Source organism: Triplophysa dalaica, chromosome 1 (genome assembly GCF_015846415.1).
Source record: "Triplophysa dalaica isolate WHDGS20190420 chromosome 1, ASM1584641v1, whole genome shotgun sequence".
NCBI classification, from domain to species: domain Eukaryota; kingdom Metazoa; phylum Chordata; class Actinopteri; order Cypriniformes; family Nemacheilidae; genus Triplophysa; species Triplophysa dalaica.
Window position 1 is genome coordinate 2,844,943 of NC_079542.1, and position 54,797 is coordinate 2,899,739.

General features: G+C 38.6%; 7 protein-coding genes and 1 non-coding gene across 11 annotated transcripts; 6 read left to right on the forward strand and 2 right to left on the reverse strand.

The window, feature by feature from the left end:
- Positions 1 to 2,367: 2,367 nt before the first annotated feature.
- Positions 2,368 to 5,331, forward strand: penkb (proenkephalin b). Its single transcript, XM_056753822.1, has 3 exons — positions 2,368 to 2,464; positions 2,670 to 2,813; positions 4,334 to 5,331. The coding sequence occupies exons 1-3, from the start codon at positions 2,459 to 2,461 to the stop codon at positions 4,925 to 4,927; spliced, it is 744 nt and encodes a 247-aa protein (XP_056609800.1). The 5' UTR covers positions 2,368 to 2,458; the 3' UTR covers positions 4,928 to 5,331.
- Positions 5,332 to 7,578: 2,247 nt separating this feature from the next.
- Positions 7,579 to 12,120, forward strand: sdr16c5b (short chain dehydrogenase/reductase family 16C, member 5b). The gene is made up of 6 exons (XM_056744489.1): positions 7,579 to 8,131; positions 9,743 to 9,874; positions 9,960 to 10,059; positions 10,151 to 10,295; positions 10,563 to 10,688; positions 11,502 to 12,120. The coding sequence occupies exons 1-6, from the start codon at positions 7,811 to 7,813 to the stop codon at positions 11,596 to 11,598; spliced, it is 921 nt and encodes a 306-aa protein (XP_056600467.1). The 5' UTR covers positions 7,579 to 7,810; the 3' UTR covers positions 11,599 to 12,120.
- Positions 12,121 to 12,993: 873 nt separating this feature from the next.
- chchd7 (coiled-coil-helix-coiled-coil-helix domain containing 7) lies at positions 12,994 to 14,952 on the reverse strand. 2 transcript variants are annotated; one of them, XM_056744510.1, is made up of 4 exons: positions 14,814 to 14,952; positions 14,226 to 14,298; positions 13,556 to 13,654; positions 12,994 to 13,411 (listed from the first exon to the last, which is right to left on the reverse strand). In XM_056744510.1, exons 2-4 carry the CDS (start codon positions 14,283 to 14,285, stop codon positions 13,307 to 13,309), a joined length of 264 nt encoding a protein of 87 aa, XP_056600488.1. In that variant the 5' UTR covers positions 14,286 to 14,298; positions 14,814 to 14,952; the 3' UTR covers positions 12,994 to 13,306. The 2 variants fall into 2 exon arrangements, with proteins under 2 accessions (XP_056600488.1, XP_056600478.1); XM_056744500.1 differs by having other exon boundaries at positions 14,226 to 14,301; positions 14,814 to 14,903.
- Positions 14,953 to 15,229: 277 nt separating this feature from the next.
- plag1 (pleiomorphic adenoma gene 1) lies at positions 15,230 to 24,297 on the forward strand. Its single transcript, XM_056744478.1, has 3 exons — positions 15,230 to 15,364; positions 20,206 to 20,541; positions 20,864 to 24,297. Exons 2-3 carry the CDS (start codon positions 20,309 to 20,311, stop codon positions 21,807 to 21,809), a joined length of 1,179 nt encoding a protein of 392 aa, XP_056600456.1. The 5' UTR covers positions 15,230 to 15,364; positions 20,206 to 20,308; the 3' UTR covers positions 21,810 to 24,297.
- A 1,283-nt stretch (positions 24,298 to 25,580) lies between these two features.
- Positions 25,581 to 27,146, forward strand: rps20 (ribosomal protein S20). Its single transcript, XM_056749598.1, has 4 exons — positions 25,581 to 25,735; positions 26,368 to 26,467; positions 26,639 to 26,712; positions 26,898 to 27,146. Exons 1-4 carry the CDS (start codon positions 25,733 to 25,735, stop codon positions 27,078 to 27,080), a joined length of 360 nt encoding a protein of 119 aa, XP_056605576.1. The 5' UTR covers positions 25,581 to 25,732; the 3' UTR covers positions 27,081 to 27,146.
- LOC130432051 (small nucleolar RNA U54) lies at positions 26,504 to 26,570 on the forward strand. Its single transcript, XR_008908396.1, has one exon. It is a non-coding gene; the product is annotated as a small nucleolar RNA U54 (small nucleolar RNA).
- A 1,408-nt stretch (positions 27,147 to 28,554) lies between the features above and the next one.
- On the forward strand, positions 28,555 to 36,737 carry zgc:56231 (uncharacterized protein LOC406257 homolog). Its single transcript, XM_056743948.1, has 18 exons — positions 28,555 to 28,686; positions 29,164 to 29,262; positions 29,334 to 29,453; positions 29,532 to 29,670; positions 29,791 to 29,975; positions 30,082 to 30,175; positions 30,728 to 30,907; positions 30,987 to 31,098; positions 32,417 to 32,479; positions 32,553 to 32,699; positions 32,806 to 32,971; positions 34,458 to 34,637; positions 34,719 to 34,858; positions 34,943 to 35,108; positions 35,964 to 36,081; positions 36,177 to 36,247; positions 36,320 to 36,439; positions 36,507 to 36,737. Exons 1-18 carry the CDS (start codon positions 28,564 to 28,566, stop codon positions 36,735 to 36,737), a joined length of 2,454 nt encoding a protein of 817 aa, XP_056599926.1. The 5' UTR covers positions 28,555 to 28,563.
- Positions 36,732 to 44,972, reverse strand: LOC130417987 (tyrosine-protein kinase Lyn-like). 3 transcript variants are annotated; one of them, XM_056743891.1, is made up of 13 exons: positions 44,692 to 44,972; positions 43,979 to 44,088; positions 43,783 to 43,828; positions 43,548 to 43,653; positions 42,998 to 43,096; positions 42,566 to 42,669; positions 42,336 to 42,485; positions 40,541 to 40,693; positions 39,347 to 39,529; positions 39,153 to 39,229; positions 38,725 to 38,878; positions 38,464 to 38,595; positions 36,732 to 37,083 (listed from the first exon to the last, which is right to left on the reverse strand). In XM_056743891.1, exons 2-13 carry the CDS (start codon positions 44,081 to 44,083, stop codon positions 36,884 to 36,886), a joined length of 1,509 nt encoding a protein of 502 aa, XP_056599869.1. In that variant the 5' UTR covers positions 44,084 to 44,088; positions 44,692 to 44,972; the 3' UTR covers positions 36,732 to 36,883. The 3 variants fall into 3 exon arrangements, with proteins under 3 accessions (XP_056599869.1, XP_056599878.1, XP_056599886.1); XM_056743900.1 differs by having other exon boundaries at positions 36,884 to 37,083; positions 43,979 to 44,101; XM_056743908.1 differs by having other exon boundaries at positions 36,884 to 37,083; positions 43,979 to 44,159.
- Between the last annotated feature and the right edge of the window lie 9,825 nt (positions 44,973 to 54,797).

A 54,797-nucleotide genomic window follows, 5' to 3' on the forward strand; every position in this document is an offset into this window, starting at 1 on the left:
GATCCCGTCAATGTACCATCATCTAAATGGGCTAGAGTTCACTTTTTTTCACTGGAAAATGACCATGACATCAGTATTGTGATTGGAACTGTTCAATTCCTTCGTGTGATTTTCTTACTTCTCTGTAGCACAAAATGAACATACTTGAAAAAAATGTTGCTAGGGTCTTCGGGGTGGCTTCACGGTTATTCTTGGGGGTTGCTAGGGTCTTCTGTGGGGTTGCTATGGTCTTCTAGATGGTTGTTAAGGGTGTGTAGGTGGGTCTTCGCAACTTGGGTCTTCTAGATCAGTGGTTCTCAACAGGGGGCCGGGGCCCACAAGGGGGCCCACACTGGCTTCAAAGGGGACCTCAAGGTGACCAGTATTTTTTAAAATGAGACAAAATTAGCATTGAAACAAAGATATTGAACGAAGATATTTCTCATTATTTTGCCATTTTATAGTAAATAAACGTTTTCTAGTTAACTTTAAGCTCTAAAATATTTTATTAGGAAGAAATTCTGAGGTTTTGTGAGTTGAATGGGACCCTTTGAATATTGTTAAATGCATTGGGGGTCAAAAAGGTTGAGAACCCCTGTTCTAGATTGTTACTAAGGGCTTTTAAGAGGTTTCTATGGTCTTCTGGGTTTTTGCTAAGGTCTTTTAGGTGTTTGCTTTTTGGGGTGATCAAATCCTACAGTTGAATGATGTTTGAAATTGAAATACTTCAGAGTTACAGGTTTGCTCAAATCTATAATCCGGTAAAGTTGGATAGAATAATAATGATGCTTTATCATTAATAAATGTTTCGCAGACACCTGTTCGACACAATGTAATCATTTCATTTAACCCACAGGCTTTGAACAGCTGCTACAACTACAAACTAAAAGCCAATTAAATGAATTTGTGACGTAGTGTAAATAAATGTGCAGGGACTCTTTTCTTATTTCCAGCTATAGTTGGGCGGACTTGTTGACATCTGAAGTGTGTGTAGGTACATAATGTATGTGCTTTATTCCAGCTCACCTGGCCTTTAAGCGAGTAGGTGAGCAGAACGTAGTCGACTGAGAGGCTTTTGCCATGTTTTATAGTCTGAATCGATAGCTTTTGTTGTGGTGCAGAGTGGTCAATAGCTAGCACAGAAAATACAGAATATAAGCTGTGTTGCCCTTATACTCTAAACGTCTGTGAACGATTGAATGACCTACATTGAGTGTTTTTGTCTGATACTGGGTTTGTGTGTGTGTGTCAGGGAGAGAAATAGCGACTCTAGATTTTATGATTTAGGTTGGCCATTATGGGTAATGAGAATGTGATTCATTCTCACATGATGTGTGATTTAAGACACAGCAAAACTGTATATCTCACCCGCAAAGGGTCACCGCTTCTTACGTCATCAGCTGTGTGCGGCGAAGTGCATCATGGTAAAGTAACATTTGATCCTCTCTGCAGGTCATGTGACACCGCGGTGATCGTCCGACCGACAGAGGGAATCACCACACTGCTGATTTAGATGACGTGCTGTAATTCACTGAAAGCACATCAAAATACTGCCTTCATTAAAACTGATCACATAGTGACCAACATACATGTTCTATAGCACCTTATCGCAACTCAGTGTCAATTTACAGGAACTATATCCTCCATTACTTACCACACAACACACATTCACTGCAATCAAGAAAAGATCAAACTATATGTAAATCCAAAAGAATTTCATTTGCACGCTAGCACACCGACTAGAAATAAAAATGCTTATAAACAAAGAAGTTCAAATGAAATTGTGCACAAACGAGATTTGTGACTAATTAGAAATGTAATCTTCCGTAGATAATCCCTGTAAAGATCATAACTGTCTAACCGATGTTCATTTCTTTGTCTCTACACGTTGCTGTTGTGTGCAAATGCTTCATGATTTTATTCTTCTAAATCAGCCCATTATATTATTTATACTATTTCAGTGCGCTGCATTTGATTTCGAAAATCCTGCACAGTGCATCAGCTTGGGTAGGATGCTGAAATTGATCGGTCGGTGAAATCTGAATAAAATTACTTATCTTGTCAAAGATTGATTGTATTATATTGCAAATCAATTCTGAGAGTTGATAAATAGACTGACTTTAAAATCTGTGCTCACTGCCAATGAACTGGAACTGAATAGCAAATGATAGACATTTTAACAAGTGTGTTAAATAATCAAAAGCAATTGTGAACCAATGCCCTTCTGTCTCTCTCTCTCTCTCTCTCTCTCTCTCTCTCCCTCTCGCTCTCTCTCTCTCTCTCTCCCTCTCTCTCTCTCTCTCTACCCCTCTCTCTCTCTCTCTCTCCCTCTCTCTATCTATCTCTCTCTCTCACACACAGACACTACAAACCCACTGTAGGTAGTTACTCAGACTTGTGGCATCAGATTTGAGGAGGTTTCGTGCACAGAGGACAAACTGGAGTGATATCTGAAGCAGAATCTGATCTGAAATCAGTGATGAAGGTCAGTACAACCTACTTTCACCAAAGAACTTCTTCATTTTCATAGCACTTTTGTATTTGTCAATATTCTTCATATTTTAACATAATGTTAATTACTTAACATTACACATAGCACATGATTAAGTTTAAAAACGTTAAATAATTCAAAGGAGTAAACACAGAAAATATTACAGACGTGTTTGAATATGCTGTAATTGTTTCTTTAGCCCCCGACGATTCCCGTGAGCTCGCGCTGGACGCTGCTGCTGGTGATCGCGTGCCTGACGCTGACGGCGCGCGCGGACTGTGGCACCGACTGCGCGTTCTGCGCGGCGCGACTGCCGCTTCCACACACAGACATAAACTCAATTGTAAGTCTGCTGTTAAATGATATACATTTTAAATGACACAACTTTTTACTATATTCCATCGTCGAAAAATCGGAAGAATGTCGTAAAGAGAATTACAATCATTTAAACCTCATCATAAATTCCGAGCGTAAAATAGTTTAGTGGAAGCAAATGGCGGATAAAAACTAATTTCTTTGCGATAACTATTCATAGTGATAGTTTTAAAGTGCGTGTTTATAGCCTACAAAGTCATTTTAAAGTTTCCAAACTGACGTATATTGTTATTGTACAAGTTGATCCTGTCTTATACTATTAGAATAAGGTTAGAAACAAAATTAATTCACAGCCACATATCGATTAGCCTATCTGTATCCATTTGGAATCCAATTATTGGTGTATTGATCAGACCCGGATGTAAAATGGAGCATTGTAGTGCCATCTGACTGACAGTCTGATCTCGTATCGATCCGCTGAATCTTAAAATCGTGACAAGCTCTGCCATTAATTTGAATGAGAGTGCTGATAATTCTCGTTTTTGCCGCTAGGCTGCACTCATTTATCTCTAATCCTCGCCAATAGACACTAAAAGAGGTTCTTTATTGAATACAGTTGGGTCTAAAGATGCTCAATAAATCGAGAATGTATTTCATCAACAGATCAAAAAAGACCTCTTTAATTAACTCAAAAGCATGTGAGAATGTGATGAGATGAAAAAAGTCATACAATAAGTCAAAATAATTTATATACAAATAATAATGTTTTAATATTTTACATTATGTTAAATTTACACTATATGAGTGTTTGATTAATTGTTTAATTTAAAAGATTTAAAATAATTAGTCATTGTGTCTTTGGGTCACATGAAACAAAATAGAGATATGACGTCTTGTTAAGTATGATCTCAAAGATCCTTAATTCCAATTAATACTCAATATGATATAATAGAATAGAATACTTAACCTCGTGTCATTCCAAACCCTGTATGCTGTTATTATTCAACGAGACATAAAAGGACAATTGGTTGAATTTCTTTAACAAGTTCTTTACTTTATTACAACAGTTCATAGGGAGACAGAGAAAAATATATTTTTGTGTTTAATGGAACAAATACAAGCAGATGGATTTGGAAAAATGTGAGGGTAAGCAAAAAAATATTTTGGGGTGAATTATCTCCTTATGGAATATGTGAAAATGTAATTTCATGTACATTCTTTAATTTAGAGAACCGAGTTGTGTTTGTGAGCGTGCGTGCGTGATTCACAGGTGCATTGTGTTCATATTCATATTGTCACTCTGTATTAACGTTTCAATGGTTCCATGGTTTCCACAAGCTTAGCAGAACCTCTGAACGCCTCCTCAGTCCTCTATCACCCAAAACACACCCGCACATTTACATTCAGCCTGGCCATGGATTGACAGATGAAGCATGAGAGTTTTTAGACCCTCTTTGATGTCAGGGAGCAGGCTAAAGAGCCGGAGCGGCCTCTGATGCAGACATTAATTATTTGGACTTATGCACGCCTGTCACATTTTGTTCACAGGAGTGCGTGTTGGCGTGTGAGGAGCGTCTGAACGCGGCCAGCTCCTGGAGTTTGTGCAAACGCTTCATGCAGAATACTGACAGCACACCCGATGGAGAAACACAGGAGCTGGACGACCAACAGCATCAGGTCGACAAGAAGTACGGGGGCTTCATGAAGCGCTACGGCGGATTTATGAAGCGTTACGGAGGCTTCATGAAGAAGACTGCTGAGCTCTATGAACTGGAGCCAAAAGATGACCAGAACAGAGGGGTCCTGATCAATCACGATGTTGAAATGCTGACCAATCAGGGCGAGGCTGATGGTGAGAGGGAGGCGGCTTTGGGAGACGATTCAAAGGAAGGAGCCGAGGGCGTCAGGGGTATGGCCAAACGTTACGGGGGTTTTATGAAAAAAGGAGGGTTTTATGACACGGGGAGTGAGGAGAAGCCTCTTGAGAAACGTTACGGTGGGTTCATGAGGCGGGTGGGCCGACCCGAGTGGTGGCAGGAGACCAAACGCTATGGAGGCTTCTTAAAACGCTCCCCAGTGGAGGATGGCGATGAAGATTCATTAGAAATTGAGAAGAGGTATGGAGGATTCATGGGATATTAAGCTGCTTTTTATTTCCCATCGAGCCCCTCTGAGCCGGCACAGACAGAGAAATATAATGTGTAAAACAGTTTTTATTTTGTCTTTATAGTGGTAATGTGATGTAGTGTAAATAAGACTTCCATAAAGACCAAGGATATGCCGTCTTTATGTTGACATCTGAATTCACATACATGTACGAGCTGTGTAGCAGATTTTAATAAACACGTTAGAATTAAATAGATAACTCAGTTTTGTCTTTCTTTATTCCACCAAGATTATTTTCAAATATGCTTGGCATTACATTTCATAACGTACAATTATTCCTGGAACCTTTTGCAGTATATTGTGTTTTTTCATGGTATTGAATTTTAATACCAAAAAAGAAAGAAAAACAGTAGTGTTGTCCTTATAAAGACTAGTTTGAATGAAAGCGCCTGTTGTCTAAACTAGAAAAGATAGAAAACAAACGCATTAAACAAATTCAACTGTAAATGTTCCACCGATGTCTAGTAATACAGTGATATATTTTCTGCGCATGTTTTAATCAAGATTCAAATGTTCAATATTTGACCTGTTTTGCAATAAACATCTGATGGTAATTTCTTTTTTTCTGAATTTGTGCCAGAAGTCCATTCTTTTCAAAGAGGTTGTTCTCAACAGGGAGACCGCGGCACACATAGGGGACCCCGCTGACTTCTAAGGGGGACTCTAGATGACTAATAACTTTAAAATGAGTCAAAATGAGAATTTAAATCTAAAAACCAAGATATTTTTTATTGTTTGGCCAATTTTTTAAATGAACAAATGTCTTTCTTAAATATTTTATTGGGTAGAAATGGTGAGTCTGTGTAAGTGGGATGGGGGCCTTCGAAAATTGTTGAATAGAATGGGGATCTTGGAGTCAAAAAGTTTGAGAAAAAGTTTTGGAGATTGTTTCTTGTTCACTTTCTCAAAAGAAAACTGAAAGAGAGACAATGGGACAATGTCCCATTACACACTCTTAACAGAAATCTCTATTATTCATAAAGTATAGCAGTCTGATTTTCACCCCATACACCCTAAACGAACCGCTGAAAACTGCAGCAAAACACTTGTCCTGAATAAAACCACTCATCCTCTATTCATAAAGCATTATTCTTCTCTGCTATAAGTGCTTCATACCTCAGCGGCCTTTTGTTTGAAAGTAAAAGCAAGTAGCTTTAATTCTTCTGCGCTTTGCTGAAATGCTGATGATTTCTTTGAGCTGTAGTCATTTTACTTTATTCGTGTCTTCAATCGATCGTGAAAAGCAATTCCACTAATGGAACGACTATCAAACTTTTCATGAAAAGGTGATGCGTAAAAAATCCATCTGATTTTTATCTCTGATAGTATGTCTGTCTTTATTATATACACATCAAGTACCTTTATAAAGAAAGGCAATAAACTTCATGTTATCAATGTCCTGATGTGATGTCAGAGGCTACGCATTACATAAAATGATTGTCACCCTTGATCATTAGCAATTGCATCATCCTATTCATAAGGTGCTTCAAAACTTAGCAAGCATCACAAAAATGTTAACTTACTGGGAACAGTTTGTCCCCATTCCAAGCCTCTTATTGCGCATATACCATTAATGTCACACAAGGAAAAGAGGCAGCTCTTTTGACGTTTAACTGATATACCTGTATGCACCATGATTTCCATATGGGCAAGCTCTACTTGCTTGACAACACCTGAACAAACAGTTTATGAGGTTGTTAGTATATGTAAAAAAACGTGTGGGTTGAATGACAATGTAAACATGGGTGGGTGTAGTATGTCCAGAATGTGTCCTGCACCCCACACATGCTAGTATAGAATGAACTGAACAGTTGATAAGTATGTCATCTAATTCAGTGCATATTGAAGTAGACTTCATGATGACGGAACCAGTAGATTTAACTTTTAAACCTATAAAATTTGATGTATTTGAACCCGACTCAAGTTGACCAAAGTGTTGGCCTGCTCACCGGGAGACTGCATTAATTAATTTATTTATTTAATAAGAAATTAGATATTATTTATTAGAATGATCTTACTCGTTGTATAAATACCATGCACTGTGCTGTGTTTTATCTTTTCAGTTTTTCCTGTTTGCCCCTGTAAAGCTGCTATGATACAATACACATTGTGAAAAGCGCTATATAAATAAACTTGAATTGAATTTTCCATACAACAGCATTTCCCATAACCAACCAAACAAACATCAAATGTGTCAAAATAAAAATAATGCATCCAGCCACTAAGCTGAGCGAGTAAATATATTAACATAACTAATCATGTTTTCAGTTTACTTTATTGTAAACAAAACAACACATTATTAAAGATAGTCCTATAGAATACACATGTCACTGATTAAATAACAACTCATAGACGTTCATAATGCAAACAGTTCGGAAGTAGGTGAAAGTTTACACAGGTGGTTCAACCGATGTAAAGATGTTAGATAAAACCCATTACGCACTAAAAAAACTCACTTTGCAATCAAACATTAGTTGGCTCTCTTTGTTCTTCATTCAGAGTGAAGTCACTCCAGTAAAACTCTGAATACTGAGAGACGCATTCGCCTCGGGCGTCAAATAGTTAAACATATACCACGCCCATCACACCCTGTCCCGTTACTGCCCCCGAATCACTGAACTTTGTCTTTAGGATAAACACGAAGAGTTAAAACCGGGCACACGGATCGAAGGTCGACAGCGCAACCGCTCGGCTAAAAGCGCACGATTGAGTAGAACAAGTGCGCGCAATTGAGTTGACCGCTCGATTTAATACGAGTACACTGTACAAGTGCATTGTCGAAAGAGTCGTGCGTGTAGGAGGATCGTTGCTGTGGAAACGAAATAATCTTCGCGTCTCCGGGATTTGATCGCCATCATCATGAACTTCTTGTTGGAGACGCTGTGGGTTCTCGCCAGGTCGCTGTTCTACTGTTTAGAGTCGCTCGTGCGATTTATTATACCGGTCCGGAGGAAGAATGTTTCAGGGGAACTGGTGCTGTTAACCGGGGCGGGCAGCGGGATCGGGCGCATGATGGCCTTGGAGTTCTCGCGCCTGGGTGCGCGCCTAGTGCTGTGGGATATCAACGAGGAGGGCAACAATGAGACGGCGCGCATGGTTCGAGACATGCACGGGGGGCGCGCGTACGCGTACACCTGTGACTGCAGCGACCGGGAGGAGGTGTACAGGGTCGCGAGTCAGGTAACGACGTAACGTACAAATACAAGGCGCACAACAGGACGCACTTTCGATGTCAGCCCACAAGAACAAATCACATAGAACTGTATTTACTGATGTGGTAAAATGTGGTCGTAGCTGCTAATTGGTAGTTTTGTGTTGTTAGAATTAACGGTAACACTTTACATTACAGTACATACAGTACTTTACATTAATTAGTAATTAATAAGTCATTTTCAAATGCATTATAAAGCAGTTATAACTGAATAAATATAAAGGGATTCTAATGAAATACCTGACAAAAAGTGAGACATTTTTAATTGACCATTTATTAATGAGTAATGAAAATTAACCTGTGAAAAGGCAACATTAATAAATGGTTCACATGAATCCACTATATTGAGGCACACCCTCATAGTTTTCTAACTTTTAGCTTTTTATTCAAGTTTGGTGTTTTGAAGTTGTGAATAAATACTTCACAGGCATCCACTTTTCCTGAAATTGCACTTATGGGCTGTCACTAAATGTATGATTCACACCAGAGATGAAGCCTCAAGCAATCTGTTTCTACAATAAATAATAAATCCATGTTTTCTTAACTATTGGAAGTAATTTAATCAATAATAAAACAAACTTTGTGCATTTTTCCTGGTAAGAAAAACTGCTTTGGATAAGCATCATGATCTAAAGACATTCTGGAAAGCGCAGTAAGACATTCGGAATTGGATCAGGTTAGCAACATGGTTTGAAAAGCGAAAAATAAGAAAAAAAACACAACACCCTACAGTCTCCCGTCTGACACCCTATTTTGCAAACATCATCAAGATAATAAGGAATCTGCTTTCGAGTCAAACAATTAATAAATATATACATTTATTAAGCATTTATATCACTATTTGGCAGGTATTTCGTTAGAATCCCCTTTTTTATTTATGCAGTTATAACTGCTTTATAATGCATTTGTAAATGACTTATTAATTATTAATGAACACATTTATAAATGCTTTACCTGAATGTAAAGTGTTACCGAATTAACTATAGTGAGCTGACCAGCTCTAGTAAATACTGTAGTATAGCCTACTTTTAACATTTACTATAGTAAACTGTAGTAAAGGACATTGTTCGGTTGTTCATTATGGTAATTACTATTCTTTGTTAATGTTTTTTACAGTATTCTGTAGTATTGACTGTACTGGGAATTTTTTTAACTGTACAGAATTTTACAGTTTTTTATGTATTTTTGTAATACGTAAAAAAACATAAATGTACAGAAAAGACCGCAAATTAGAAGAAAACGGGGTAACGTGTGATTCTACATCAGATGAAGGTTTTCTAATTTAATTACTGTAGTTAATAATGTAGGATAGGCCTGCTTTCATTTTTACTATTAAATTTGGTAAATAATAAAGTAAATTACAGTAGGAAGTAAAACATTCACAATTCGTAAGATAAAATCGTGATTTTTTTACTTTTATTTGATTTTATTACATTGTAGGACCATTCAGGACCGTTTGGAAACCTCCATTATATACTGCGAATATTTAAACATCCGTCTTGTTTTGTACATTGAGTTTGTTATTACAGTTAATCTACTTAACTCTGTTAAGGATGGTGACTGTTCTCTGTTTTACTCAGGTAAAGCGTGAGGTTGGTGACGTCAACATTTTGGTCAACAATGCAGGAATTGTCACTGGGAAGAAGTTCATGGATTCTCCTGATGCTCTGATTGAGAAGACTATGGAGGTCAACAGCCTCGCTCACTTCTGGGTAAACCTCTGTCTGTCTGTCTGTCTGTCTGTGTATGGTGTGAAAAGTAAACACTGATCCTGCATGTATGTCTCTGTCCTGTTAGATGTATAAGGCTTTTCTCCCCGCAATGATTGCTGCTAATCACGGTCATCTGGTCAGCATTGCGAGTTCTGCTGGACTGATTGGAGTCAATGGACTGGCAGGTACATTTTCTCTCCAACAGCACATACAAACAGTCAGTTTGTTTTTTGAAAGAAGTAAAGATGTTGTCATTGTTTTGGATGCTTTATACAGACTATTGTGCAAGTAAATTTGCCGCGGTTGGCTTCGCTGAGTCGATGGCTCTGGAGCTGTTGGCCTCTGGCTGTGAAGGAGTGAAGACCACCATAGTCTGCCCCTTCTTCATTAACACTGGCATGTTTGAAGGCGCTAACACAAAGTGAGATTAAAACGCTTCGCGGATGCCGGTATATTGCATGCACGTGGGTCAGATGAACCAGATCTGTTATATTAACAGGAAATTATTATGTTATGTATGCAGCTCAGGCAACACTTAAACAAGCTTAACTTTATTATAGATGATGGTGTAAAACCCTAAAATTCTCAGTCTTTTTACTCAATCTATGGAGGGAATGTTTGAAATGATGAATGTTTTAATTTTCTGAAACTTTGTGCTGATTCATAGTGACGTGTGTGTGTTTTGCAGGTGGCCAAGACTCATGCCTATTTTAGAACCAGAGTATGCATGCCGGAAAATTGTGGAAGCTGTTCAAAAGGAACAGTTTTATCTGTACATGCCTCGTAGCATCTACATCGCCCTTGCGTTGAAGAAGTAAGTCATACTTTTTTTATTTTAATTTATCCGATTTTCTCTTCACAAATGTTCACATAATAAACGAGTTGACAGGACAGATTCTCAATAGATGTTGAAGCTAAACATTAACTTAAGTTAACTTTCACCTATACGACCATATGTTTGCATAGCATATTACAAAAGAGTACAGAGCTATCAAATTAATGTGGATATCATAGCTGTAGCTCATAATTGTTCTTTAAAAAAATGTTCTCATATTAAAGGGATACTCCACCCAATAATGAAAATGCGGTCATCATTTACTCATCTGGAGTTGTTCCAAATCTGTTTAAATGTTCTGACAGAGAAAGATATTTGGAAAAACTTTAGCAACAGACATTTCTAGGTTACCATTTACTACCATAGTAGAAAAAAATGAGTTTATAATTTTCTTTGTCTTGTTAAACACAAAAGAAGATAATTTGAAGAATTAAGAAAATAAAACAGTTCACTACCATTTTTTGACTACCCCAGAAATGTCAGCTGCTGACATTCTTCAAAGTATCTTTCTTTGTGTTCAACAGAGCAAAGAAATGTGTACAGATTTGGAACAACTTGGGGTGGAGTGATTCATGACAGAATTTAAATTTTGGGATGGAGTATCCCTTTAAATCTCTGATGTTTGTTTTGCAGCAATTTCAAACATTGTTGCACAATCTAAATATACATGTGAGCTTATTGTGGTCTTTTTATCAGAAGATAAAAAGCAGTCTCAATGCTAAGTGATGAAATTGAGATTGTGTGTTCTTACTTGTGTGCGCGTATGACAATCTCTCTTTGTTCAACCTGCAGTTTATTTCCCACTAAAATCGGTGTGCTGCTTGGTGAATATCTGGGAGCGTTCAACTTCATGGCTAAGTTCAAAGGTCATGGAAAAAAGAGCGACTGATCTCAGCCATTGAAAAATATTGAGAAACAACCATCTGAGAGGAAGTGATGTCGTGTCCTCCTAGGCAACATACATAAACAAGTATGAAGGACTGCTTTTTCAACTTTATAACAGTTGATAATTCAACCTGACAAATTCGATAAGCACTTACTCTATGTTTTCTGCACTTCGGTTATAACCATCACACCACAAACATTTAAAGCTTATCTTGTTGAAGTTTTTAAAGAAGAATGTTGGATACAGACTCACATACAAAATAATAAGATAATGTTATTACGTTTACAAAGCTTTATATTAGATTATTGCAAATCATGTGTCATATTTAGTACTATGTTGTTGCATTAATCTCCTAAACTGAAGTATCCTGTTGTATCTCAAGTATTTTATAATTTAAACTATTTTATGACTGATAGATTGTATGAAGGAATGTGAATGTCAATCATCCATTATGAATTTTAATTATACTTGCCTTTATTTGTATTTTGGCTAATATTAACACATTTAAACATATGTCTAACTAGAGAGTGGCTTTATGTGAAACGATACAAACACACAAACTTGTGTATTTCATTAGCATCTGATCTAGACACAATACAAATACTCACATGTCACACACACATTATACTCCAGTGAATAATTCTTGCAGTCGCTTTTTGTTTGAACAGTTCTGTATAGATACTGGAAAGGACACAAAAGAACATTTCCTCTGTTATTACCTACATTTTGTTTTACATTTGACAATTAATATACAACATATCTACCTAATAAGTTTTTAAGTTTCTTAGCAGCTACATAATTTTATTATTATTTTAGTTCCTATTTTTGACGGCTTCACGTTTTACATAATCGTGTTCCTTGATTTAATGTTAAAAGGCAGATGATAGTCACATTTATAAATGACTCACAGATTAGTCACCAGGGCTCATGACATGAGGAGGAGTGCACAAGAGAGCTCACTTTAACTGCACGACCAATAAGGGCACACCTACGGCTTTCCTATTTGATACAATTATTTTTAGGAAATAATAATTTTCAGGTATCTGAGCCATTAATAATCATACTGCCCCTTGGTCTTGTAAAAGTTGTTTCAAGTCTGACGCATCAGAGCTTGATGAAGGATTTGTAATGGGAGTATGGCGCCCCCGTGTGGACACTGAATAAAATCTATGCACAAAGAAGAACACCTGTTTTGTTTTGCTTCACAATTTTACACGTTACCAAAAATGTCGATTGTACAAAGATAGCAAATGTTTTGAAAAACAAACATGGATGTGTGCTGTGATGTTTTTAATGGCAACAAACAAATATACGGCCATCTTTGACCCAGTCAACCGATGTTTGTGTCACAACAGACCAGTTGACTGCTTGTCTTCATTACTCACAAGTCCATATATATTGATTTAATCATTATTTAATGTTCATTTCAGTGCTTATTCTGGTAATTACATAATTTACCAATACAGATAAACTGAATACACACCGTTTTAAAACACATCCACATTCAAACTTCCAACTCTTTTTTACAATGCTAATGAGTGCTTCTTGAAAGAGGTTGTAATTGCCTGCATTAATGGTGCAAGTAAGAGGTATTCGTTGTTCTCTCCCCACACAGAACAGCACTCTGGGGTTCGTAATGTTCCACCTCTGATAAAGAGTTCTCTTACAGCGAGGTGAAATGAGCACATAAGTGCTGACTGCAGATGTGCCGTCAGTAGGGTTTCCCTCCGAGGGCCGCAATGATCCGCTCTCGCTCCTCAGCGGTCGGCATATCCGGTTTGACTCCCTCACGTCTTCGCTGAACCATCACACCATGCTGAGAGAGACAGACAAATATTAAAAGAGCAAACATGAACTATAACCTTCTGCACCATCAGCATCGAAATAAATGATTTAACATCAATCACCAATGTTACCCTTTTCAAATCTTGAAAATTCTGTGGTGTCTCTGTATACTTACCCAGTACTTCCTGCAGTTTTTGTACCTCATGAAGTATGCAGAACACATGTTCCTATCGTAGTTATATGCATCCAGGCATTTTTGAGAACCGTCGCTCTCCTGTTCACATGCAAGATTTGACAGCACTGTTTATGATGTATCAGATAGTGATAAACCTATGCAGTACTGAATCCAAAGCCTAAATGCCCCTTTAAAAGTACGGTCAAGCGTTTAGACAATATTTTGTATTGTGACTATTAAACTATATTGTCAATATCACAATGGACTTGTGAGATTTATGTGGAGACTAAAAATATGACATCGCAACAACAAAGGGCAGAAAGCTTTTCCAAATCCAACATCGCTAAACTTGATCCTGACATAGATGACAGCTCCTAATTACTTGTGAAATTTCTATTTTTTTTTTCTATTTCTATATTCCAATCAATTTGGTATCTTAGCCTTATCTTACCTTGATAAACATTTTTTACTTTTATGGAAAATCCATTGAACCTGGACTATATGCATCAGTTTAGTTTTCTTACACTGTATGAATGTATAAATCATTAAATGAGCTCCCGTCTGTGCTGGCTGTCTAAACTTTTGACAAGTACACCCAGACTGAAAAATAAAACTAATAAATGGTAAAAAATGTAAACTATAAAAGCATACATAAATGTGACTGACTGACCTCAATGCAAGGGTTGCTATCCACATTCCGGAGCTTCTGAAAACTGGATTTACTGCTCATCTTTCAAATGCATCTGCTTCACAATTGGACGTCACAAAGGGAATTTCATTATGGATCACACATAATCTCTATCACATGTTGGGGATATGAAGGTTTCGCATAAAAACGCCTTAAAATGTTTAAAACACAAAATGTTAGAGATGCACTGCAAACCGTAGCCAAACCCTTTGGTAGAATTAAGCATGGCTATACTACAATGAGTACAGTAAACTATTGTCATGTAGTAAAACCTACAATACGCGTAGTTTAACCATGGTACTATAGTACATCTATGGTTATATAAACGGTTATCGATCCAGCAAAGTCATGTTTGCTAAACTGTTATTGTAAACCAAACCTCACTTCTATAACAGCGCAAGTTACCAAACACTCCGCTAACCTCACTGTCATTCAAACCGGTGAGCGGAGACTGATAGCATTAGCTAGGCTAAATTAAACACCGCGATTAAAGTTTTCATTTTTATTTACCAATACCCATGGAAATGACAAAGCGTGCTTCAAACAATCCTTTATTATCGTAATACTTACACCGACGTCCCGCACTAAAACAAACAACCTTCCCTCATGTCACAACAAGCGTCACAATTTAAAAACACGGCGCAACTAGCCTGGTTTACCCTTGGGTGACTGACAGGCATCGATGGCCAATCAAACCGCTAGTAGGCGAGACTCACGCGTCACGCTGGCGTGGACTGACGCCTGTTTTAGCCAATAAAATCAGTTCGGAGACTGTTGTTCCCCTCTTTCGACTAAACGAAGTCGTGTCGATTGACAGAATCACCGACGAGTCCCTCAATTTTGGATTTTGTGAAAGGGACAGTCAGTGACAGTTAAATAAAAATGACAGTTTATTACGCAAATCACAAGTTAGAGGGAGGAGGGTCACTGCGGTGGGCGTGGCCAAACCGCAGTTCGGTTGCATCGCAGCGCATACACAATGGCTGCTGGAAAGAGGGGAAAGCAAACAATTTTTAGGCCCGCCGCGTCCAGCAAAAAATATGAGAAAAAAATTACAAAAAATCCGGGGAATAGTTGAAAGTCAAGAAAAACGCCGTAGAAAGGATGTTAACGCTCCCACGGTGAGTTTCACGCCACTCAACAAAATTGTTACGGCGTTTTTCAATTAAAATATCGGGGTTATTCAAATTATGAGAGAGGGGTGAGCTGGAGAAAAAAAGTTTGTGTTAATCTGCGTCCAGCTCGAGACTTGAGAGAAAAGCAGCGGAAGAGCGAACGATAGAGAAAACCGCAAGAAAATCTGTTATTTGTTTCTGTCGCGTCACGTTGCGCCTAAACGAATGTCAATAAACACAGAAAGGCGTGTAGTTGTGCGAAAAAGTTTGGTAAAGTTTTTTTCCGCATTATTTTCTGTTTTCTATTTTTCTCTGAATATAATAACGAAGGCGTTACGGGGGTAGCGGTGGCGAACTCACGCGCGTTTAAATGCCGAAAAAAAAAGAAATAAAATGCACGCGACAGACACGGTGCGAATATTTTGACATGAACGTGCACGCGAGGCGAAAGTAAACACTGTGTTTGCGTTAAAGGAACATTTGCGTGTTTACAGTTGCGTTTAAAGCGACGTTTAACTAGGTTTCGTTTTGTGGGAGTTTTAAAACGTTATCACTTTCGGAGTCGCGGTCGGTGTACTTGTTGCCTGTGTTGGAGGTGTCATCGAGTCTTACAAAGTTGCACTGTGGCTCATTATCGGAAGAGAAAGTTGCTTGTCAATAACGCAAACAACCAAAATGGTGGGAGAATGAAGGGGGACTAATTGCGCGATGCTAAACTGCTGTATGTCCATAAGTCCACGTTCTGTCCATCCTAGTTCCCACGTCCAACTAAGTATTATTAAACACTTCAGTTAAGTTATTGATGAATGGTAATCGATATTAAATGTGTTTAACCCTAAAGATGTCCGTTTGATTTAACTACTAAGAAGTCAATAATCGGTCATATCTGCGTTGTTAGATGCTGTGACTCGGGGTGTGGTGCAGTCATGCAGAATATCACAGCAGATTTATTATATAGCGTGCAATCACATAGGCCTTGTTTCATATGGATATAGGGGAGCGTGTGCATGCGACATGACGCTCGTGCGGGAACGCGCGAGCATCTGGCCGCATCATAAGGTTAGAGTTGCTTAAATCTCTGCTTTGAAGTCAAAAGATATTCTAATGTGTCAATTCACACGCCGTGGTGTTCGTTTGATATGTGTGTGAGATTTTTGTTGCGGGGGTGCTTTGTCTACGAGTATGGGTAGATGCAGTGGATTGGGGAGGGGGTCTAGAGATTCCCCTCCTGAAAGGGGGCATGAAGGACCCCCGTGCTTATTGCTCCTGGATGTTCTTTTTTATAGCCATTGAGCTGAAGGGGGTCATCGGGTTTGCAGTGCAGTTGTTATGAATGTTGTGCAGATGATATAATGTTAAGTTCGCGGTCTGTGGGGAAAAAACAACAGAAGTTACCTGCGTAGCGTTTAAAAATACCAGTCTATCAGTAAAACATATCAAATTGCATATAACGACCTCTTTTATTTATACATGTATTTACGGAGGAAGGTTGAATGAGTTGAAACAGTAAAATTTATGAACTTGTGCGATGAAATGGCGATTTGGTGCAGCAAAATGTTGAAATATGGTTGTCCTGTTTTTCTTTAGTTATGTCAAGAACTGTTTTCTCTGTGATGAAGCATTGCCTGTAGACCAATATTTATTTAGAGATCACAAACAGAGTAGTATTTTAGCTAAAGAAACTATATTCAATAAAATGTAATTCTTTTATATGTTTTGTAATTTTTATGAATATAAATAAATGATTTACTTTACAAGTGAATACAATTTACATTACTTATTTGATCAAATTAAGGATCTTAAAATTGGAAATCTTTCGAACATATATTCAGCTTATAACTATTGAGTTGATGTTATATTGAATATTAAATCAAACCTTTAAAAGTTACACATTTAAGGATGTCTTTTTGCACAACAATGCATGTCTTTTAAAAACATGTTTTACAATAATTATAAGTATGTTTTAAAACTTATCATTAAAGAAATTATTGGTAAGGTTGTAAGACATAGATCATTTATGTTTGCTTTCTTGTGCATAATTATTTTAGATTAAATGTGCAATGCAGAATCTCTTTTTACTAATGATCAAAAAGTTTAGAAGACTATGTTTAACCATATAGGAGTTAACAAAACATAAAATTTAAGCTTTGAGAAAATAAAGTTCAGAATCTGTCTAAATAAACAATGTGATTATGTTGTGTTTAATTATACTTTAATGTTAAAATAAAGTATTAAAACCAATTATTGATGTCAAAAAGTTATTATTAATTTCTGTTATAATTATTAAATATTGTTTTAAAGTATTTACCTTTTTTTATTAAATCCTAGTCGTAAAAAAGGATATTTTAGAGGTGCAATTTATCAATTTGAATTTAATCAAAAATATATAGATATTGAGAAACAACCTTAATGGAACATTGTTAATATCCTTAAAAACACGTACTCAGATTTACCTACTGTAAATTACCTTTTATTGTGTCCTATGACAAACTTAAACCCAAACTTTTCTACACAATCAGGTTATCAAGTATTTTGTTGACAGTGATTTAATGGCAATATTTTGATTCTGAGCTTGCTGAAGGGGCTCTGAAGACATATATATATATATATATACAAAAGGGTGAATTTAATCCTGCTAAATTTGATTCTTCGGATCCTCAAACCATCATTAAACAAACGAATATCTCTTTATGTTGTGCAATCATCCTGTGTTGAATCCTGGACATGACAAATGAAGTAAAGATGTTTTCAGCATAATTTCAAAAGCATGTTAATGGAAGAAGTTGTACAGTGTTACAAAGAATTTAATTTGTTTTTATGATCAAGATTCTTAGGTTGGCAGAAATTAAAGCATCAAAACTGCTTTACTGAGCTCATGAGAAAGGACAGTAAAACAACACATTACTAGGAAAGAGTCGTAAACACTGTAATTCTGCATATAATTCATTGATACAATATCTAAAGGGAGTAAGCAGTCGATTATCGCTTTCAAGGTTTATGTTAGTTCACTTGCATCTAATTTATTTATATGTATATGTGTTACATGCAAGCTTAATTACTAGAAATGCATGTAAGAAATGACTAGAAAGGGGTGCCATGCTTTCAAACATTTTTTTTTAACCTGATATACTGTACATCTTTAATACTATTACCAAATATTGCATGTTGCTTAAGAATAAAATATATTGTGCTCAAAGGGAAAACTTTTTTTTACAAGAAGCACACATTTTACAGCTGTTATCATAACGTCAAAATCTCATAGTTCAAGTTTTGTCAGAAATTAATGCTTCATAAAAGGACAACATTTTATTGAAGCGCCTTGTTAGGGTGCATTTTCTCTAACCATTTCTCTTATGTAATGCAGCAATTGAATAAAATGAATTAAAATGCATTTTAAGATGAACAATTACGATTGTTACCTTTATATTTCAAATGCAAATGTTGTAAATAATGCACAGTATTAAGGGTTTTGCTAAACAAATATATTCAGAACTGCTTTTAGTTTAAGTCCCGATAAAAAAAAGGTTAGATATTGGTAAACCTAGTAATAAACATTGCCTAAACGTATTATATGGAATGGAATAAGAACTGCTAAAAAATTAACATTCTATCATTTGGTGGAACACAAATAAGATTTTGTTAAACACGTTTGAAGGTTATTCTCATATAACAGTTCTGGCAACCCCATGGTCCATATTTGAAGTATTTCTGTCTGAGGCTTTGTGAAATAAAGTTTATGTCATTGCAAGATTATTTTAAGTAGTTTAATATGATAACTGCACTGTAAAAAAATGCTGTAGTTGCAGCTAGTTGCCAGTAACTTACTGTAGATTTATATTTATATAATTAATTGGCAACAGTTTGTTCAATGATAAATTAACATTAAACATTAACAAGTCTTTATCTTTGTAAAAAAAAACTATAAAATAACAGCCTCATGCAAAGCATTCTGGGAACCAGAAATCCTCATCAACCTTTTTCAGTTTTTTAACTTATTTTTGTTCCCAGAATGCTTTTTATAGTTTTTTTTTGGTAAAGATAAAGACTTGTTAATGTTTGATATTCATTTATCTTTGAACAAACTGTTGTCAGTAAATTGCATAAATGTAAATCTGCAGTAGGTTCCTGACAAACTGCTGGTAATACTGTCATTTCTACAGAAAATCTTTACAGTGTAGGGCTGCACAATATCAAAGATAAATGGGATATTTGATATCCAGTATGTGATATATTAACGCATTATGTTTGTAAAAGGGAATTTTAATTATATTACAACATATTTAAAGACTGAAAATGATAAAACCAACACACTGTTTTTTTTTTAAGAGAATCCCTAAAATACTGAAAGTCAACCGTCGTGGTTTACTGTACTTTCTGTCATAACAAGTCTTATGTCAATGTTAACAAAACTACAATTTAAATATCACTTTGCTCATCTTGGTGTAGTTGTATCAATCTGAAATTTCAAGAAATTTCTCAAGAGCAGTTTTTCCTGCTCGTCTTTCTCTGATTTTTTGTTTGTTATAACATCTTTGCACGTTGCAAATAAACCAGCATGGTTTGGAATCATAATAATGAATTTAAACTTTCAACCTAAAACTTGGAATACATACTGTATATATGCAACTTTGTGATGTATTAAATCATTGTGATATGCACATTTTGAAACCATAAAGACATCATTTGTAATTTTTGGGTGAAGTCCACACTGATAAGAATTGTCACAGATATTTTATGGGTTTTGTAATGTGGTATGTGGATGTTCTATAGGTCGGATGTGAATGCATATGTAAAGTTGAGAATCACATTTCTGGATTGTAATTCATGGTCCTCTGTGTCTCCTGTAGGGCGCTGTGTTTTTGCTGTGCTAAAGATTTGGACTCTCTCACTCCGCCTGCGCAGGGACACATCGCACGCGTCCACCACATGGCCCGCTGCCGCTAAGTTGCCATGGCAACCGTAGCTCCCAACGACAGCCCAGCCGCGGCAGAGCGCTGCCGGTCGAGGAAGAGGAGAGTGGAGGGAAAAGTGAGGAAGAACTTCTCGTGTCAGTTGTGTGAGAAGTCCTTCAACAGTTTGGAGAAGCTGAAGGTCCACTCGTACTCTCACACAGGCGAGAGGCCGTACCGCTGCACGCAAAACGACTGTAACAAGGCTTTTGTCTCTAAGTATAAACTGCTACGGTAGGCCAGTTTCACTTGCACTTTTATGAGCTTATGCGAATCTGTCGTGTCTCACTCGTCTCTTAAAACAGGTGGTCTGAGATTCTATAGAGACCATGTTTTCCCAAGTACAACAACATCATTTGTTGGGACTGGAACAACAGAGATAGGGCCTACTGTAAACTGCAGCACATATGGTTGGATGCTGTTGTCTAAACATAGCAAATCATCTTCAAATCCTGTTAGACCAATAATATTAAAAGATCTTTACAACATTAACCTCAAATCTTAAATCCAGAATCAAACAGGTTAAACTAACACCAATGCGTATTTGTGTCCGCAGGCACATGGCCACACACTCGCCAGACAAGACACACAAGTGCAGCTACTGCGAGAAGATGTTCCATCGTAAGGACCACCTGAAGAATCACCTCCACACGCACGACCCCAACAAAGAAGCCTTCAGCTGCACGGAATGTGGCAAGAGCTACAATACCAAGTTGGGCTTCCGAAGGCATCAAGCCCTGCACGCCGCCCACCGCGGAGACCTGACGTGTCAGGTGTGTCTGCAGCCGTACCCGAGCACCCCCTTGCTGCTGGAGCACCTGCGTGGCCACGCCGGGAAAAGTGCCGCCGCCACGAAAGAGAAACGTCATCAGTGTGAACACTGCGAGCGGCGTTTCTACACCCGCAAGGACGTGCGTCGCCACTTGGTCGTGCATACGGGACGCAAGGACTTCCTGTGCCAGTATTGCGCCCAGCGGTTCGGCCGTAAGGACCACCTCACCCGCCACGTCAAGAAGAGCCACGCTCACGATCTACTGAGGGTCAAGGCTGAGCCCGTGGACTTGATGGAGCCGCGCTCCTCGGCGACATCCGGGTCACTCGCTCTGAGGTATCCGCTGGGTCACGCTTCTTACTCGCCGCCGCCCTTGAGGGGGGACCTTGAGAGTTACCTGCTAGAGCTACAGGCCGAGGACGCGCCCAAGCCAAATGCTGCTGCCACGGCGACCGGAGACGCGGTATCGTCACTAGACTTCCTGTCTCCACTGTTTAACTTTCTGCCTTACAACCAGGGGGCAGTGCCGGCGTTGGGAGTGCCTTACAGCCAGGAGGAGGGGCTACCTTCAACCATGCCCATGCAAGACACGCCCGAGTCTCTCGGCCTCCTTCACACGCTCACTTCACACACACTTTCGCAAACCAACGCGCTCACTCCCAACTATGCACACCCACCGTCTCTGAATACAACCACCACCCTGCCTCGCTTTCACCAGGCCTTCCAGTAACCCGAATACACACACTTCATTGCCTTTTATTCACCTTAAAGACCTTAATTGAATTCAAACAAGCACAGAACTCAAGCAAGTACTGCGTGATGAAGGAACATCTTGATGTTACATGTTTTTTTACTTCAAGACCCATTTTAGTTTTTATCCAGATGCGAGGATGCCAAACATCACCAGCAACCTTAACTAAAAGTGAAAAGCCCAGTTTGGGTGTGTTTTAAGAGCAGGATTTTGTTTGCAGTGAATTTTTGGCTCACAAAACGGCCGTCAGATTGAGCTTCACTTTCCAATTCCTCACATTAGCACTTTGAACTTTGAGTTCCCTCAAAGCTAAAAGATGGCGTTTCGTCTGTTGTTAGTTTCTATGGCTCATAAACTGTTGGGTACTGACCTCCCAGCGTTTTAGTGACCGTGTCGCACCTCTTCACAGCCAAAGGCAACCAAACCCCTCATAGTTATAGACAGGAAGGCTCATCTCGTGATGTTTTTGATTATTTTTGATGGCTGTTTGCCTTCATGCTGCTGCTCATCGTAAGAGCCTCAACGGACACCAGCACAGAACTGCTTCACAATACAAACCAACAAAGGGAAAGATGGACAGCCTCTCTCTCTCTCTCTCTCTCTCTTACAGTCTTCCTTGTATCTTTCTTCTTGCTCTTAAACGTTTTCAACCTCATCCACCAGAATGCTGGCTGTTGCACTGAACAAAGCCTTCAATGAATGGCACGACGTTCATATCAATCTTTGCTGTGTCAATCGAAACCTGCAGCACGTGAAACTCCAAAACTGAAACCGCTATCTGTGACGGACCCTGTCGTGACACGCTGCTCTAAGAATCTGGCCGGACGATCCTGCTGGTCTATGAATTGAATCTATGAAAGTTTGTGATGTTCACATTGACAACGATTTTGCGATTGGAGGTGACACAAATGGATTACCATTGGACGCTCAAGTGTTATGTCGCTTGATACAGTTGGTTACTCTAGCAATGGCCATCAAGTTGTTGTCAATTTGAACACCCCTAAAAAAACGATTGCGTCCTCCAAAAGCAGATTTGTGTGTGTAAAGTGCTAGCTATGTGTTTGGGGTTTTTTGATTTATTTCCTCAAAAGCTGAAGGTTGTTAAGCTTAAAATGTTCGGAAAGCCTCCGTTTCGAACATATGTTTCATAATAGCACTTTCAGAAAAATAATATGCTTTTGTTTCGTCATTATTTGTGAAAGTAACTTTGTTATAAACAGTTTAGATGTCATATTTAGCTCTCTAGAAGATTTTTGTTCTTGCATATACTCACAATGCTATACGTGTGATATTTTTACAGGTACACATCATACAGTGTTTTTGTTTTGTTCTTTTGCTTTATTGCACAAAATATCAAATTGTCAGTGTCTCTCAAATGAGACTTCAGCCAAACGGCGACAAACAAGGTTGAATCAACCCGCGATGACCCTCGGCAAGCACTTATGTTCTTCATATATGTATGTTTTTGATGGCTCCAGTATTGACAAAGTTGTCTAGAACTATGCGGGCTGATTTGGCCGCAACCATGAGGTCCTCTGAAAGAGTGATGTCATTCATTTCTATTGCTGCTGAATCATGGACTTATGTTGTGAATCTATAGAATCGCTCGATTGAGAGCGCTATCATTGGGAGCCACAACTTTTAAAACTCTCTTATTTGTTTTCATTGGTACCATCGCAACACAGTGTGTGTGTTTGTGTGTGTGTGACACTCCTGCAATAAATCTGTCGGTTAATGCTGCTATTGGACAGTGTATAGCCCCTGGTGGAGCAACAGACATTCTCTCCTCCTTTATTTCTAACATTTCTGTTTTAAAGTAGTTGGGATTATGTGTGAGTGTGTGTTTGTTGGTGGGGGTTACGTGAGCCATATTGTTAATGTATTTGGAATATGGTGCAACTTATGGATGTCATCGCAGCATGGGGCGGGCCGTGGAGGTACTGACCTATGACCTAAGACGAGGGATAGAAAAGACAGACAGCATTCCAGCCATAACGATGTGTGACATTGTGTTCTTGTTGTTTAAAGTCTCTGTATTGCTATCCTGTGATAATGGCTTGCTAATCATGTATATTTTACATTAATGTATTTTACAAACTACTGTTGTACGTGTATAGCTTAAGACAGACAGATTCCTATATATCTGTGTGTTTGTGTGTGAATGTTTGTGTAAATGCATCGATTCCATCATGTAAACCTGCTGCCACAGCTGCTTATTCATTTTGTCTCCTACTGATGACATCATCCAAAGAGAAAGTTATTTATTTACTGGCTACTTGAGTCAGGTTTGTGTTAAGGAGGTTGAATGGCAGGTTGTTGGCAGTCGTGTGTAAAGAAGAGTGTGTTTGTTTGTGTGTTTTCAGACGACCTTTGCTGCTATGTGAGGAGAGGAGAGATTTGGTCCAGTGTTAATACTGTCCACAGAACTGAATGATCAATAAACATACAAGAAGGACTCACTAAATGAGTTTGTGTCAGATTTGTATGTGTTTGTTTGTGAGAAAGAGCAGTGGATCACTGACAATGAACAACTTCATGTAGACTGTGTGGTATTTCATTCCAAGATACTGATTCTACTCAAAATAATATTCATCATAATTTCAGAATCATTTTACATTTATTTCATTAAAGGGATACTTCACCTATGAGAAGTCTGTCATGAATTAGGCTTGTTGTTCCTAGAGGGTGTTGACTTCAGATAAAATAAAAACATTTCCTTAAAGATATTTGGAAGAATGTTAGGAACCAAAAATTTTGGGGCATCATTGACTATAGTAAAAAAAGGTGGGTTGCTAAAATATGTCAAAATTGGTTGGTGGAGTATCCCTTTAAGATAACGATACACTAGGCATACTTATTTAAAATGAGTTAATATTACGTTTCAAGCAATACAAAAATAAACACAAATATTCAAGTAAAAAAGTCTTTACAACGATTTCTAAAAACATAAACTTCATTTTTTGGACGTCATTCGTTTTGATAAACAATAAAGGAGGGTTCAACGTTATGTAACGTTAATGATCTTTAGCAAACATCTCATGTGGTACGTGACCAGTGCTCGAATTGAACCAAGTCTTATGGGGGTCCCCCTCATAAGACTTTTATGGGGGGGGGGGTTAGTGTCGCAATATACAATTGATACAAAATACACAAAATATTTGATTATAATATGCATAATTATATACTATTATATTTATAACAGGCTTACATAGAAGAACAGGCTTCTATCACTGTCCTGCGCTTAGTGGTCTTTGGTCGTGGGGCGGGGCGTTTAAAATTTAAAGAGACATGACAACTAGCCCATAAACAAACTGAATATAAATTATTCTAAATAATTGATTCACAAAATTTACCACATCCATTGCATGAATTTAATCACATTTGTCATTATAATTTTTATAATATCTGAGGGACCCCCAAAGTCCATTTTTTACTTCTTAAGGGGATCCCTCACGCCTTATGGGGGGTCCCGGATCCCCCCAGCCCCCCTTCAATTCGATTTATAAAATATCGAACTATAAAAAATTTATTGTGTGACGTACATCCTTGAATAAAAACCACGCAATTTTCCCCAAAAAAAAGTCTCAAAAACGTATAAACAAATAATTGCATTAATACATTTAAATGTGTAAATAGCCAACGATTAATTACTTTAATAAATGTATTAGCTTTAATGGCAATTCAGACAAAGCAAATGTCCCGCGAAATTATTCTCCTGTTTTCCGGCGGATATGACGTGTGGTCGTCCCAAAGTACCCGGATGTTTCTTATAAAAGCTCGAGCAGGCCGCTCGTCCTTCCTTTCCTGTAAAAGCGTAGTGAGGTTGCGTCGTACGCGTCCTGACTCACCGCTGTTCGCGTTTTAGCCGTTGCTACGAATAAGTCGGTCAGGAAATAAAAACCATGGTAACTAGTCCTTTTAGACTTGATTCTTTCCTGATATACACTGTTTGATTTTCTCTGTGTTTACGTGTTCATGAGGCTTTCGAGGCAGCACGTGCAGCGCTTCGTTCCCGATGCTATGTTGTCACCGTGTAGTTTCATAGACGTTCAATTGTATTAAACTAAATTTGCACTTTCATTCTTTTTGTTCTTCCGCTGTAACGATACTAAAACTCACAAATTACACGCTTTCCTGACTGGAGGCGTTGTACTGTTGTTAATCCGGCACTGCTGATGTATGGGGATGTGTACATGCATCGCAACCTCATGTGTTTTACTACAATAACCAGTTTAATTTTGATTTAACCATAGTCTTCACATATTTCTATGGGTCTTCATAGGAACCTGGTTTGTGGTAAAACCATCAATTCAATTAGGAATAAGTGCCAAAAACGTGGTTGCTATACTTTTACTAAAACATAGTCAATATGTACATGTATACCATGTTGAAGCTTAAAAATGATTTATGTAACGTGTGATTATTAACAGTCACTAAGGTTTGCAATTGAACTGTTTTTTAAATCACACTAAGATTTCTTTTCAATGTTTGTTGTATAGAAGCGTCTGCTAAATGACTAAATGTTTGTGTTTGACAGGCATTTAAAGACACTGGCAAAGCCCCTGTTGAGGCTGAGGTGGCCATTCACCGCATCCGTATCACCCTCACCAGCCGTAACGTCAAGTCTCTGGAGAAGGGTACGTTTTTACTTTTGGCACACTGTGTACTGAACATGGCAATGAGGATGACAATATTATTATGACTTCATGTGATTTCAAAATACGCTATTCTGAGCCTTGTCCTACAGGACTGGTCTGTTTGTCTTTGTGGGTTAGATGTAATTAACATTAAGAGTGTTTGTCTTCCAGTGTGTGCTGATTTGATCCGTGGTGCCAAGGAGAAGAGTCTGAAGGTGAAGGGACCTGTGAGGATGCCAACTAAGGTGAGCATTTGGTTATTTTAGGAGTTTAGTTTCAGTCTTTTATAAACAAAAAGGAATAAAATCTCATCTTTACCCACGAAATGGACCAAAATATTTTTTACCTTTTGTTCCAAACCAGTGCGGTTTACTTATTTCAAGTACACTACTTGGTCAGCATTCTAACTATTGGTGCCTTTTTCTTGTAGACTCTGCGCATCACAACCCGTAAGACACCTTGTGGTGAAGGTTCTAAGACCTGGGACAGATTCCAGATGCGCATTCACAAGCGCCTCATTGACCTGCACAGCCCATCTGAGATCGTGAAGCAGATCACCAGCATCAGCATCGAGCCGGGTGTAGAGGTTGAGGTCACCATTGCAGATGCTTAAACTCTGTCAGCCACATTCAACTGCTGTGTAATTGCTGTTTGCGCAATAAACAAGAAGAATTTTGGATACATGTCTACTGTGTTTTCTGTTTAATTGTTGAGACGGGTGGAGGTCATTTTTAATATTGTGTGTTGCACTGGTCTGCGAAGCACATTTTGTTTTTGACAATGAATTGCAGCAAGACGACACTGTTCTGATGTCTGTTGCAATATTTGACTTATTTTTTTAATCACTTTTGCAGCGTATGTAAGTAAATTGCAAAATTAAACTTTGTAAAATGCTAGAAGAATGTTTGTATGAGTGGAAAATCGTCTCGAGCGGTCTTACACTGGATAGCTGATCCTTGCTTAAAGCTTATAGTTCACCCAAAAATGAAAATTCTGACATCAAGTCACCCTCTTGACATGTCAAACCTGTATGAGTTTCTTCTGCAGAGAATAAGATATTTTGAAAAATGTTGAACGAATAGCCATGGTACCCATTCACTTGCATTGGCTTTGTCCAAACAGTAGATGTCAATGACTGCCATGGTTGGTTATCAACATTCTTCAAAATATCCTATTTTGTGTTCTGCAGAAGAAAGCCACACAGGTTTGAAATGACAAAGGGCGTGTATATAACAGAATTTTTTATATTCAATCACATTTTTTGACTAAATTAGTGCTGTTCAGATATTTTTGTAGTTTTTCATAGATAAATATGCAGTTATCACAATTCAAATAAAAAATTTTTAGTTTTAAATTTTTGTGAGACAAGGTTAGATAACATTGATGAGTGATGGGTCTTGCATTGTTTTTTAACCCTCATGTTATTCAAAACCTGTATAAGACTCGTTCGTCTGTGGAACACACAAGATATTTTGATTAAAGCCTCAGTGGTTTTGAGTTCAAACAATGGAAGTCAATGTAGTCCAATATTGTTTGATTACTAATATTCTTAGAAACACCTTGCAGTCTGGAGAAGAAAATCATACAGGTTTGAAAAGGGGGTGAGTGAATAAATGAATTTTTCATTTTGGGTGAACTCTCCTTGTTCGTTTATCAAGTGCCCAAACTCATGCATTAAAATTATCATTTGTGTTACAATTCTTCCAGTTTCAGCAAAAAGTACCTGTATATTGCAAACGCCCCCTTAATGAACAGGTGTGTCTTGTGGCTTTTTTAAAAGCTGATTGTTGTTGAGTTCTGATTGGTGAGCAGGTGTTGCAGGTGAGACTTGATTGGCTGGTCATCTCCATTGGGTCAGATCTCGGCTCACCTGTGGTGGAAGCAGAAGATATTTTTTACTCTCGGACTGTTGAACTTGCTGTAAATTGTTCTGTTGGATTCGTTTTCTTCATCGGAGTAAACCAGTGACCGACAAAGCTTTGAAGCTGAAAAAGTTTTTAACTGTTAACAAACAAAACGGTTTTAAGTGACTTATCACGCACAGTTTCAAACCAACCTTTACTTCAGTCAACAATATTTTAATTTCTTGTGTAGTCATGGAGACAGTTGTGGATGTGACGAATGAAGACACCATGTTAGTAGCTATGGAGTCAACTGCTTGTGAACCCCATCATGCACCTTTGCCAGAACTTTCTGGAGTTTCTTCAATTACATCGCAGGTACCCTTACATATACTGCTTTTGCTTTAAAGTCCCAGTGAAATAAAAAATGTCAATTCCTTTTTCTTAATGAAATAGTACAGCGTTTATTGTAAATAGTTTATCAATGTGGGTCATTCTCTTTTTAAAAATGGTGTACCCTCATAATCCTCCTAAAATTTGAAAATGCAATGCCTTCCTCTCATCTTAAATGACGTACGTTAGATGGCTTGGGCGGAGCATCCGTTAAATCCTCCCCTTCAGCTGTCAGTCTGCTGCCAGTTTCCTTTTCAATATGCAACGGCTGTTTTATACATCCAATAAAATCGCAGAGAAAGTCAAAAGCCACGATTCTATTTTTCCCATGAGAAATTCCATTTCAATGCGTCAACATACGGAAGTAAAAACGATTGCAACTTCCGGTTCACGGGGACTTTAAATATGCTCTTAACATGTCATACAGCTCTCATTATGTAGCTTGATGTCTTGTGCGTGCAGAGTGAGTCTGCCGAAGGCTCAGAGCAGCAGCAGCAACTTCGAGTGTACTTAAAAGTGCGTCCCTTCAGCGAAGACGAACTCAAAAGCAATGAAGATCAGGTAATGCCGAGCACGATACTGCAACGGAAAACACTTGGATGTATGTGGCATTCACATCTTTCTCCTCTCAGGGTTGTGTTGTGCTGGAGAGCTCCGAGGTTATTGCCCTTCATGCTCCTAAAGGATCTGCTACCATGAAGAACAGTGAGAAAGGCATCGGCCAGCAAGTTTATAAATTCAACTTCACACAGGTAAGATGTTGCCACGGACCTCGGACCTGGGGTTGTGATCTGACCCTACCCAGTCCTTCCCTCTGGATTTCATTGTAGATTTTTGGGCCATCGTGTACTCAATCGGAGTTCTTTGAGGGAACGATCAGTTCACAGGTGCAAGGCTTCCTGCATGGGAAAAACGCGTTGGTGTTCAGTTATGGAGTCACCAACGCTGGAAAAACCTACACCATACAAGGCAACCCACTCTCAGACTTTATTCAACCATGACGTGCACACGTCAGCATTGTGCAAGGCAACATCGTCCATTTATTTTAAAGCAATCATGTGAAACTAATATGTGCCTTTTTGTTCGAAGGTTCTCAGAAGGAGCCTGGCATTTTGACACGTGCATTAGAGGTTTTGTTCAAACACATCGCTTGCCGTCAGTATGAGACCATGGACCTGAAGCCATATTTGAGCTCGGATGTGCAAAAACTGGATTCTGAGCAACTCAAAGCAGAGAAAAATGCCAAGGCAGCACTCTTCGCTCTGCTCAAAGAGGTACAAGATGTTATTGTTGTGTGTTTATACATTGTGTGTTCAGATGGCAAGCTAAGAATGTGTTGACATTTAAAGTGTAAGTCATCGTGTAAAATTATGTCCCCAGGAGCCTGAATCCACAAAAGCAAGCAGAAGTAGAAGCTCAACGTCATCGTCGGTCAACAGTCTGTCATTTTCCGGAGTCTCGTATGATCATACGGGTATGAGTGTTGTATGTAAGGGATAATGCACAGGCAGCTGGTTGTTATCACAGAAATAAGCCCTGACAGTGTGACCAGGTCTTGTATCCCACTGAAGGGCCTTATTTTGTGATAATCGCCGGCTGCTTGTTCATTATCCTGCTCATTACACTGCTACTTGCCACATGAGAAAAAATTGGACCTGAAATGTGAATTTGAAATATTCTATTAGTTCATTTTTACCAAATGCAAACCTTTCATGAGGAAAAGTAGTTTATTTTCGGTTTTAAGGTAAGAAACTACATGTAAATGTCACAAACGGGCAATTTCAATCTTTTGTAAATGTCATAGACATATTTATTTTTAGTTTGTAAAAAAAAACTAAGTAACATACGTCAATGCTTCATCCGTTTTACTGCATTATTGTTTTTGAGAGGTTGTTATCTGGGAATAACGAACCTGCAAATGTCGCGAATGGCCAATCAGAATCAGGCATTCCAACGAGATGTGTAATAAGATCTCTGCTATAAACCCTCAAATGTTTAAATGGCCTTTAAACTTTTGATCTTCCAGTTGACAGTGCTGACGGTGCAAGTGATGAAGGCAATTGTCTTTACTCTGTTTGGGTGGCTTTTTATGAAATCTACAATGAGCACGTGTACGATCTGCTTCAGCCGCCCCACACCAGCAAAACCAAGAGACGTCCTGCGCTGCGGGTGTGCGAGGACAGCACGGGGAGCTCCTACGTCAGAGGTGAGGCTCCTTCACAGATTCTGAAAACAAAAATGCTGTGGTGAAAGTGGAGATGAATATCAGTGATGTTTTGTTTTAGATTTGCGATGGGTCAATGTGCAGAATGTGGAGGAGGCCAGTAAAGTTCTGCGCGTGGGCAATAAGAACCGCAGCGCGGCAGCCACCAAGATGAACCAGTCGTCCAGCAGAAGGTTGAACATCAGTTTGATACGTCGGATATGTTGCCAGTATTCTTTATTTTGCTCCATCACCCTCTCTGCAGGTCACTTTACACACACTTAAAAAAAGTGTTTATTTACACAGAGTACAAATAGCCCGCTTTGTTGGAAGAAACCAATTACAGTAACTCCGCCCAACAGTATCTGATTGGAATGGAGAACGTGTAAGAGGGACAACATTTCAAAGAGCGACTCCAGTGGTGTGAGGTGTAAAGCATGTAGTAGTTAATGGCTGTGTTCAAAAACACAAACTTGCAATCTCGGCCACTTGAGATGTTATGTATTTTTTCATCCACCTGTCAGCTCTTGCACCGCCTCATGAACAAGAAAAAGCTTTATAGCTTTGATGCTGGAAACACGGGTTTGAATTCACCTTTTGCCAAAATAGCCATTGCCAACACAAAAAATGAGCACACATTTTGTAATGACCTCTAATATAGTTGAGGTTTAAGAAATTTTCAACAACAAACGTGTGGCTGCAAGGAATCACAGATCTGCAACGGAAGAAAACTACAAGAGACAAAACAAACTAGCAAATTCGGAACGCATGCTTTGCAAATACTCGCAATACAAACAAACAAAGAAGCTCGCCGCAAATACTGACAATGCACACAACTGCCATATGAAAGTGTTTGAGGGGAAACTTCAAAAACCAAAGACACTAGATGGGAAGCTTACAACCTTTAGCCAATGAATGTAAAGGCTCATTTAACTTAAGTTCTATACTCTTATGCCCTTTGGGTTTAGCTAAGATAACTTGAGCGCACAGCCTTTTTAACTTACTTAAATTGTTCAATATGGACATAGTGAAGTGCATCCAAGTCAAGTCCATCAGTTTATGGAGTCCCCTGCAAACACTTCAGTTATGGTCTGTGCCACTTGCAGCGCGTTTCTGTATTTGTTTGTGCTGCAAGTATTTCAGGCATGTGTCGCCAAACTATTCAAAATGCTTTCTGAATTAGCTGGTGTTTTTTCTGTGTTTCGGTTTTGGTCTGTTGCAGCGCTGTGACACCTAGCGGCCACCGTAAGATGCTAGTAAATGCAAATTGACTTTAGTTATACTTGCATTTACATCAAGTCTGATGAAGTTGACAGTTTAAATTATAAATCTGTGATAGGCCTATAACTCTCTTTTTTATTTTTTTATTTTATTTTTTTGTGTGAATTGGGGTAAAAATATCTGATATTTGTTCATTTTTGAACAAACCAGGACTTTTAAATACAGATTTTCCAGTTCTAGTGTTGCCAAAAACTGTAAACATAAACGTTGATTCCTTTGGTTTGTTCGCAGTCACACCATCTTCACCATAAAACTCATACGTATCGATGGAACAGATGTTCAGGGACTGTCGGAGTAAGTGACTCTCTTTGTCAGCATGTTTCATTTAGCAAATCTGTGCCATCTTAACACTTTCTCTCTTTCTCAGTCTTTCACTCTGTGACTTAGCCGGCTCCGAAAGATGCAACAAAACAAAAACGTTCGGAGAGCGTCTGAAAGAGGCCGGTAACATCAATAATTCATTGCTTATCCTGGGCAAGTGTATCGCAGCCCTCCGGAACATCCAGAATGACAGGTACAAGCAAATGCCAAGAGTGCCACAAACGTCTTGTTTTTTCAAATGTTGAAATAATGCATTCTGAACTGAACAGTGTTCCTGTGCGTTCCTGTTATCCTTTAAGGACAAAGACAAATTACATTCCGTTTCGAGAGAGCAAACTCACTCGGCTCTTTCAGGGAATGTTTTGCGGGCGTGGCCGAGCATCCATGATCGTGAACATCAACCAGTGTGCCTCCACTTACGATGAGACCCTCCATGTCATGAAGTTTTCCGCTGTGGCCAAGCAGGTTTGTGATGATCGTTTACAAATTCTGAGAAGTTTCAAATTTTGCATATTAAGTATATCAGGTTCTTCTATCATGACTTAAATCTGCCAAGACGACTTATTACATGTGTCCATTTTTTACTGTATTTACTGTTGTAGTCTTAAATTAAAGGTGCAGTTTGTAACATCCACAGCTAGAGGTTACGCATTCAAAACGGATATGTTCAAAACAATCATGACGTAGCTTAATAACTGTCAAGGAGCTTGGAATAATGGGAACTGTTGTGTTCGACTCCACCACTAATAATCAATCAGACTTGAATGAAAAATCACTTTTATGGAAGATGTAAAGTAATAGTTTTATAAATGTTGCTTTTTGATGACATGATTTTCATTATGATGAATTTGATGCAATACATAAAATTAGTTTAAATTACTATTTGGTCAGATGATCTAAAACTATTACTGCTTGTTCAGTAAATGTATTCAGGACATCTGTGCTAAATTATTCATGGCACTCGTGGTAAATTAAGACATTCAAACAATAGGAGTATCCTTGTTGATTGATATAATAATCGTATGTTTTCGGCCAGTACAGGGCCGGATTCACGAAAATGTTCTTAAGACAAAATATAAGAACTTTCGTAAGATAAATCATAGGAAGTTTGTAAATGCAATTCTCAAACATTTCTTTAAACATTCTCAAATATTTCTTTAGAACATATTTATTTTTGTCGTAAGAATAATATATGATTTGACTCGCTTGCTCGTGTGGTAACTATTGTATAGATAAGCATATACAACCTTAATGTGTGTAACAAGCACATCACATTCTACCTATATATATTACCATGTGATGTGTTAAACGGCATTTACGATTGCATGTTAGCGAACATGTTAGCAAGCTTTAAAAAATATACATATTATAATATAACATAAGACTTGTGAACCTCCGTTTCGAGTCACTTTGTCCCAGAATAATATAAAAAGCACTATAATAATGAAAGCTAGTAAGGGAGCTAGACCTTATTATTAGCCTATATCAAAATAAATATTCCTTAAGGGCAAGTTGATGTCAAAATTATGATTCTGGCTCCATTCAACTCGCATGTGAAACAACCAAATACACGTATTAAACATTTAACCTTGGGGCTGTCTTAATTTTAAGATTAAGTGTTATTGCTAAAAGCGACTACTTCCTTTGGTGGGGACATTAACGTCATTGTGAATATAAATTCATTCATAGAGTATATACTTGCCAGGGAACACATTTTGAATCAAGTTTGAGAGTTGTCGGGGGCTTGGTTGTGGTACTGCAAGTTCTCAACTGAACAAAATATATAACACTGGACTTTCAGTGGTTTTCAGATATTTTACTGCAAAACGTTACAAACTGCACCTTTAATGACACATCCCAACCACAGTGTGACATCACTGCGATCCCTTTTTTTGTATGTCACTATAAATAAAATCATCTGCTAAATGTTTGTTAAATGTTTCTTTGTTAGGTGCTTCAGGTGATTCCTCAGCGATCTGTTGAGTCTTTGGCTCCCCGGCTAGTTGGTCGTGATGGGAAGCCATTGCTGAAGAATGGAGTGATCGATGCTAAGGCGGTTGATGAATATCTTTCCGAGGAAGAGCTACTGGACAGCGACGATGAGGCAGACATGTCCATATTCCCTCAAGAGGTGATGCATTCAGACTCTGTGATGCAAAGAACACATAAAATAATGTTTCTGTCTTTAACTGTGACTGTCCGTCGTCTGCAGGAGCTTGTGAGTTTGGTTGAGAGCTTGCGTCTCAAACTGCTGGCCGAACGCAGGAAGAACCTGTTGCAGGAGATTCAGATACGGAATGAAATGGGAGATATGATGATGCAACAGATCATGGAGGCAGAGGAGCTGCACAGGTGCGTGCGCGTGTATTTGATTATTAAAAGGATGCGTTATGTGGAATTGAATCCAATAATCTAAAACATCCGTAATCATTTCAGTCGTCAGATGGTGGATCTGAAGGAGGGTTACGAAGAAAAGATGGAAAGCACCTTTGACATGTATAAAGAGGCTTTGAAAGAACATGCGTACCAGTGTGCGCTGGAGAGGCTGGAGGAAGATTACATCCCCATTGAAGAATACAATGAAGAGCTAGAGCGAGTCAAGGCATGTAAACGCCTCTCAACATCGAATGCACAACAGTATTATAATGCCCCAGTTACAATTTAATTTGCGGTAACCAAGTTTTAAAGGTCCAGTGTGTAGTTTTTGGAGGGTCTATCGTCAGAAATGCAATATAATAAGCATGACTGTCTTTAGAGGTGTATTAAGATCTTACAAAATGACAGATTGTTTCTGTCCTTATCTACATGCAATCTGGGTCCCCTTGGATGGATTTCAAAATGTTGTATCTACTGTAGCCCTAAACAGACAAACTGACACTTTTCGTAAACGTTATCTCCTTTTGCAAAGAAGCGAAAAACGTGATGACATCTCAGTCCCGTGTCAGCTGCCATAGTGCTTCGAAAAGGAAGAATGGAGTGAGCTGTTGGTTGCAATTCACAACCTCACCGCTAGATGCCGTTAAAATCCCCACATTGCTCCTTAGCTGGAGTTAGCCATAGTTAATTTTCGTAGGGGGCTAAACTCTTACTGTTGCTTGCGTGCTGAATTTAAACTGCAAATGTTTTAACATTTGTCCTGTGTTGGAAAACAACCACCTAGATCTCTTGTATGCATATCGTTTGATGCATTTCCTTCGGAAACTACTAAATTCTCTGAATAAACACTGTATTTACTGTATAACTGACTAAATACTGTGTTGTCAAAGTTTTCATACTTTTTATTGGTTAAATATTTGTAAAACCCAGGTAGAAACATAACAGGTGACTAATAATGATTTGACAAAAAAGAAATATTGTATAAATTATCCCAGATGCGGCAATGATTTCAAGGTACTTTTTCCTGATATCTTGGCATGGTCTAGTCAGATTTGTAAAATCTGGAAATGTATTTTTTCAGGAGCTGGAGAATCTCGTAAGTGAATTGGAACAGAAATGCCAGCGTCCAGCATCCGCTCCACCCGTCACACAGGAGAGCTCAATGCAGACAGATCCACTTCCTGCCACACCGGACGTCGGTATGTCAACCAATTCATCACATGCATCTTTCTTAGAACGGTGATGAGGATAGAGATAATTTCTTTTGTTTGTTTCATCCATCTGCTAACTAAAGCTGCAGAGAGATTCCAACTGCTGTACAAAGAAAAGTGTGCCGTGGAGAAACTGTGTGTTGAGAAACAAGAGGTAAATGGACTTTCTTAAAACATCAAAAAAAAAATGTTTTTTTCAGAGGTGAAACTGTTTTTCTTTTTGTAGCTCCTTGTGTCTCTCGAGCAGCGAATCAGCGAGTTAAATGAAACCCTGCAGGAAGCTGGCGAGAGCTACATGGAGAAGCTTGCAGACGTCCAAAATCTACAGAAAAAGCTCTTAAACCAGGTACACACATACACTCGCATTAAGTTTGTGTCAGTCTGAACATAACATCTGGTTTTATTGCGTACAGGAGCGTGAAATTGTGCGGTTACAGAGTGATGTCACAAACAAAGAGGCGGAGTCCAGCATTTTGAGGGAGGAGCTCTCCAAGCTGAATGATTCTGTGGGTCAGTCTCGTACGAGACGCGGTCTGCTGGTCAACATTAAGGAATCGATGACGCCTCAGTCCACAGGTAGTCTGTGTCGGACCATCAAGAAGTCCGTGAGAGCAACGACATCACTCAGGAAGAAGCCCAGCTGACCGCATGCGTGAAAGCATTGATGTTTGTTTTTAATTTCTTTAAGGTATTTTACTTTTATGTGTAATAAAACTATTCTAAACTCAATCTGGTGGTCAAATGTTTTGGGAGTCTGCTTTTATTCAGGTCTGCGAAGGCGTGTTGATGGTTATTGTTGCTGGTATTGGCCCTCTGTGGCCGTGTTAAAGTCTTCTAGAACGCTCTGCATGTATTCAAAAGTGGGCCGTTCCTCTGGTTCGGCCTTCCAGCATGACAGCATCACATCATAGAGTTCTTTAGAGCAGTGCTCCGGACACTGCATGCGATATCCCCGCTGAACTCGTGCCATCACCTCCCTGTTACTGAGGCCTGGAGGAGAGAGAGAGAGAGAGAGAGCGAGAGAGAGCGAGAGAGATCAACATGGCGTCGTTAGATGAGATTCCCCTTTACATCCATGTCAAGGGTCATGCACTCCACTTTACAACCTTGTGGTGAGGTATAATTGTAACACTTTAACTAATTAACAATTGTCACCTTAATGTATTAATATGAAACTATCAATGAACAATACGCCTAGCATTTATAATACATTATTAAAATCAAACCTTTTAACCTTTAACATAATTTAATGCACCATGAATGATCAGGACTATCTGTATTGACATGAACTGACATTAACAGGGATTAATATATGCTGAAGATCTAAATTGTTCGCTAATGCGTTTACTGATGTAAACTAATAGCAACTTATTTTAAAGTGTTACCGGTGTAGCCATGCGAAGGGATGCAATGTGATAAACTGACAGCATGACAAGACACTGGGGTGAAAATCTAATTGATCCTTATTTTACATAATAATAATAATACATTTTATTTATAGAGCACTTTATATTTACAGAAATCTCAAAGTGCTACAAAATTTCAAGGATTCTATCAATTACATTTCCTAAATGCATGTAAACATTTCACTGTTGTATTGCTTAAAAGTGAATATGATCTTGTTTTTATTTGCAGTATTTGAGGACTGATAAAATACATCGCAGCATCTTATTTTCACCGGTTTCTGCAGTTTTCAATTTCTGCAAATAAATCCAAATAGAAACGATTCTTCTATTTGAAATTTGCCAGAAATATCGTTAGTTCACAGAATGAAACTAAAATTATAATTTTACCTAAACGCAAACCTTTAAATGGGGAATTCAATAAAACAAACAAAAATATTTTGATAATTAATTTTGATCTCTCAATTTTTCCACTGCTGTATACATATATATATATATATATATATATATATATATATATATATATATAGAGAGAGAGAGAGAGAAAATGTGTAATGTTTAGTGACAGTTAACTAAAAAACTGAAAATTATGTTTATTCACCCTCAATTCTGTGTCATTTCAAACCTGTATGACTTTCCTTTTTCATTGGTTCATTCCCTATTGACTTAAATTGTATGGAAACAAAACCAGATATCTATAAATATCATCTTTTGGTGCAGATTTTGAAAGAAATGAGGGTGAATAAATACAATAATTTTTTGGTGAACTATCCCTGTAATAGTGTTGCTCGTTTTTTCCACTAGAGGGCAGCAGACGGTAGGTCCATGTGGCATCTTACAAGCATTTCCTATAACAGGGCATCTCAAACTTTTTCTAAGAAAAAGTGAAATTCATGACACAAAACAAATATCACTTAAAGCACTATGAAAATTTGTGAAATAAGTCAAATGAATGCACTCCGCTCACCTGCATATGGTGCTTTGCTATATGTGACAGTTTCATACATTAGCACACCAAAAGACCACATGTCTGATTTAATAGTGAATCTCCCATAGTTAATGGCTTCAGGTGCAGTCCATTTGATAGGAAATTTTGCTCCTGAAAATAAAAAAAATCACAGTTGTCTCACTATGTGCTTTTACAATGAAGGTGTGGGGATGCCAGAATCATCTGTCTTGTTTTATTATAGACTGATGTTAAACAAACTGTACACATGAGTACATTTACCCTCTCTGGCCGAGTACTCGTTGTCTTCGATGACTCTTGCAAGACCAAAGTCTGCGATTTTACACAGCAGACTGTCACTGACAAGAACATTCGCAGCCCGTAGATCTCTGTGGATGAAGTTCTTCTTTTCGAGATAGGCCATGCCTTCTGCTATCTACCACAAACACACACTTCATGCATCACAGGTGCGCTATATTAAGCCGTTAACCTTTCTTCTGAGAAAATATTTTAATATCACATCTGTAGCCATGATATGTTTGAAAACACAATTTGACTAAGTGGAACAAAAATGATCTAATGGAAAAAATGATGTTTCTTTTATTTATGCGTCAGTATATTGTTATAAAGATTGGTCATGGCGTGTCATATTTAGGAAATTTAGGATTTGTATCATTCTGTTTCTGATCTGTGTGTGTGTTTGGCTTTACTTGGGCGCAGAAGTCAATGAGTTTATGGAGCTTCAGTTTTCTCCCGGCTGGGCTCTTCAAGAAATCCAGCAGGCTTCCTAATATCAGACAAAAAACACATGAAATTTGAATATATTAAAGATGTGTGTTATTTCTAATGTAAGTGTTTTTGAACCCCAGATATTTGGATAGAGAGAATTGTTTTGTGTGTGTACCGTTTGCCATGTATTCTGTGATGATATAGATGGGGGGGGTTTTAGTCACCACGGCATGAAGGCGAACAAGTCGCTCGTGTTGAAGTGATTTCATGAGATTCGCCTCCTGAAGAAAAGCTTGCACAGACATACTGCCAGGCTTCAGCGTTTTAACCGCTACTTTGGTGATGTTGTTATAATACGCTTAGAGAGAGAAAGGGAGAGATGATAAATGTAACTTTATTAATAACTTTCTAACATGGTTTGTGTGTAAATAGGCTCAGTAAACACAGCAAATGCATGCACGTCAACTTGTAATGGGTGCCCAACCAAAAACGAATCAAATAGCCTAAAGAATGTGTACAGAGTCGACACACCAAAGCTCCAGAAATCTTTTTACGGTCTTTTTACATTTTTTTTAGATTTATGGAGCTTTGGTGTGCCGACTTAGTACATATTCTGTAAATAGGCTTAGTTAAATTAAAACAAGTAAAAATGAACCTTAAGATTTTCTACGGGATTAGTTACTAGTTACATATTCAATAGTGTAATTAGTTTACTGCACAAATGACTCTCTCCAAAAAGTATTTAATAATTTCTTTCTTATTACTTTCTATATCCTACTTCAACCTTGTTTAGTTAAGTGATTCAAGAATAGACATAAAACGGCTCTTTTAATTCATTCAAATACATAATAAAAATATACTTAAAGTAGTATTATTAACCGATCAAAGTATTACAAATGTGAGAATTGTGCATTAAAGCACAGATTTTAAAGTTAGACTTTGAACTTTGATGTCAATTCCACGATTGCACACATATATGCAGTATTACACAAAGTATAGTTTAATTACTTCAGAAGTAACTGTAATTAAATGACAGAAAAATATGAGTTATCTCTTATTGATAAATAAAAAGACTTTGCATGAAAAGCATCATACGCTCAGTGTGTTTTAACCATAAACAGGAAGTGGAATTCATGCATAAAGGATGTCTCCGTTATTCTTGTGTTCAGTCTTCTGGCGCACGTATATGAACTAAACCGTTTTCAAATCTTTTTTAAAAACACTTGAAGATCCTCTCAAAGTGAATTTTGGTTTAATGTTTGACACATTTTTAATACATTTATTATCGACTCGTGGGTCCAAAACACACTTAAAAGTTTTGAAAAAGTAAATGCTATTAAAATCTCAATTATGTATAACATGTGCTCACCCATCCAAACCTCTCCAAACTGTCCCGCACCGAGTCTGCTCACCATGCGAAGGTCATTTTTGCTAATCTCCCAAGCGTCCTCATCCCACGGCGCGGTGACCTGAGGTCTCACACACACTTTATCTAAACGTCTACAAAGTCCATCTGAGTTCTCTGTACAGACATAAACATTCACATTAAAAACACACTAGACACTTGAAGGGACGGTGCACCCGGAAATGACAATTCTGTCATCTTGTCATTCAAAGTATTTTTTATTCATATAACGGAACTCAATGGGTTCAATGTTGTTTGGCTATGAACGTTTCTCAAAATCACTTATTTCGTGTTCTGCTGAAAGAAACTAATAGAGGTTTAGAAAGACAAGGTGAGTAAATGATGAAAGATTGTTCATGTTCGGGTGAAATGTCCTTTTTCAAGCAAACAATTTATGAGAACATCCCCGTTGAACAAAACAGCATATGCTCTGGTCAAGTAGGTTTTGAAGCATGGCAGCTGGTTTGCGCTGGTTTAAGCTGGTCATGTGCTGGTCCAGCTGGTCATGAACTGGTTTAAGGCGGTCCTGAGCTGGTTTAAGATGGTCCTAAACCAGCACATGACCAGTTTAGGACCAACTCATGACCAGCTTAAACCAGCAAATGACCAGCTTTAACCAAAAAAAGACCATCTTATATTTACATTTGGCAGACGCTTTTATCCAAAGCGACTTACATTGCATTATTCTATACATTTATGCATTGGTATGTATAATCCCCTGGGATCGAACACACAACCTTGCTCTTACCACTGAGCTACAGGAAAGCAAATGACCATCTTAAACCAGCAAATGACCACTTAAGGACCAGCCCAGGACCAGTTTAAACAAGCAAATGACCAGTTTAAGACCAGTTTATGACCATCTTAAACCAGCACATAACCATCTTAAACCATCCAATGACCAGCTTAAACCAGTAAATGACAATTTAAGAACCAGATCAGGACCATCTTAAACCAGCAAATGACCACTTTAAGACCAGCTCAGGACCAGCTTAAACAAGCAAATGACCACTTTAAAACCAGCTCAGGACCACCTTAAACAAGCAAATGACCAGTTTAAGACCAGTTCATGACCATCTTAAACCAGCACATTACCATCTTAAACCAGCCAATGACCATCTTTAACCATCCAATGACATGCTTACAAGATCCAATGTTCATTAACAAGCAAATGAACACTTAAGGACCAGCTCAGGAACCAGTTTAAACCAGCAAATTATCACCTTAAACCATCTTTAACCAGCTCATGACCAGCTTAAACCAGAAAATTACCCGTTAAGGACCACCTCATGACCATCATAAACCAGCCAATTTTTAACCATCTCATGACCAGCTTAAACCAGCAAATGATCACATTGAACCATCTTAAACCAGCAAATGACCAGTTTAAGACCAGCTCATGACCATCTAAAACCATCCAATGACCAGCTTAAACCAGCCAATGACCATCTTAAACCATCTCATGACCAGCTTAAACCAGAAAATGATCACCTTAAACCATCTTAAACCAGCAAATGACCACTTTAGGACACGCTCAGGACCAGCTTAAACAAAATTACCATTTTAAACCAGCTACCATGTTTAAAAACCTAACCATCATACGCTGTTTTATCAACAGGGATGTGTTACTTTGTTACTTTGTTGTTTCAAGTGAATTTCAAATAGATACTGTTGAAAAACTCATTCAGCCAAAGGTTTGTGTGATTAAGTAAGTAACTAAACAAGCAACCCAATTGTAAAGTAGCCTTAAAAGACTCACTCTTGTAATGTGCGATGAGATCTTGTACGTGTGTGAAAGTGATTCTTGAAGAAATGTAGAATCCTCCTTTATCAAGCGACCGGATTTTATAATGCTTGATCAAATCTGAACCGTTAGCATTTACGTCTCTGATCGAGATGGAGTAATTCCCTGAGGAACACAGACAGATTCCTGTTCAGTACATGAAAACAACACATCTTCTCAGTATGTGTGTGTGTGTGTCGCCTCACCTGGAGTTGTCTCGCTCTCCCGGATGAGAAAAGCACCCAGTTTGTTAGCGGGGGCGAGCAGCTGTCTCTCAGCATCCCTTCTGGTGATGTTCTTAAAAAACCATCTGACAGGAAATTGGGAGCATTGAGAAGATGTGTTTTCTATGATGTTTATGTAATGTGTACACCAATGAATTTACACCAACACATGAGGACTCGTGTCACCTTGGGAGCCAAAATTGAGGTCCCCATGGGCAAAAAGTTTATAAATCGTACAGAACAATGTTTTTTAAAAATCTAAAAATGTTCCTATGATCTGTAGGTTAAGGGGTTGGGTTAAGGGATAAAATATACAGTTTGTACAGTATAAAAATCATTACGCATATGGACTGTCCCCACCGAGATAATAAACCAGACATGTGTGTGTGTGTGTGTGTCTGTCTGCATTCTTACTCATTTGCGTCTATGCCACCAGCTGCTGTGACATAGTTTGAAGGGATAAGACCCTCCTGTCCTGAAGAAAGTGATTTGGCTGTCCACCAATCACCATCCCTAGAAAAATATTTATATTTCTAAATTATATTTTTCACAGTAGGACAAATTTGTGTAATTTGCTAATGTAAAATAAATGCAAAATAAAATCATTTTATTAGTTACTACAATGTACAATATTTTAAATGTATTACAAGTGTGCTTTTGTTTATTTATTTTTGAGGGAAATATTTTAAATAAGAGACTAAGAACACTTTTTTTGTAACAAATTTGTAGCTTTACATTTAGTCATTTGGCAGACGCGACTTACAGTGCACTTATTACAGGGACAATCCCCCTGGAGCAACATGGAGTAAAGTGTCTTGCTCAAGGACACACTGGTGGTGGATGCTGGGATCAAACCAGCAACCTTTGATTTACCAGTTCAGTGGTTTAACCCACTAGACCACCATCTCCACATCCACAGCTTTAAATGTTCCAGATGTAAAAGGTTAAGTATAACACTACTCACGCCTTTAATACTTTCAGTCTCTCTCCTTTCTCAAAGCTCAGATCTGTGTTTTTAACAGCTTCATAAGAATACAGGGCGATGAAAGTTTGCTCCTGTGCACTGCAAGCTGAATTTACATATTCACACAACAACAAAACAACAAAACAAAAGCAGGTGCACTCTCATTAAACATACAAATGGAAAAATAGTTCATGAATTTGTATAACTGTATTTGTGTAATGATGATGTATGATACCGTGCAAATCTTGTAGCTTTTGTCCAGGAAGCAAGGGTGCATGCCTCTAAAGATATTCAAGACCACAAATGCAATTTCTGTAAGGTGCTTTACATTATTTGACTGTTATGATATGTATTTTAGTGATGTCACAGAAAAACGCCTACATTATTACCAACCATGTTTGTTCAAATAGTGGTCTGAAATATTTTCTCACCTCGGATCTTGTTGGGTCCGTGCTGTAGCGATTGGTTTGAAGTGTCTGAGTATTACGCTTACCCTTCACTCCATTATTCTTTGATCTGGAGCTCACACAGCCCATACCAGCTGAAGAGACAAGCTTACAGATAAGAGACAGGGGCTAGTTGTCTCAGTTTTTTAGTAAATACGACGAAAGTCTAAACACAAAATACTTGTTTTCATTTTATGCAACTTACTCATTCCTGTTTCTCTAAACAATGTTGATGTTATCGAATTCACGATTATCATAAACAATAGAGACAAAAACATGTCTGAAGCACCTTAGAAGAAATCCACATTTGACCCAAACATGGTTTGAAAAAACCAAGCACTTTCATACATTTATTTTACTGTTTGATTGTAGCTTTAAAAATGGGATTTTACGGCAATGTATCTTTTTTCCGAGGCTATAAATGATCAATAGCTTGTATGACTAAGTTAAATAAATAAATCTACCCTAAGAAATAGATTTACTGAGCAGGTGACTGTAACCTCCTCTATAACATGATGATCATTTACAGCCACATTCATGATAGTAATAAATAAACAAACAAAAAATACATTTAACATATTCAAGATCCCATAAACAACACCAACTCCAGTTATTTCAGCAAACATTTGTTATTTCAAACTTTAATTAGCTTACATAAGCCTACTTTCATTTCATTAAGACTTAAGTGTATTTCTTACCTATCTGAACTGGAAGTTGGTGTAACTGGTTGTTTGCAACAGCAATTCAATGAAACCTTTTAACTGTAACCAAAAACAAACAAGGAACTTCAACTAGCGTAACTTGCTGACCGTTTTTATTTGCATAAAGATGCGCTAGACATGTGAAGGTGCGCGCATCAGCAGCTCCAATGACGTATTAACTCCGTGTTTTACATACTGACGTCACATACAGTAATGCGGAAAAAACCCTGTTTTAACCTTCTTGCTTTAATTTGAAAATGAAATTTGGTATTACAAACCTAAATAATCTGATGTGAAATTTCAAATTAAGCGTAGTATGCACTTTTTGTTTTGTGGGGGAGAAAAAATATAGCATTTTCACAAACAACCGATAACCTTCATGATGTTTTTAATGGGAAGAAATGCATTGATCTTAATCTCTGCTGCCCCCCTGTGGAACACGAGCGCATAGCAACGATGTCCATGACAGTCTGACCTCCAGTGGTAGATAGATTAATATAACCAGTTCATTAAAACGGAGAAATTAACATGTTTAACTGAGCAAACCAATACATTCCATTTGAAATACAATTTAAACAAGTAACGTTAATACGTAACAATTCAATAATACAACAATTCAGCTGCCATTTATTAAGGACAAATCAGTACATGTTTCTTTGTTTTCTGCAAACAGTAGCAGTCTTATTGTTCATGACAATGACATTTATCAACTATAATCACAAATGCTGTGACCTACATAAACAACTTCACAATAAGTGCTTCAAATACATCAAATACATGCATTTTCAAATCAATGCAATATAGACATTAATGTTTAAAGTCTTGAAAGAGTGAACATTTAATTAATTAAGATTCTCTTAACAATCGATGCAGAAGTGTAACTGTGTGTTCCTTTATCCAGCGTTTATTAGGGGGTTTATAAGGATTTTCAAATAGAGGTCACTGCGTTTGATTTCTGTTCTTTGAGACGACCCTTTAAATTATTGCATTTGTAAAATGTCCCTTCCATTATATAAACGTCTCATAAAAAAGACACGAACGCGGCTTCACATTTGCATCACCGCATTTAAAGTAACTGGTGTGTACGACTCGATTCGGTGCTGTGCAGATCAATTTGCGTATGACATCAAGTACCGCGAGACCGATTCGAGCTAATATAATGAAGTATAATCTCGCGGTATTTTGTTGTCACGGGCCGAGGGGTCTGCGCAGCGACGCACTCACGCATAATCTGATGACGTTTTCACAAAGATAACGTGTAGAAATGCGTAAGGACTTTTAATGGCTGAGATAAGTTTATAAAGTAAATAACAGCCTATGGAAGAAGAAATACAAGGCTTTGTAACGACACGAAGATGCGTAAAACGTAAACAGCGAACTTCTGTGTGAGTTTTTTTTTCTGTTTATTTTTGTAATGTTGTGTAGCCTCACGTTGCTAAATAACATACAGTTGTTGTAACTGTAACAGGTGAATTTAGTGGTCCAAAAGCAGCTACATGTAGCTCATATTTTTGTTGAGATATTGTAGTGTTTGTAACTGTTAGTAGGTGCTGAAGGGTTTTTCTGCCACTCCTTTAATGCCTTTCCAATAAAAGATGACAGAAGAGGTTTTTTTGGAACCGCCTGTGTCAAATTCATCAAGATGTTGCTCTTTCATAGCAGTTGTGTTATCTCTTTAGTTTTTCTTCGTTTGTCTAAAAAATGCTTAAAAAACATCTGCACAAATTGTTCTAATATATTAAGAGTATGAAGTTGTAAAATGAATGTCGATTATAAAGGAGAACAATCTGAATTTGGTGACATTGAGATCTCTTTTCTGAAATGTCTGCCTCTTATTTCCCCATAGAAATATCTGTGACGCAGATGAGACGTTTCCATATCTCATTGACTTCTAGATGAGAGTTAGATCATACATTTATAATTATAATCTGGCCCTGCTGAACACATACGGCTGTTTCTCTAGGCTGAATATTTTATCTTCTGCAGAGCTTGGGTTTTTGTTGGTTCTAAATGTAAAGTTAATGACTTTGGCTGGCATAGATGATCAACTGATGCAAACCAGTTATTTCATAAATTTAGATCTTTTTACAGTAAGGGACAGTGCTGTCCACAAAAAATATACAGGATCTCCAGCGCATCAGGTTCTGACGAAAGTTTTGCCACTTTGGTTTGGACGCTCTGTCCTTTGCTTGGTTGAGTGACTATAGGTGGTGTTGCTTCTACCGTCGGTTGCACCTTGTTTTGTTTCTTTATATCCGGTAGACTAAAGACAGTTAAAATGCCATGTTTCTCTGACCGACCTTTATCTGGCTTTGTCAAAGGAGTCACAGTGTTCTCCGTGTCCCTCTTTGCATATTCTGTAGTATCCGTCTCTATCTCAGAATCTCTTGCATTTGGAAGGTGAATGTAGGTGAATGTTGTTCCTGTGGATCCTGCGTATTCCTCTTGCTCTTTAAAAGGAGGAACTTTATCAGGTGTCGTAGGGCCGAATAATGAGTATGGAGCATCCTCTTTCCCAGAATTCTGCTCTGACTCCAACACGGCCTTCTCTTTTACCTGTACACTTTTGGATGCGTCTTCAGCCTGCGTTGAAGAATTGGGGCTTGTTTGATTTTCCCGAAGTAACCAGCGGCCGTTATCAATAAGGACCGCATCCTTGTGTCCCACCCAAGTCTTCAGAGGAACATTTGGGTCAGTAAAGCCTTCTATGAAGCTTGTGGCGCTAAAGTAGGACAGGTCTGAAATGACGTTTGTGCGAGCCTCGTGGATGGACGCCAGACTGGTGACGTTTGTACCTTTTGGACCTTTTCTTTTCTTGGTTTTTTGAGTGGATGGGGGTGTGTCCTCATCGGAAGCAACTGCTGTAACGCCTTTCCCATAAAGTCGCTCTATAGTCCTCTTTACATAACCTTTGGCGATGGCCAGCCTGCACGTGTCTTCATCCTTTGGTGACGTTGAACACTGGTGTTCTGTGCTGTCAGGAGAGTCGGCCTGGTAATCTGTCAGATCGGAAATCGGGCTAGTCAGACGTGTGCATCCGTGTTGCACGTCAGTGTTGCTCTTAGCAAGAAACATTTCTCTGATGGATTTCACTCGGTTGATATGGGTGTTCGCTTCTGGATCTCTTGCCAATTCGCTGGTTTTGGTATCATAGCTAAATGCTAATGATGTTAAAAGAGAATCCATCGATGTGCTGTCTGTGGTTTTGGTCATCTTTGGCTTCTCTACATTTGTTACCTTAATATGGTTCAAGAGCATTTTGCCAGAGATCTGATGTGTATTGCAAGATCTGTTTTCCTCGGCTTTTAGACTACCTATACACTTATCCACAACGTTTGTTTTTTCATCTATGAAATCAACAGCCTTTTCTTCATACTCACTGACTGCTTCTGGAAGCTCTTGATAGATGGTGTAGCATTCTGGTGTCTCTGTTTGAAATGTCTGAGACTTACTTTGACTTTGCCAGTGTCCTGATATCTCATCTTCTGAGCAAGTCTGTTCTGTGTCATCATAAAACATGGGACATTTCAGTGTAAGATTCTCTTCTTCATCGAAAGATGTTCCCTCAGGAAAGCACCCAAGCTCCTGATCACAATTCTCATATTCTCGTTCATTAAACTTAGTTTGGGTGATTGAGCTTACCAGTGACTCTGAGTCTTCATTTGCATCTGTATGTTGATCTGTTTCGTTGTCCGTCATCACTTTTCTTATCACATCTTCTAGATATGTATAATTTTCTGCTCCAGAGTTATTTTCTTCCAATGTGCCTCTTCCTTCATCACTTCCTCTTTGTCTTTCTACTCTCATTTCTTTCTCACTTTTCTGATGTTTCTTCATTGTTTTATCTTTTTGTCTATTGTGTCTTGCTTTTATTTCTTGTACTTGCTTTTTCTGTAACTCTATCCCAAAGCTAGATTCAATGGATGGCATGTCCTCACAGAAATCTGAATCAGGTATGGAGTTGTACTTCTTGATCATCTTTACGTCGGAAAAATTCTCACCTATCAAGTCTTTTTTTTGTTTATCAAAAATTTCTGTGTCAGGTCTTGATAGTGATTCAGTCATGGAAATCTGTGACATGCTGCTCACCGGCTGGGGTGCCCTTACTGCTCTGTCGATAACTGAATTAACATTCAGGTTTACATATTCTCCCAGAACACAATTTGATAAACCAGATGATTTTTTTTCAAGACGATGCTCTGAAAATCCATTTTCCTTCACATCCGAGGGAGAATCGCTAACCTTCTCTATGTTGCAGATGGCTGCAAGCCTCTCAGGAACTCCTAAATCTTCCATCAGTTTTTGGATGGCCTGCTCCTCCTCTTCTTCACTTTGATGGGACTCATTGGTGTTTGTTGTGATGTGACTCTTTGTTTTATTGCTCAGGTCTTGGAAGTCCCTCCATCTCTGAATCAGCTCAATGGATGCTGAGGTGTGCAGATCTGTCATACGTTCTCTTAGCTGGTCTGGATCATCTATTCTTGCTAGTTCCTTTAGAGATTGGAGCATGAGCATTGCCTCACAACAGCTCAGATGACTTTCATGCTGACGACGTGCATTCAAGTGATGTAAGCCATCCTTTATAGTCATGATAGAAAGGAAAGCAAGAAGTATTCTGGAGGAGGAGCCAAATGTAGATGCCAACTGTGAAGAAAAATCTGGCACACATTTGGACTTTTTTGAACTTGATGGCCATTGTGTGATCTCACGAAGTGACCGAAGTGAATGGCAGAGATAATCGAGGACTGGCTTCATATCTGGACTGACTGCCATTTTGACTGTGTAAACATTTTCAGCTTGTAGATCTCTCCGTTCTGATGAAACCTCATGTGGAGTACAACTCTCGGTGTCACATGAGAAGTTTTTACTATTTATCTCAGAAATCAGATTTTTCTTTGTTTTTGTTGTGTAATCACTATTTACTTGTGCTTTCTCCTGTGCTCTCTTTTTCGTCTGTGATGGCTCTAAAACGGCCCCTTCCTTTTCAAAATGTTCTTTTGTTGATAGTTGTTTTTTCTCAACAGATTGATTGTGAAATAGTGATGCTTTATCCTTTGTGTTGTTTTTTGGGATGGTTTCTAAGGAAGGCTGGTTGGGTTGTGGAGTGCTTTGTAAAGATGGTGATGGTGTATCTTTTGGAATAATTGATAGATTATTTTCAATATTTACATCAAACATATTAGATGACTCTTTTAAAGAACGTTTTTGAGTCAGTTGTGTCATTTTTTGACATGCAGGTAATGAAGAATTTCTTGGCGAATGTCCATTAAGAGAAGAACTTGATGTAACATATTTATTTGAGTGGTTTGTTGATACTGTGGTCTTCATGACACTATCCAGATTAGAAATGGAATCCTGAGGACCCCTATCTCCATCCTTTACATCATCTACAACTTTAGGATCTTCTGTTGAGAACTGTTGTTCATTATGAAAGGTTGATTTTTGTGTCTTGGTTGTGGGTAATGGTTCTTCATCAAGGTGAGGAGGTTGACTCTTCTGTAGCCAGTGTTCAACATATTCATTCTTTAGAGAGGATGAGGAATGGACAGCAGGTAGAGACATGCATTGACTGATCTCTTGGTTTTGTCCTTGACAGCCACCCTCCTCATGCATGGATGTTTGGCGTGTTTGTGTACCTGGTTGTGATGCATGAAGCAAGTTTTTCTTTGTTAAGGCTTGAGTAGAGCTGTCTTGAAAATAGCTAATGCTTGCATCTTCTGCTTTCAGTGAATCGTTACTCTCTAACTGTTCTCTTTGAGATTTTAATAGTATACATTCAGGACTATTTCTTTGTTTGAGTAGTTTTTGAACAGCCTTGGCTCTAATATGCTCTTTGAGTTTCAGGGCTCCTGTGTGGCTGAGTAGATCAGCTCTTATTTTCCTTATTTCTTTTAATATGTCTGCTTTAATATCCTTTTGCTTTCGTTCAGGATTAGTGGTTTTTAGCAGGAAATTCTTTTTAACTATGACTCTCACTGGCTTCCTCTTTGACATTGTACTTGAAGTTGAAATTCTTTTAGCTGTTGTTGTTTTTTGTGATGCATGAGCAGGTGTAAAGCGAGCCACTGGCTCCTTGACTTTTTTTGTTGTAGCAGTATTTGGCCTGTAACGGGAAGCATTGGTTTTATGGGTTGAAGGGAGTTGTTTCCCAATTGTCTTATGCTTGTAGGTTGCCAATGTCTCGGGTTCCATATCTGCACTAGATGAACGAAATGTTGTATCTGAGTTTGCTGGCGAAACTGTGTTGGAAGCTGCTAAATGGCCATGGAGTAAGCCATCAGGTGACGTGCCAAAGCCTTGCAAACCAAGTTGCACAATGCCAGAGAAGTTCTCTTTGCACCTCTGCTTTTCGTAGATGTGTAACACTGTCTCACACACCTCCATCCCATTTTCTTGCAACTGGAGAACCTCTGAAGCCCTGTAGCTGCTGGATTGTACCCGTGTGGTTGTGTTAATTTCAGAGGCCAGAGTTCCTCGAGGTTTGGGTACAGGGCGGCTACAATGGACTGTGCAGTGTTTCTCCATCATTTCTCCACTGTCCAGCTGTTCCTTGTAAGAGTATGAACTGTTCTCTTCAATTTCTGTGTCAGTAATGGTCCTGATGCTCTCAGCAGAAGCTTGTGTTTGTTGTAGCTTGTGTAACCCTGGTGATTCTGTTTGGGGTGAAGAGGGATGCTGTATCTCCCTGACAACTGCATCCCTGTTTATCCCGCTCTGTTCATTTGCTTCAGAGTTTTTCAAGTGGTTTTTGTCTATCGAGTCACTGACCTCTGCGATCATGGGGTCAACGAGAGGGGGGATTCGTGCATCCAGATCAAGACTTGAATCAGAAAATGCTGTAATCTGATTGGTCACACTGGAGCGACTGACTGTGGTGGTCCAATGTACTGTTTCCTCTTCTTTAATAGTGAGGCGTACCTTCATTTCTACAGTCATGCTTCCATCCTGATTGACTCTGAAGGATTTCTCGATGTCGTCTTCAGGAGGCGCATGCATATCTCCCTCTCCATCTAGACAGGTAATCATATCAGTCTCTCCAACTGATTCAAGAGGCTGTCCAGACTCTATTTCCAAAGAGCCAGCTGGGTTGCTGGGCTGGTCACAAGTACTTCCTGCAATACTGTTGTGTATCTGCTCAACAACATAACGTTCAGAAAATGGTGAGAAGGGACGAGATTTAGTATTGCTCGACTTCATTTTCCCTGTAGGATGTTGGAGATTTAACAAGTTTCAGCAGAGGTAGAGGTTGTAGACCAGAGGTTGTTTGACCAGTTCAGGACAGCAGGAAAAGTAGAGAGGAAGCAATGAAAACAGACGCACAGGTTAGAGAGAGCATAGATGCTATAATCCGTATTGAAGTATGTAGGTCACAGTGGGTATTACAGCAGATATGAAAGTCTCAGCACTCGCCTCAAGACAGTCTATGCAATAGATTAGCATGAGAATCAATGCAACATGAAAACAACTTTTACCAATCAAGGATTGATTGGGAATTCTTTACAAATGTTGTATCTCTTACATACACTTATGTCTATACGTGTATTTACATTAAATACATACACAGTTACTTGCACTCTTAAAAATGCTATATTGGTTGAACTCAGTGGTTGAAACCCAAAACTCAAGCATGCCATTGATAATGGTTGGGTTTTCCACAACCCAGCATTTCCTAGAGTGTGATTATCATAAAGTTCTGTACTGAACTAGTAAATTGATTCTACATACTTTCTATAAGATGTAGCCTTCCCACTCTTTTAGCTGGTAGCCATGTTGGTGGAGACGTCTTCCGATTATCGTAGTACCCTGTTTTGAAGGCTTCACGGCCAGTGGCAACTAATACCCCAGAGCACAGGATCAGAGCAGGAAGCCCATCCACCTATGATAATTTAAAACACTTTTTATATGTCTTGTATCAATGACAAATTCCACAAAAGCACACGCACGTCAACTTCAAATGACCTAAACAAATCATACTAAAAATATATGATCTGATTATGAACTACCTACTTACTGTACATTCAAGTACTGACTGTTAAATGCAGAACCTAACAAATCTTTTTGGTGTTTAGATGTCTATGGCGTGAATCCCCTCTATCTCTCCTGCAGTGCAGTATAATAGGATGAAAGTAAAGAGGCTTAAAGCTGCTGGGCAGCAGGTCTTTCTCAATCTGTAAATGTTGTTTATGCTCACTGGAATAATGGGTCAGTCTACACAGCTGACATTGTGAACAAAGAAAAACTTCAGACCACATGGTTAATTTAGCTGCTGCACTATCTGTGACCTTTTCCATTTGTTCTCCATTTAATATAATTGGTACAATAATTGAGAAAATTGGGAAATCTCGTCTGTTATTTTTCTTATGGGTAGGTTGACACCTGTAGAGTGCAATGTAAAGCCGATATGAATTCTTTTGGAACAATTTTTTTATTTTTGCAATAAGGTTGGCAATTGTCACACTGTACCAGTAGGCCTTGTAAAGTATATAGAAAAATTAAAGAAGATATTGTGGTAAACACAAATCCTTACCCTTCTTCCATCAGGTGTGTATAACCTGAGCACAGGGAAGGTCATGACCTCTGACATGTGCTGGAGCAGAGCTTCAAATGATGACGTTGTTCTTTTTTGCAGCATGAGTGTATGTTTCACTTCTGTATCTCCGTTGCGGAACACCACCAGCCGTTTGGGCATGTGCAGCAGGGCACGGTGCTTGTTGCCTTTTGCACCGCGAGTTCCACGTGGGGCCGGGGTGTGCGTCTGCCAAGCCGTACGATGGGCGCTCACTGGCCGGGCATGATACCAGGGCGGCAATTTCCGGCGTGCCCGCTCCAGGTCGACAGGTTTTACCGTCCGCCGATCAGAGCAAATGTAAGAGTGGCCGTGATGTAACTGCTCCAGGGATCGAACTGCTGTGTGACCACGAGGAGTCGTAATGTTGCGCACACCGAAGGGCAGAGGCACGCGTTTGGATAGACTGTCCAAGAGCGCCTCGAATGTTTTAAAGGTGCGACTGTTGACGACCACAGGTAGACCGCTGAACTGGGCATCGCCGCTTTTATAGAAGCACACATGTTTAGAGGCAATGGGTTCGGTGATGTAGGGTTGCCGTGTTGTCATATGGGTTTGACCGCTGGCGCTGGAGTGGGTCTGTGTAGCGACCTTCCGCAGCATTGGAGCTTCACTCATGATCCAAGTTTAACTGGAGTCTACAGACACACAAACATAATGAGAAAGAACAAACTGCTCAATTCAATTGAGAAGACAAAAATATATATTTATTGGAAAGACACTGTAACCATCATCAAGAGTTTCATCTCCAGACCTTGCATCTCCCTAATAACACAGTCTCTGGCATTACCCTCGGTTCCGCTATTACTGCTGTAGAAGCCATTTCAACACAGTCTCATGGACAAATGTGAAAATATTAGTTTGTAGCGTCTTTCAAGCAACTATCTTGTTTTTAGCAGTTGTGATAAATTTTATTCTTGACTGATTGCAGCTGGTTCTGTCAACAAAGACATAGGGGTAAACCAAATGACCCAAGAAGAGTTTAGGACAAGAAGATAAAATCGAGAGAGATCAAACTAGGATCGATAGTGGTGTGGCATTTCCTAATGGAGAGAGCTGCACGAAAAATTTTAACTAGAAAGAGACGCTGATCTCGCATGTGTTCAGGCCTGTTAGACAGATTTTGCCCCTTGTTGACTACCATAGTAGGAAAAAATACACTGGAAATCAAAAGTGCCCCAGAGCATTTTGCTGTCCTACATTCTTCAAAATATCTTCTTTTGTGTTCAGCAGAACAAGAAAAGGATAAAGTAATTTTTCTTACTATGGTAGTCAATGGGGGCAAAATGTGGTTATAAGCATTCTGCCAAATATATTTCTCTGTGTTCATCAGAACAAAGACATTTATACAGATTTGGACCAATCGCGTAACCACTGTGGTATGATTTGACTAAAACTGCCTAAATGTATAAGTAAGGTGTCGTACCTGTCAGTACAATTGCTTTGGAACTTGATGTTCCAAATATGGTAAAAGGCATTACATTGCCGTCACACGCTCGCACTGGTTAACTGGCCAATCATAGCACACCTCGCTTTT

Coding starts and splice junctions, on each gene's coding strand:
- zgc:56231 (XM_056743948.1), top strand. CDS start 28,564: ATGGAGACAGTTGTGGATGTGACGAATGAAGACACCATGTTAGTAGCT. Junction 30,176..30,727: donor AGTCTCGTATGATCATACGG/GTATGAGTGTTG, acceptor TTGATCTTCCAG/TTGACAGTGCTGACGGTGCA. Junction 34,638..34,718: donor TGTCCATATTCCCTCAAGAG/GTGATGCATTCA, acceptor CGTCGTCTGCAG/GAGCTTGTGAGTTTGGTTGA.
- penkb (XM_056753822.1), top strand. Junction 2,814..4,333: donor ACACAGACATAAACTCAATT/GTAAGTCTGCTG, acceptor TTTTGTTCACAG/GAGTGCGTGTTGGCGTGTGA.
- rps20 (XM_056749598.1), top strand. Junction 26,468..26,638: donor CGTCAAGTCTCTGGAGAAGG/GTACGTTTTTAC, acceptor TTTGTCTTCCAG/TGTGTGCTGATTTGATCCGT. Junction 26,713..26,897: donor CTGTGAGGATGCCAACTAAG/GTGAGCATTTGG, acceptor TTTTTCTTGTAG/ACTCTGCGCATCACAACCCG.
- LOC130417987 (XM_056743891.1), bottom strand. CDS start 44,083: ATGGGCTGTGTGAGCTCCAGATCAAAGAATAATGGAGTGAAGGGTAAG. Junction 39,530..40,540: donor GTTTGGAGAGGTTTGGATGG/GTGAGCACATGT, acceptor TCTCTCTCTAAG/CGTATTATAACAACATCACC. Junction 37,084..38,463: donor TAGCAAAGCACCATATGCAG/GTGAGCGGAGTG, acceptor TCTCTCCTCCAG/GCCTCAGTAACAGGGAGGTG.
- plag1 (XM_056744478.1), top strand. CDS start 20,309: ATGGCAACCGTAGCTCCCAACGACAGCCCAGCCGCGGCAGAGCGCTGC. Junction 20,542..20,863: donor TCTAAGTATAAACTGCTACG/GTAGGCCAGTTT, acceptor TTGTGTCCGCAG/GCACATGGCCACACACTCGC.
- chchd7 (XM_056744510.1), bottom strand. CDS start 14,285: ATGAGCAGTAAATCCAGTTTTCAGAAGCTCCGGAATGTGGATAGCAAC. Junction 13,655..14,225: donor ATAGCAACCCTTGCATTGAG/GTCAGTCAGTCA, acceptor GCATGTGAACAG/GAGAGCGACGGTTCTCAAAA. Junction 13,412..13,555: donor AAAACTGCAGGAAGTACTGG/GTAAGTATACAG, acceptor TGTCTCTCTCAG/CATGGTGTGATGGTTCAGCG.
- sdr16c5b (XM_056744489.1), top strand. CDS start 7,811: ATGAACTTCTTGTTGGAGACGCTGTGGGTTCTCGCCAGGTCGCTGTTC. Junction 9,875..9,959: donor ACAGCCTCGCTCACTTCTGG/GTAAACCTCTGT, acceptor CTGTCCTGTTAG/ATGTATAAGGCTTTTCTCCC. Junction 10,296..10,562: donor TTTGAAGGCGCTAACACAAA/GTGAGATTAAAA, acceptor TGTGTTTTGCAG/GTGGCCAAGACTCATGCCTA.